Raw genomic sequence first — 71,870 nt, 5'->3', positions numbered from 1 at the left:
TCATGGAAGCCATGGGGGCTGGTTTCCAGGGGCCAGAGTGGAGAGGTGGGGTTTGGAACCTCGGGGAGCTGGGCGCACCCCCCCCCCGCAGTGTTTCTGGAGCAGCACCCCAGTCCCAGGGTGCGGATGTTCTTATTTGATGTCTCTCAGTTCAAATGCCTACCCCCTACACACCACCATCTGTTCCCACTTCAGCAGGGACCCAGAGAAATGGGACAGAGCACTTGGGAGAGGGACATCATTTTCCCAGTCATCCTTTGAGGTAGAACTCCACCAAACCCAATATCTTCCAGGGGCACTGACGTCAGCCAGAAGCAAGGCTGTGGAACTTTTCTGGTAATCTTCTCAAAGCGTCCACCTCCAGGAAGGACACAGCTGGGATGAGGCCAAGTCCCACAGCTGTTCAGCACCTGCCTGGCCTGGGGAGGCTTCCTGTGTGCCCACTCTGAACATCGCATCCTGGGGCCCTGGGGGCAGGGGTGGTGGCTGGCCAATTCCCTCCCTGTCGCCACCCTCTGCAAGAAGCCAAATCAGCCCACAACCAGCCGACTCCTAGAGTATCTTTCTTCAGGCACGAAGTATCTCTCCTTCCCACTCCCCCATCCCTTGCCTGCCTTCCTCTCCACCCCCATCCCCCCGACTGTTCTTTCTCTGGTCACGTCACAGGCTTTGAAAGCCATTTGAGTCTTGTGTAACTTGGTAGAAGACAGAAACTCTGACCCCTGGTCCCCAACCAGAGTTTTTCAGGCCAACGTGTCCCAGAATTTTAGCACAGACACAAGGATCTCCCCAACCGGCCCAGCGCCGGTTTATTGAGTGGTTTCTGTGTGCCGGGCACTGCGCCCAGGGCTTCACAGGCATTATTTACTTCTGACAGCAACTTTGTGAGGGAGACACAAGGAGTCCTAGTTTACAGATGTGAAAATGGACATAAGCACTCGCCTAAGGTCACACGCAGCGTGGCCTGTGTTGGGAGCCAGGTCTTATGACTTCAAAGCTGAGCTCTCTGCCACCATGTTACACTTCCCAAAGCATGTTCCATGAATCATTCATTTCTCTAGGTCTGCCAGAAATGAAAGAGACCTGGGGTCAAGCATACTAGGGAGACGCTAGCATCTCCACTTCTGGGAGTGTCTCAGACCATGTTGACAGATGAAAGGCTCTGAGAAGTCCTGTAGCGAGTAAATCTGTTTAACTCTCTCTAACCCAATGTGTCCCAAACTTATTTGCACTTGGATCCCACCGTTTTAAAAGGGACACTGTTACCATCCCAGAGAATGCTTTGAGATAGGCTGCACAAGATCACATTACCTGTCGTGTTTAGATTTTGCCTGGCACATATCGGAGCTCAAAAAATACTGGTTGGCTAAACTGAACATGTTTCTCCCATTTTCAGTCATCCTAACCCACTCCCCCCTATTCCTTTCCTTGAAAAGTCCCTCAGCCATGGAAGATACCCAGATCTACAGACAACTTACTCCTGATGTCACTCCTGAGTGGCTCTTCCAGGGCTGCGCTGGTCATATAGGAAGAAAATTCCATTCAGGCAGCTCCTGAGGCCTCCCTCACCTCGGAGGTCTCTGTTCTGAGGATGAAGGGAAAGGTCAGAGACAATTCCATTCAGTTTTGGCCACAGGAATATGGGCATGGAAGAGGGTGGGAAACCTCTTCCAGCCCGCCAAGCCCTCCATGCAGGACAGCTCAGACCTCGAGGTGTCCTCCCATCCCCGCTAGCACTCACACTTCCATTTCCGCCTTCCTCCACTCCCTTCCTCTGCGTTGTACACCTCTGGCTCCTTACCCTCCCCTACTCAGCCTGCACTCCATGCTGGATTGGAAGCACAGGCCCTCACTGGGGACCGTGCCTATGCAGCAGAGCCGCACTCCAGTTCCCGAGATTCTGGTGTGACTGCTGTGGAGTGGAGCCCAGCCCTCCTGCGCCTTCAAAGGCAGCCAGCATCAGGAAGCACGGGCTCTCACCCAGAGCCATGGCCCTTTCTCTCACCTTTGGCAAGCCTCCTACCCTGGTTCGAGGGCCAGGGTGCCCTCTCCTCCCCTCTCCGGACTCTTGAGCGCTGCTGGAGAAACACAACCCCCACAGCGTTGGCGTCACTACAAACTCAGACTCCCCACTCGGCCTCACCTGCCAGCACGGGTAGCAGCCCTGCACCTTGTTGTCTTCGACCTCCTACTGTCCTGGGCCCCGTGCTCCTTCCCGACCCCAGGCCTGACACTTAGCTCCTTGTCTACTGGAAAACAAAATTGAGGCCACTGGGAACACATGATCGCCATCAAATTCTTGCTCCCTACTGATTCTGCTACCACCCTCCCTCTTGCTTTCCTGTTAATTTTAGAAGCAGGCCAAAATCCAGGTCAGATCCCCCCAGCCTATGAAGTCAGGTCACCAGGGTTCAGATCCCATTTAGATCACTTCCTGGCTATGTGATCTTGAGTAAGCCTCTTCATCTCCCCAACGCCTCAGCTTCCTCATCAGTGAAATGGGATAATACTTGCCTTTACGTCATAGAGTTGATGGAAGGATTCAATGAGGTAAACCCCACAAATCACTGGGCACAGTCCTGGCCCGGAGCAAATGCTAACAAAGGCGAGCTCTTGTTCCCTCCCCCTCCGCCCCCTCCAGAACTTGTTTCATCATTATGAGCCTCTCCCTGCTTCTAGCTCATTGCTCTTGGCCCGTGAAGACGCACAAGCCCCTCCATCCTAGAAATCTCTTCTTTATCCCATGTTCCAGATTTCACTTGTTTCTTCTCATCCAAACTTCTCAGAAGCTTTCTTTATCGGCTCACTCATTCCTTGATCTCCCGTTTGTTTCTCAGTCTCCCCAGCGTGGCATTTGGCCCTGCCATGGTTCTGACATCTATTGCCATCACCAAGGACTTGGCCGAGACCCGTGGGCACTTCTCGGTCACTGACTCTGCTACTGCACCTGACTGTTGATCTTTTCCTCTTTTGTGAAACAGCTTGGTTTCAGCGCCTCCTTCGCGCTCACTTGCTTCTCCTCGAGCTTCCTCTCCCCTCCCTCCCGTGTCCCCTCAGGGGCTCCTCACCCTCTGCTGGTCCCAGGACTGCTACCGGTCCTCTGGGTTTGTCCTTAGTTTATGAGTCTCCTCTGCCCTCTCATGCTCCCTTCAAATGATCTTAGCAGCTCTTAGGTTTCCTGCTTTCGCTTGGTGATTGATACTTGTTATGGACTGAATTGTGTGTCCCCCAAATTCATATGTCGAAGCCCAACCCCCAAGTGACTGTATGTGGAGGTGGGGCTGCCAGGAGGTAATTAAGGGTGAATACGGTTATGCACACAGGGCCCTAATCTGATAGGACTGATGTCCTTATAAGAAGAGGGAGAGTCACCAGCGATCTGTCTCTGTCTGCTTTCTGGGCTCACACAGAGCAAAGGGCACGTGAGGGTCCAGCAGGAAGGTGCCATCTGCAAGTCAAGAAGACAGGCTTCACCCCAAACCAGCTCTGGGGGCGCCTTGATCTTGGACTTCTAGCATATTGAGCCACAAGAAAACAAGTTTCAGTTGTTTAAGCCACCCAACCTGTGGCATCTTGTCACAGCAGCCAAAGCTAATGTAATATCTAAGTGTATCAGTTAGCTTGTCCCGCATAACGAGCAATCCCAAAAATCAGCGGCTGAAAATAACAAGCATTTATTTAGCTCACCTTTCTGCAGGTCCACAGCTCTGTCTGGGCTCAGTGAGGTGGTTCTTCGGTGCGGGCCAGGTCCACTCACGTGTCTGTGGCCAACTGCTGGCTTGGCCGGACGCTGTTGGATCTGGGTGGCCACTGGGCTGGTTCAGCCCGGCTCCGTGCACTCTCCTGTCCCCTAGCATGCGGGGCCAAGCTTGTTTTACTGCAAGGCAGCAAGGTTCCGAGAAAGCAAGCAGAGTAGAGGTTTGGAAGGAAAAGCCTCAAACTAGAGGCAGAGATCTGGGTCTTTCCTTTCACACCTGGTACCCCTAGTTGACTTCTCAATATCAAGACACATTGGACCATGAACTAGGAATATAGAATAATAATTAAATAAGTAAATTCTGGGAAAGCACATAGCTCTTTAAAGTGTAGTTGACAGGGGACGCCTGGGTGGCTCAGTTGGTTAAGCATCTGCCTTCAGCTCAGGTCATGATCCCAGGGTCCCCAGATTGAGCCCCACATGAGGCTCCTTGCTCAGCGGGGAGTCTGCTTCTCTCTCTGCCTGCTGTTCTCCCTGCTTGTGTGAGCGTGCTCTCTCTCTCTCTCTGACAAATAAATAAATAAAATCTTTAAAAAATAAATAAATAAAATGTGGTTGACAAGACTTGATAGACGTAGCATGAGGAAGGATGAGGAGAAAAGGCCTCCGACTGGGCAGATGGTTTGGTGGACTGGATGGAGGGTGGAAGTACTTTGCTAATCACTTATGTTTTTTTTTTTTTTTAAGATTTTATGTACTTATTTGAGGGAGAGAAAGAGCATGAGAGAGGGCAAGAGCACAAGTGTGTGTGGGGGAGGGGAGAGGGAGAGGGAGAAGCAGACTCCTTGCTGAGCAGCGAATCCTACACGGGCTGGATCCCAGGACCTTGAGATCATGACCTGAGCTGAAGGCAGATGCCTAACAGACTGAGCCACCCTGGTGCCCCCTTGCTGGGCATTTATTATATGCCAGATACTGTGCTAAGCACTTTGCACACAGAGAACAGAGGTGCTTGAGAAAATGTCTCTGAGCCAGACTTGCTGCATTTGAAGCCCAGTTCTGTCACTGACTGGGAGAAAGTTACTTAGTCTTTCTGTGCCTCAGCCTCCTTATCCGTAAAGGAGGCACGATAATGCCACTTACCTGGGTGCCTGGCTGCCTCAGTTGGTAGAGCAAGTGACTCTTGATCTTGGGGTTGTGAGTTCAAGCCCCACATGGGCCTGGAGCTTAAAATAATAAATAATGGCACTCACCTCACGAGGCTGTTATGCAGATTAAATGAAATAATACACGGGAGCTACCCAGAAGTGCCCAGCTCCTGTGGTACCCCATAAATACCTGCCGTTGGCATTACTGTCTCATTGAGTCCCCACAACCAACTTATGAGGTAGATGCCTTTGTCTCCATTTTTAGGTAAGGAAATTGAGGCCTGGAAAGGTTAAATAATGGTCCTTGCATGCATGGCTGGGATGTGGCTTTGGACCCGGCAGTGTAACTCTAGAACCGGTACTCTCAACCACCTCTTCCTCCATACCCTCCCGTTTACCATTCATCAGCAGAAGAGAACGTATTTGAGGTTGAAGATAATGAATTTGGTTTTAGATGTCGATGTGGAGTTGCCTCGAGGACATTCAGGGAGAGACTTCTGGTCTGCAGTTGGGTTTGTACATGGAGTATAGGAATCAAGACACTGTTGACAGATGGGGATTGAGCGTGGCTCATAAGGTCACACAGGGAGATGGTGTAGCATGACAACAGAGGAGGGCCTGGGATACATTTAAAGAGTAGATGGAGGAAAAGGAGTCTGAGGACAGGCAGCCAAGAGAAGGGCAAGGGAGGTTTTGGAGGGAGGGAGACCATACGTCTGAGTTTGCCTGGGAGAGTCTTGGTTTATGACAGTTAGCCTGGCATAATAACTCATTAGTGCCCTTTGTCACCTTAAGCAGTAGCCCAGTTTGGAAGACAAATGATATATTCACCCTCCTCAGAGGGTCAAGGAGGTGAAAGCATCAGGGAGGAGGAAACGCAGGTGTAAAATACCACAGAAAGAACAAGAACGTGTTTGCTAAGTGGTATGTTGGAGTTGGATTCGGCAAACTGATGACCTTGAGAGAGGTTTCTGAGGAAAGAGGTGGTAAATAGATTCATGCTGACATCTGAAGAAGCAATACGTAGAGTAATGCATGCACAAGTTACTGTTTTTGAGGCTAGGGAGGCAGAGGTAACAAATAGACAACTCTGTCCTGATGGAATTTATCGTGTGTGTGTGTGGTTTGGGAAGAATAAAGCAGAGTGACATGATAGGATCCTGGAAGCTATTTAAGGCACATGGCCGGGGGAAGTGGGAAGCCCTCTCAGAAGCTGTAACACTTGACCTAAGAATTCTGTGAAAAGAGCAAGCCTGCCTGAGAAGCTTGAGGGATGGAAACTTCCAGAGAGAGGCAAGTGTTCATGCAAAGGCCCTGAGGTCGGAGTTTAAAAAACAGAAAGAAGGCCAGTGAGGGTGGCAGTGGGCACCAGAGGGGAGAAGATGGATTCCCGAGCTAGGAGGAGTGAATTGACAGCCCGTGGTGACAGACTGGACATGAGGGGAAAAGCAGAGGAGGGTCTAGGATGGCTTCCCATGTCAACTTTGGAAATGTGGGTACCTGCTCCTCCCTCCCTTCAGACAGAGCTGGCAGAAGAAACTGGTTTTGATGGAACACAATGAATTATGTAGTGAGTCGAATAGTGGGTTATCCACTTGAACATATCATTTGTCCAACCATAACCTGTGAACCTGTGAATGTAACCTTATTTGGAAGAAGGGTCTTTGCAGATATAATTAAGGATCTTGAGATAAGATTATCCTAGATTTAGAATGGGCCTTAAATCCAATGACAGGTGTTTTTGTAAGAGAAAGGCAGAGGGAAATCTGAGACATACAGAGGAGGGGAGAAGGCCATGTGAAGATGGAGGCAGAGATTGGATTCCTTATATTCACAAGCCAAGGAATGCCTGGAGCTACCAGAAGCTGGAAGAGGCATGGAGGGATCCTCCCCTAGAATCTTCAGAGTGAGCATGGCCTTGCTGACACCTTGACTTCAGACTTCTGGCCTCCACAGCTGTGAAAGACTAAATTCCTGTTGTTTTAAGCCACCAGATGTGTGCTAATCTGTTCAAGCAGCCATAGGATACAATACGAACTACTCCGTGTCTAGTATGGGGAGCTAGACAGAGGTGCTGGCTGGGCAAGTGGATACGGAGCACCCCTTGGGAGAGTGTCCGGGGCTGGAGAGAAAGCTTTCAAAGCCGGCTGAGCAGCTGGCTGTTTAAATCAGTCTTGTTATTATTATTTTTTTCTTAAGTAGGCTCCATGCCCAGTGTGGAGCCCAGCACAGGGCTTGAACTCATGACACTGAGACCAAGATTTGAGCTGAGATCAAGGGTCAGACGCTTAACCAACTGAGCCACCCAGGTGTCCCTAAACCAGTGTTATTTTTGAGGGCCAGATGGATCATCGCTCCAGAAGCTCTTTCTCAGAAGCACCAAACAAAAAGCTTCCCCAATTTTTAAAAACAGACTTCCCTCACCGATGTAACTGAACACCCACACTATATGTATCAATGAAATGTAATGTTCATATCAAAGAATATGTTTATATGCATTTTAACATCTCCCAGTAAATGAAAGAATATTTTTGTCAGATTATTTTAAGTTGGGAATGCTCGCACTTCCTTGAACTTCTTCTGGGTCTGCTGTGAGGCTGGCCCATTTTATAGCATGCACTACTGAAAACATGTAAGGGGAAAGGTTTTTATGGTAGAAGGAAGCACCAGAAACAGTAGTGATTAGTTGGTGAGATTGCAGAACGTAAATTCCTCCCAATGCCCCCGGGTGGGCAGAGGAAGTGCTTCCGGGGCACACACTGCATTTCTACCTCCTCTTTATCTCTTCTCTCAAAATGCGTACACTCACAGAGACTGCAGAAGGTACATTCCGCTCTTAGCACGTGGTGTGCCTCTAACGTTCGCAAGGCCTGGGCCAGGAGTACAAATGCAGGCCCAGATCATGCATATGCAAGAATCTACCAATTATTAAACCCGTAAATCATTCATTAGAGTAATACAAACTACTACAAAATAAATTTGTCTATCTACCCTGACAAATCACTTTCTAATGGAAAGTCCAGGATCAGAGTCAGATCGGTCAGGTTGTTTGGAGTTTGCACTGGAATGTGGAGCGTGGGCGGGGCTCCCTCCCGGCCCCTTCTCCTCCCCCTATCTGCGCAGCAGCACACCTGGAGGGGCCACGCAGGATAGAGGCTGACACCAGCGCACAGGGCCAAGCTTCGGCCACACGCGCCTACCACCAGTGCCCCAGGCCACCCTCAGGCCTGAGCACCACAATGTCTCCCAATGACTGGCCCAGAAAAGAGGCCCTGCATAGGCCCTAGAGTTGGTTTGGGCCATTTGGAGCAGGAAATTCTGGGATCTAGAGGAAGGGCATGGACTATGGCTGGTTTGGTTCCTTGGCCCTGTGGATTCCTTGGCCAGTGAGAAGAGGCATGGAAGGCAGGAGGCAGGACAGGGGTTCCTCTTGCCTGGGTAGATCTAAGGTGGGTGTTCTGGTTAGTAGTCACCCTAACAAGAGAGTCAGAGAAGTGGACCAAGACCTGACCACGCTCATGTGTGGACTTTCTTGTGGACTTTTCAGTTTCGAGAAAATGCCAGGTTAAGAAATGAAATACCATAAATATTTTGAGCCCTGATTAATAAACACTCTTACCACACCAATATTTCATTGAATTTTAGAAATCAAAGGTCAAATCCCTAAAAAGTTTTGAATATAGTAAAATAAGACATTAATGAAACAGTCTCTTGGGTGGCAGTGCTTTTCAGTTTTTTCCACTTCTTTCTTTCTTCCTGCCTTTCTCTCCTCCCTTCTTTCAGTCACTCTCCTTTCCAAAGCAGGAAGAGCCAAAATGAAAACCGTAGGCTTCAATGGAGTCAGCTAGGGGAAGTCCAGCTGAAGTACAAACGAGAGGGCCATGGCAGAATTCCAGGAAATGTCTGTCCAATAATCAAGCCAAGGAAAAGCTTCTACCAAGGAGAGCTTTGGAATGGGATGGGAGGGAGAGGAGAGACTGGGCCTCCATAGACTGGAGAGGAAAGAGTTCCACAAGGAGGGAGTTGTCCAGGCAAATGCCTCAGGGGACCGCCCTCCTCCCGAGACCAAATGAAGCAAGCCTGGCCCACGCCTCTTCCGGCCCAATCCCTCAGCCTCTCTGGAGAGCACCAGCTCTTCCTCATCCCGCATCTGGGCCTGCTCCAGTCCTGCCCTATCTTTTCTCACCCTACATTTCCCCGCTTTATCAAGGCTGTGCACACCATTCACTTCCCAACCTCCATCTCCAGCCCTGCTCTCTTCCTTGAACCTCTGGCAGAACAATGGACCCCAAGCATGTGCTTTGTTTGCTCGGGGAGATGCTCAGCTGATAATGGTCCAATGAAGTTGTCCAAAATGGAAATGTTCATCAGTGTTCCTGATTCCCAAAGCGAGGACAATCTATTTCATCTCTGGAGAGACAAGTGTGCACACGCAGCCCTTTACCCTGTGGTCTCCCTGTCCCCTCAACACTGGAATGTTCTTGTCCTTTTCCCTGCTCCCCAGAAATGCTCTTTCCTTGGCCTAGAATGTTCTCCCTACACCCTGTTCTTCCAGATCAAATGTCACCTCTTAGTGACTCCTCAGGTAGGAAGACTTTCCCCAATATTGGGTGTGTGTGTGTGTGTGTGTGTGTGTGTGTGTGTGTGTGTGTGTGTGTTAACCTCTTATATTTTTCATTTTATATTTTCACTGTGTCCTCTCCCCTACCAAACTGTAAGGCTGGTAAGGAAAGTTTACCCAGTGCTATAAATCAAATCTAAGTGCCCCAAGTTTGTAAAACATAGTAATACTGTCTCATAGAAGTTTACTTAAAAGGTCAAATTTAATGAAGCAATCAGGGAAGATTTTGTTCTAGAATTCTCCAATCTTTGTTAATCTGCCTTTTTTTTTTTTTTTTCAAATCCCCTGTCTTTCAGGGGTCAGCCTTTCTGGTTGGATCCAGGTTTTAAAAGGGCAACTGACTACCTCCTACTCTGGATGGAATATGAGCCCACATATCTGTTTTACATATTTTCACTTCATTATAGGAGTTAAGCTCTTAGATGTTCTACAAGTATTTGGAATTCAAAATTTTTAAAACTGAGCCCCTTCCCCAATGTCTGTGGGCTTTCTCCCTCATCTCTAAACTGCATTCAAATGTTACCTTCTCAGGAAAGCCTTCCTTAGTCATTCTATTGAAATCTGCAGCCACCTCCCCCCCAGTCATGTCATACGACCATTTTTCTCCATAGCACATACCGCTGCCTGATACATTACATATTTTATTAATATTCTGTTAATTACCTATCTGCCCCCAATAAAAGATAAGTTCCATGAGGATAGGGTTTGTTCATTGTTGCAGATATTGCCTAGAGCAGTATCTGGCACATAGTAGGTCTTTAATTATTTATCAAATGACAAATGAGTGGCTTATCGGATACCAAACCTTGGCTTCTACCTCAAACTCACCTTTGTAGAAACATATTCTGGCACCTTTTTATACCAATACACAGGTTAAAAAAAATTGGCATCATTGTTCTTCCCCATTTCTTCAGTCTCGGCTACCAGGTTCCCAAGTCTTGGCAGTTCTTGTGTTACGTCTCTCACTGATACTCTGCCCTTAATAGATGCTCAATGGAATGCTGTAGCAAGGCTGTTCTGGCAGTTGGGATGGAGGGAAGAGAGGAAGGCTTATTTTTCCTCCTTACCCTCTGAACTATTTGGTATTTTAAAAATCAGTGGAGTTGAAGTAGACAGCGTTGGCTTCCTGTCACCTGTTTCCACCCCCACTTCCTTGCTTCAGGTGTCCATCAGCCTCCACATGGCCCACTACATGTTCCGGAGATGCTGACTCAAGCTGTTCAACTTGGCCATCAGAGAAAGGATGGGTCCTGATTAGTTTAAGCCATTGTCTGCATGTATATCATGAACCCCCCCCCCCCACTGGGAGCACAAGACCGGAGTTGACCCATTTAAACGTTTTCTCTATCCTCATAGATGTGGACAAGATAATGCTGACTGACTCTGGCAGCCGTCTTGTGACCACAAAGGGAACCAGCCAAGGACAAAGCTGTCCTTGAGCATGGCAGGGCTGAGAGATAGTTTGGGTCTTCAGTGCTCTCAGGAGCCCACCCTCTGTCTGCACTCCTGGTCCATTCATCCCCTTATTCTACAAATACTGACTGAAGATCTGCTATGTATCAAGCACTGTTTTACATGCTAGGGATACAGCTGCCAATCAAAACAGACAAAAATCCCCACCTCATGGAGCTTCCATTCCTGGGGGGAGGGGAGAGAGTAGTGACAGATCATAAAAATAACTATAATACACAAGTAAATAATATACTAGGAAGTTATAAATGCTATGTAAAAAATAACAGAGCAATTTGCTAGAATGGATTCTCAAACACTAAACTCCTGTATGTGTTGTGTGTTCTTTTCAGCAATAAATCAAAACATCCCTTTAGGAAGTTGACAGCCTTTTAGTTTGCAATGTGTAAGAATACATCATTGTGCACTGGAGTTGGGATTCTGATCTAATTTTTTTCCTAATCCAGTTGAACCCATTGTGCATCAGTGGTTGAAGACAAGTGGAAATAATGAAGGACACGGGAGCATTCCTGGGTATTGGGATTTAAAAAGGTATTTGTCTTTGGGCAAGGGTAATCACCACGTAAATAAATCTCAAACTGCCTATTAGCATTGCAAGGGTATCAGATGCAAACAAAGCAAATGGCCACAAAACCATAAAACACACACACACACACACACACGTGTGGTGGTAATTGTTTGAAATCTGGATTACTGATGGACTGGCAATGAAAGTGAACCTATGCCAACATGCATCACATATTTTAGAGATGCTCCTACATTCTGGCATAAATTTATCCAACATCAGGCATCATTTTTGAAATGTACGTAGAATACCATATTAACAACTATCAAAGTAACTTAATGTTACGACTAGAACACAGTGTATCAGGAGATAAAAGTGTAAACTCTGCGGAAGCTAAATGTGTAGGATTGTATTTAATTGCAATGCCTAGAACTGCTAAGTTTATTGACAAAGTTTCAGTCCTGATACCAAAAAAAAAAAAAAAAAGGTGGAGAACGATGATCAAAGTAAACATAATGATTGACAAGATCTCTCTGTCCAGCAAAATAAATTACAGAAATGGCAGCCAATAGAGGGCAGCCATTTTTATCAGCACAACCAAGTGAAATGAGTCACTGCAAACTGGCAAACCCACTGATATTCTGAATCCTAGTCTAGGACAACCTATGAACCGAGGAAAGAAGCCCATGAAAATATTTTTAGGCTGCCAGCCTTGGCCAACTTGCACAGGCAACTCATCGATGCCTCGTGATACAGACCTGAAGCGAGAATTTGGGATAGGCACGCACGGGCTGAAGGCCTGGTTGACAAAGCGGAAGACGGTCTCCATATTCACGCTGTTACACCAGAGCTCTAGCTCCTCTGTGCCTTTATGTATAAAGAAACAGTTGCCCTCCAGAATTTGTATGAACACTGAAGACAGGTACTTAATGAAGATGATAAAATTGTCAATCACGTCCCAAGCAGGCTGTTAAATAAATACCTGGCCTTTTTTTCTTGGCTGTATGAAGAGACGGGTCATGACTGCAAAGCACCATTTCAAATGAAAGCTGTCTTTTGATTAGAAAAGTTTCGTTCTTTCAAGTTATACAAGGAACTTTATTTTTTCATTGAAAACTTTCCCTGGGGGAGGTATTGTGCCAAGATGAGCCTGGCTTTACAAGTTAATCTCTGAGCTCAAGTCAACTCTGGTCCCTGCTGTCACCAGGCAAGTGTAGGAGCGAGTGGTCCACTATGGAGACCCAGGAGTCGCCGCGCTGGAAGCCCAGCCCCATCTGGCAGAGACCTTGCTCTGGGGAGTTGAGATTTTTGCCCTTGCCTGAAAGATTTGGTTAGCAGCCCACCTGAAAATAGGAAGAGGCATTTAGATGACTTAATAAAAAGGCTCTAATGAGTCAAACTGGAAGGGATTTGGTGAACAAGGAAACTCTTAGGACGCTACTTTAGGGCATCAGCAAATAACTTCGCATCTTCTCAAGAAGAGCAGATCCTAGAGATAGCTTCAGGTGGTGTCTTGAAACTGCTTTTTTGGTTCATTCAGGGTTTTTGTTTTTGAATACAGTCATTGATATCGTTATGTTCCACTTACATCATTTTTTAAAAAAGATTTTATTTATTTATTTGACAGAGATAGAGACAGCCAGCGAGAGAGGGAACACAAGCAGGGGGAGTGGGAGAGGAAGAAGCAGGCTCATAGCGGAGGAGCCTGATGTGGGGCTCGATCCCATAACACCGGGATCACGCCCTGAGCCGAAGGCAGACACTTAACCACTGCGCCACCCATGTGCCCCAGAGAAGAAGACCGTTAAACAAAGGAGTAGTCAACATTTACTAGCACTTTCCTTGTGTAAGGCATTGTTGAAAGTGCACATACTCATTTAATCCTCTCAATGACACAGGGAGGCAGGTATTATCCCATAAATAAGCGACTATTACTATCTCCGTTTTATAGATGATGAAATAGGCACAAAAGTTTAAGCATCTTGCCCTGGGTTGTACAGGTAGAGAAGCCAGAATTAAAGGCCGAACAATTCTGGCTTCTAAAGCCACACTTTTAACCATTATGCTATATATTTTAAATATATAAATATGTGTGTGTGCATATATTTAAAATAAGTGATACTTTATTGCTGCTGGAACAAATGACCACAAGCCTACTGGCTCAAAACAACGTGATTTTTTTACCTTCGCATCATGGGGGTCAGAAGTCTGAAGTGGGTCTCACTAAGCTAAAATCAAGTGTACTCAGGGCTTCGTTCCTTCTGGAGGCTCTAGGGAAAATCTGTGTCCTTGCTTTTTTCATCTTCTAGAGGTTACCTGCATTTCTTGGCTCTTAGCCCCCTTCTTCCATCTTCAAAGGCAGAGGCCTAAAACCTTCAGTTGTCTCTCTGACAGTGGTTCTCTTGTCTCCCTCTTTTGCTCTAAGGATGCTTGTGATTACATCTGGATAATCCAGGATAATCTCTTTATTTTGAGGTCATTGACTAGCAACCCTAATTCTGTCTGCAACCCAAATTACTCCTCGCCACATAACACAACATATTCACAGGTTCCAGGGATTGGGATGTGGACGTCTTAGCAAGGTCATCGTTCTGCCTATCACAACTTTCTCAGTTCAAACTTCAAAACTTAAAACACAAAAAGGTGTACAGTGGAAAATCTCCCTTCTATATCTGTGCCCTCGTCACGTAGCTCCCTTCCCCAGAAGTAACTGATGTGATCCTGTGTCCTAGATTTATTTTATGCATATAAAGGCAAATATGTATATTTGGGTTTTTAAAAAATTTTTTACCTTCACTATAAACACTGTCCTACATACTGCTTTTTTTTTTCCCATTTAAAACTATGTCCTGGAGTTCATTCAGGTTGATGCATAAAGATCTGTGACACTCTTTTTGTGTCTGCATAGTCTTTGATTACATGGGATGTATCTCATGTTGTATTGACTTTCACTTATCCCCCAGGACATTTAGGGCTCTCCAATCTTTTAGTTGTTTTGGATCTTTTGTGATACAAACAGTGCTGTAACAGCTTCGTACTGTTACCTGGCAAGTGTTGAGTGTGTCTGTAGGATTAACCCCCTAGGAGAATGGCAGGGTCGAGGAGTATGGGCATTTGCCATCTCAACAGCTAGTGCTGAACTGCCTTGTTTTACCCTCTCCGGTTAGGAATTAAAAACAACAACAACAACACATAAAGAACTTATGTTTATCTAACAAATGTAATATATATCTCTTCATGTCTAGGTATGTGTTTTAAAATTTGCAGTAGTTGTGTTATTTGCTCTTTTCTTTCTTTCTCTTTCTTTTCTTTCCTTTCCTTTCCTTTTCTTTTCTTTTCTTTTCTTTTCTTTTCTTTTCTTTTCTTTTCTTTTCTTTTCTTTTCTTTCTCTCCATGCCTGTCATGGAGCCCAATGCAGGGCTTGAACTCAGGACCCTGAGGTCAAGACCTGAGCAGAGATTGAGTCAGACGCTTAACCGACCGAGCCACCCAGGTGCCCTGTGTTTCTTGCTTTTCATTATTTTCTTTTAATCCTTTTAACATTTCAAGTTTAATAAGCTATTTTATTTTTATTGTAATTTAAAAAATTCCTTCTTTATGGGGAGTGACTCTGGCCTTCTGTTTATAAAGTACTATAAACCTCCATTTAAATATATTTCTTTATATTAAAAGGGTGAGATGATTAAAGCATGTCCATACCAATACAGATGTTACCCTGATATCAAGCCAAAAATTATGAGGGAGGTATCCTAATGGCTGCTCCCTTCCACCAAATCATTATCACCTGTTTAGTTGTTGTTTTTTCCATAATAGAGAATCGTAGTCAACAGCAAGATCCTTAACAGAAAGAGTGGGGAAAGAGCAGTCTTTGTGATATTCTCAAATGTTTTTAGCTCATATCTCATGGATGGAAGCCAGAAACTGAGGCACCCCACAGAGAAAAAGTCAAAATCAAATAGATAAATTGAAATAATTAAAACCAGACAGTCCTAGAACATTAGGCTTCCTGCTACTAGTAAGGCAACAGTTTTTAGGGAAGTTGAGCCTTGATTCATATGCTATAAACACACTCACCTTTTTCATCCTTTGCTATGAACACTCAGCCTGCTTCTCTCACCCACTTTGTAGATGGCGGGTGGCAAACTTTAATCAGCGCTCTCTCCAAGGGCCTACCCTTCTTGTGACTGAGCCTATCACATTCCTTAGTTGAGAAATGAGGGGATATAAACTCTCTTTAATATTTGCTATGCCAACATCCCCCCAGGGTGATCTACAGAAAATAGTTTTGGAGGACTTCAATGAGTATTACTTAGAAGAGGAATTCTATGATTAGAAGTTTGGGCAACTTTGAGTTAAAAGCTTCCTTTACTGCAGGCTGGCTCAGGGCATTTATTGTGCTCTCTGGCAAGAATCATGAACTCAGATTATCTCAAAGGACCAGTGTTCCATGGACCACCAGGTGTTCAATGGTACTAGCCTAGACAAAACATAATTAGGAAAGTGAAACTTCACCTGAATCAGATAATATACTCCCAAAGCTGAATTTGGAATAATTGGGGTGATCTGGTTTTTTTTTTTTTGGGGGGGGGGTATCCATATGGTGAGAATTTCCAGTAACCAAGCACTTGCTTCATGCCAGCTACTGTGCTGGCATCTCAGTGAATCTTAGAACAACCTGTAAAGGTCTTCTTTAATCTCTAGTTAAAAAAATAAATTAAGGATCAGAAGGACTAACTTGGTTCATTCATTTAACAAATTTTTATTATGAAGCTCCTGCTAAGTACTGGGCCTGACTCATTGGCTCCACAGCCCTGATGGCCTTCAGATTGGGCCTGATAATCAAGAGTGGGCATTCTTGGCAAACAGGGAAACAAACCTAACAGAGCTCCCTGCATATGTTTGGGAGATACTGTGATGTGGTGGCTTGGAGCAAGGGCTCTAGATTCTAAATCTGTTGGAATCTCAGCTTGTCCATCTGAAAAATGGGTCTCGAAAGAATACCTTACATCAGAAGGAGGTTGTGGAGATCAAGTAAAGTCATACATGGGATATGTTATGGAGCAGTTATGCGGAAATGCCCATCAAATGTCAGCTTGGTCTGTGGTGCAAGATGTGAGGAACTCAAGTGTTCAGACTTTCTGTGAATACACTCCTTGTCTCCTCTATCCAAAATCACCGAGAGAGGGAAGAAGGGAGTGGAAAAGGAAGGAAAAGGAAATAAAAAAATATTGATTTTCTGGTTGAATCGATTTGGAGTTGATAGTGGTGTTCTAGAATTGGCTTCTGTGTAAAGTAAAACGCCCCACACAGAGATCTCAGCTCACCAGGAACAGAGAGCTCAGGAGGTTAGAGTAGCTCTCCTGAGGGGAAGCATTTCTGGATAAGCACACAAAGCCTTTTGAACAGCACACAAAATGATAAAGCAAAAGAAATCTGATGCTAGACTTGAAAAATCCGCACTAACAGGAACTGAGCTGATCCCTTTTAAAGACTCTGGTAAGTCTAGTTGAGTGAGCAGCTCCTAATTAAGGAACAGACCTGGACAGATGGGGACTTCGTGATGGATGGTTCAGGCCACCTTCCCTGAAGTTCCTGACGATTCTCACTCCCACTAAGGTTGATCCTACCAGGCATTATGTGCCTCTAGAGATCACATCATAGGAAGATCCCAGAACTGCCTATGAAGAATTCTTGCGAAAAAATAAAAATAAAAAATTAAACCTGACTCCAATCAAGTCTCTAGACTTGATAGGAAACCCAAGGGAAAGAGAACATGTAAAATGACACCATAAATACGCACTCAGCGAACCCAGAGCCAGGGAAACTATAGGACAAATGAACAAATAAATTTTGTTCAAATAAATGGTTTTTCAACAAATAAGTGGCATAAAAAGGGGGTAGGGTGGAGAAGGAATTGCTAGAGATTTGACGGGATTTAAGAAATGCAAAGTGTGGTGCTTGTTTGGATTCCATTCAAAGAAACCCACTGCAAAATGGCATTTTTGGAGACAATTGGGGAAAATTGAACCAATTGGACAAGAATTGAATCCAAGGATATTGTTATTATATCTTACCAGCAGGGTATTAGATGATGTTAAAAAGTTCCTGGTAATGTTAGGTGTAATAACAGTATCATGTTATGTTTTTATTAAAGTACTTAGTGGTTAGAGGTAATTCCTGACGTATTTACAAGTGAAATGATATGTCGTCTGGAATTCACTTCAAAATATTCCAGCAAAAGCGAACAGACAATTCAATGAAATCGTTTGGCTGGGGAAGACTGGATGAAACAGTGGGGCGATGCTTGAGGCTGGGTGTTGAGTACCGGGGGCCTCATTACCCTTCTTGCTGCATTTGTGTATGTTTTTAAAATTCCATAGAAAGTAAAATGAACACGATTAATTTTTAAAATCTTGAGAACTGAACTGAAACATTTTCCAGGCTCGAATCAAAAGGAAAACGGGTCCGTGGTGAGATTCCAAGAGGTGGCAGCCTTGGGGAGCCCCCCTGGGTTGCAGCCACTCGGCAGCACAAGGCGGCTGCTACCCACGGGCATGGATGATGAAGGCTCCCCGCACGGCCATTGTACAACTGTCTATTTGACATGCTGCACTGGCTTCTGTAATGCCTAACCATCTACGGAGCTAATTAAATTATTAGATTCAGAGCTGTGAGATGGCCCAGTTTACATGCAAAGAATACCTCTTCCAACGCTGTAGGCACCGAGCGAATTCCCCTTGAAGTCATAATTAGTCATCCGGAGTGGTTCCCAATCAAGTTGTGTGTGATAAAGAATTCCCAATTTGCTGCTAACACTTCCCTAGTGGTGAAGCTGTTTATTGGATTTCAGCACGAACAGCTGGAGGCAGGACGGACCCGGACAAAGCCCTCTCAGTCTGGCCTGGAAGGGCCCGTTCTTGAGTTAGGCTGCCCAGTGAGTGGGGCCTCTATTGAACTACCAGGGACTGAGTTTACGCCTCTTCAAAGGCTCAGACAAGGCCTGTCGACTGTGGCTCAGAAACGTGAGTGTCTCTGATGAGGAAACCGGGCCACTGTCTTCTCCGCCAGAGTTTCTCAAGGCCAGGGAAGGGGTCTGACCCCCCTGAAGAGAAGCAGCAGGGAGGAATAGTGTTGCGGGTGAAAAAGCCACGGCTCAGGGCCAGTCCCCACAGGTCTCAGGTCTCAGGGTCCTCATCTGTAAGATGGGGGCTGAACAAAGAGATTTCAAAGATTCCTTTCTAGCCACAAAATGAGTTTAAGTGGCTGGAGTTCTGAGAAATGGCCCAAAACCTCAGTGTGACATGTTTGCTGTTTCCATCGTCGGCAGAGACGCAGTGTAGCTTAATGGTCAAGAAAGGGCTCTGACGCCGGAGCGCCTTGGTTCTGGTGCTGCTCCCACACTCACCAGCGAGGTGGCCTCGGGCATGTCACTTAACCTCTTGAGCCTTGGTTTCCCCTCTGTCAAATGAGGATAACAGCAGGAACTTCCTCATAATTTTTATGAGGACCAAGGAAATGAACACACATGATATGTGCAGAACTTAAGAATAAGCACCATCTAACCATTGCCATTATGTTTATCAAGAAAAGCAACACTTTACACGCCTGTAAGCCCTAGGAATAAAGCCGGGTGCTGTTGATGTTTCTTGATTTGGTTAGACCCCCTGCACTGATACTATAGCCTGGAAGACAGGCATACCTATGAAAGCCTGGGCCTTGACAATGGTAACTATTATGATACGAAGTAGCGTTTCTTACACACTCTATTTCCTGAATTTGCTTTTTAAGTCAGCAGGTTGGAAGAACATGAGGTTGGAAAGGATCTTTAGTGTTTTCCAGCGTAAGCCTTGATCAGAAGTTCAAGTCCCTGGGGGCTCCTGGGTGGCTCAGTCAGTTAAGTAGCTGCCTTTGGCTCAGGTGATGATCTCAGGGTCCTGGGATCGTGCATTGGATCTCCCTGCTCAGTGGGGAGACTGCTTCTCCCTCCGGCCCTCCTCACCGCTCACTCATGCTCTCTCAAATAAATAAATAATCTTCAAAAAAAAAAAAAAAGAAAGAAAAGAAGAAGAAGAAGTTCGAGTCCCTGTACAACATCACTGCTGAGTGTCCCTTCATGTTCTGCTTGAATTCCTCCAGGGAATGGGACTCTCTCCCCTCTGACAGAGCTGTTGTTTGAACCTTGCCCCCCCGAGAAAAATGTTAAAAGAACTGAGGATCTTTAAGCTGGAAAAGAGCTTAGTGGAAACATAACTGACTTTAAGTGTTTGAGGAACTGTTACCAATCTTAAAAAGACGGTCATGAAGCACGGTCATTAATATGTTGTCATAATGGTGATCAGTTATTCACTTCGTACCATGGGTCACACACCGCACAAAATGCTTTGCACGTTTTCTAATTTTATCCTTCAATAACCCCCTAAGACAGTATTATTCTTCTGATTTTACAGTTGAGGAAACTGAGGTGGAGTACTGTTAGGTAAAACTCTGTCTAAGGATATACAGTTGGTGAGGGGTGGAAACAGGACTCCGGTCTCGATTGGTCTGACTTTGGAAGGTAGAATTAGAGAGCAGTTTTGTGGAAGCTACTGTGACCCCAAGACATCGGCTGTTTGACCTTAGACAGTGTCATCTGTATGACCTGTGCTGTTTCTAAGTTGCACTTAATACGTTCATATGATGAAGTTTATTAAAACTCAAAAATGACAACATTATTTTTAAGAAAAAATTAAGGTTTATTCTTCTGTGGCCTGATCCCATTTGTGAATCTGAAACCAACAGGTGCCTTGGGCCGCCCTGGAGGTGCCAGCACAACTCCAGGGATCCCATCTCTTCTGAGGCCAGGTGGGGACCCTCCCCGGCAGTCCGGTGTATACAGTAGGCCCCGCCCCTAACCTGAGCTGGGCCAATCAGGTTCTCTTTCTCAGAAATTAGGAATTTTGAAGCAGGAGAGCCAGCTCTTGTGCTGTTAAGTAAGCGGCAGTTCTCTAAAAATAATACGTTGCTGCTACGTGGATCCCCAATTTCTGTTCCTTCTGAAATGTAGTTGGTCAATTTTGCCCGGCATACTCCCCCACCAAAAATAATAGTGATCATTTGTTCGTTTCAGCTAGCTCTAATTGAATTTTGCTTCTTGCAACTAAAAGAATCTTAATTCCTAGGTGTCATACTTGAGATCCCTTTATTATTCACACAAATATCAGGCCATAAGTATTCTGATCTTCTTCCCAGTGGTGACCTCTTTTATGGTCAGATCTTAAGAGCAGGAATATTGGCTTCAGTCAGACTGATTTCCTTCTCAGCTCTGCCTCTTGAAGCCTGAGTTTCCATATGGGGTAAGTGGACACTTACTGCTTTTGCAGGGGATGGAGGGCTTTAAATGAGGGCCACACGTACACAGGGCTGTTTCTGCACACACCACCCGCTTTCCGCCTTGCATTCTGTCTCAAGCCAGAAAATATTGGTTCTTCTTTATTAACTCATGGTTCAAAAAACCTGAATCCCACTTTGCAAAGACAGTCTATATATTTCTCCATGCGCTTCTCACATTTTGTTTCTCTCCCCAAATCCCAACGTTTGATTTGAAGCATGTGTTCAAGGCCTTCAGTTTCCTATCCAGGATTTCCTGGACCTTAGAGGTGTGTGTTAAGTTTCTTCTGACATAGAATTTGTGTCTTGCATGAGTCCCTAACAATAAGTAGTGGTTAATGGGATTGGAACATCTTTGGAGGTGCTTTACCAACATCCCATACATTTGATCTGGAGATAGTAATAATTACTGAGTGCTTACGATGTGCTTTGCTTGAGTTATCTTGTTTAATCCTCATGCAACTCTATGAGGTAGGTGACACCATTCTGGCCATTTTACAGAAGAAGAAAGCAAGGCTCAGAGTGGTTAAATGATCTGCTCAATTTTACATAACTAGTAACCAGTAGAACTGAGTCCAGGCCTGTGTGCTTAACTGCTAAGGGTGCTACATTTACTGCCTTTATGTTACTTAGGACCAACTTCCTGGCCTGCCCCCCGGGAATGATGAGTCAAGCACCATGACATGCCTGTTCCTCGTGGGCCCAGAGCAAAGTTCTCTGTATCCAGGGGCCTGAGGGTCCTTACTTACAGTGCCTTGGAGCACGCCATGCTGCTCCTCCCCAGAAAGTCCCGGCTTGTGCTGCCCAGCCCGTTCACTTAGAATTACTGCTCCTTCTTCTCCTTATCTCTCTCATCTACGTGCCATCTACATCCTCAGCTTTTTTTACTTCTCCTTATTGAGCACTTGCTGTGGACCTCATGAATGTGCAGAACATAATTCACAACACATAGCAGCTCTTATTTTCATCATTAGGGTTCACACATACACTGGGCTTCCAATGGCCGACATGGCGCTGTGTGATGCCGCCGAGCCTCCGCCCTGAACCCCCTCCTACCCCCGCCTTCCTCACGGGCTCCAGCCGCACTAGTTTCCTTGCTGCTGTGGGAATACTCCCAATCATGCTTCTGCGTCAGAGACTTTGCACTTACCATTCTTTCTGCCTGGCTTGCTTACCCACATCCCTCAGGTCTCTACTCAGTCCTCAAAAACTGTGCCATGCCCTCTTCATAAATGATGTCCTTTCATCCTCAACAACCCTAGGAGGTAGGGACCATATTGGGTTAAGCCCATATGAAATCGCTGATATTTGACCATTTGACTTACAGGAAAGCAATGTCATGTTGTTCAACCTAATATTTTATTTTCCTTATTTTATAGTGGAAGGATTTGGAGCTTAAATAATTTGGCAAAGGTCACATTGTTATCAAATAGCAGAGCCAGGATTCAGTCTTAGCCCTCTCTGTGTCCTAAAGTCCACACTCTTAATGTCTAACCATTTGCCTCCCAGATGTTCCCTGTTTCCTTCTTGGAATTTTGTCCTTCCCTGTTGTCCAGGAGCATGATACACCCTCTATTAAGCTGGGGTACCAAGAAACAGAAACACTAATATTTCTACTTTAAAAGCCCTGAGCCTTTCAGTCAACACAACACAGAGGTTGCCTGCCTGGGTGACTCATATCTCTGCTACCATCCCACTCCAAGCCCCTGGTAAGACAGCCCAGGCAGCCAAGGATGTGCTCTACAGACCAGATCTGTGCTTCCTGAAAAGTGCAGAGACATTACAAGCTATGAGGCATTGGGCACCTTGCCTGAAAACAGAAAAATGGCTCAGAAAATATGGAAGAACAAAGAAACCTGAGCACTCAAGAACACTAAGAAGGCAAAGACCTGTAACTTTCTTCTACTATAACTCTCTCACCCGCTGAGCAGAAACCTCCCTAGGTAGTGAGCCTACAGCCGGGGACGTGGGGAAGTGTGATAGTCAACATCAGAGGAGCGTGCACTGTTAATAAGCACAATGTAGGGCCTTTGGGGAGCACCAACCACCATCACCTCTCGCCCCAGCATACAGGCAGTCTGAAGGCCAGATCTGGCCCAGGCTTGGTTTTGTTGCTGCCATTTTGAACATCATTGCCAGAGGCTAGTGTGTGTTACAGACTTTACCAGTTATAGCAACACTCCTCAGAAGTAAAGTGACTCCCATCCTCTGTTTAGCGCTCTGGTTTTCCAGTTTTACCTGAATTTGGGCCTATCTCACAACTCATTATCCCCCCAGGGTCTTTGATACTTTGAGGATTCTTAGAGAATGTACCATGGAGGGTCATTCCAGAGTCTAGCTCACTGCATTACTGAACATGGAAGTGCATTAAATGTTCTTACGCGGAGGAGTCACATAGTATCAGAACTTTTGCTTTGTGTTTTCAAAGGTGGCTGACAGCTGTGTGAAGGATGGTTGAATCTGGGGCAGAGTCTGAACAAGGAAGATCATTTCAGAGGCCATTGCTTTAGTCCCAGTGAGAGATGGTGTTCGCTTGGCCTGGTCTGGAGAGGCGGCAGTGGAGGGAGATGGAAAAGAACCAATTCAACAGGTATTATTTAGGTGTCTGTACCTGCTCACAAGCTGCCTCTGAGGGTGAGCTGATCAGGGAGAAGGTACTCAATGGTCTGTCCTATAATATCAACCACATAGCCAGTGGACCCAGTGACCCTAAAATCCTTCCCAACTTGATGATTCTCTGGTTTGGTATGGAATAACAATGACATGGCTATGGTGATCGATAGCAGTATACGGTGTTTAGAAGTTGTGATCTATTCCCATGTATGTGGTCTTATTTGACCCTCATAGCAACCCTGAGAGGTACACGTTATTTTTCCTATTTTAAAAATTAGAAAATCCGGGCTCAGAGAGTTTAAATGATGGATTCAAATACTAATCAGATCCAATGGCTTTTGGATCAAAGGCGAGTCTTCCAACTCCAGAACTTACCTGTTTCTTTTATCATGAGAGTAGGTAAATCTGAGCAAAAGTGCCAAGGAGACCATAAAGTTGAGACTAATAAAATCAATAAATCCAATGCTATTATTTTAAAATAAATAAATATGCATGTTATTAAATTGATGCAAGTATAATGATAACAATACCCAATATCTGAATGCTTACTATGTATTAAGAACTAATTGAAACACCAAGTATATAATCATAATTTGGTCCTCACAGGAACCCAGAGAGGCGGATACTACTATGATCTCCATATTATACTCGGAGAAACTGCAACACAGTGGCTAAATATATCGCCCAAGTTCACAGCTTGTCAGCTGTGGAACTGGCATTAAAACCCAGGTCTCTTAGACACCTGAGTCCTTTGGGGTAGATGGTCTCCCAAGAGAGAATATATACACAGGTGCTATTCTATGCATGGGAAGCTTCTGAAACTCCCTGTAGGAAGGAAGACCAGAAACTAGAATGGTGGGGGAGGATACAAGTTCTCATTGTCTGCCTTTTCTTATCATTCAAATTTTTTACACTCTAGCTGGCCACCAATACCCATTCTACCCTTCTTACTTTAATTATAGAAATCCTGAGTGTTAGCTGGGCATGTGGGAGCCCACCTAGAAAGTGTACTTCCCAGCCTCCTCGGTAGAAGGTATGACCATGTGACTAAGTTCTAGCCAGCAGAATGAGGGCAGAAAGGATATGTGCAAATTCTGAGCCATGTCTTTAAAAGGAATGGATAAAGATTACCCTAACATTTTTCCCTCTGGATTGCTGGGATGTAGACATGATGGCAGGAGCACAAGCAGCCACCTTGGACCTAGAGACAAAAGGAATATATTGAGAATAAGAGAGCTACCTTATCAAATCTGGGGAGTTTATTTTTCGACCTTTACCTGAGGGAAAAAAATCAAATTTCTATCATATTTATTTATTTTTTAAAATATTTTATTTATTTATTTGACAGAGAGAGAGCACAAGCAAGGGGAATGGCAGGCAGAGGGAAAGGGAGAAGCAGGCTCCCTGCTGAGCAGAGAGTCCAATGCAGGACTCCATCCCAGGACCTTGGGATCATGACCTGAGCCAAAGGCAGATGCTTAACTGACTGAGCCACCCAGGTGCCTCAAATTTCTATCATATTTAAACCACTATACTGGTAGATCTATTTTTAACAAGCTTCTACTGTATCTAACACACATGCATATATTGCCTTTTCCAATGAGAAAACCAATTTAAAAAATCATGACATAGGGAACATAACCACAGTTATATATTTGAGACAAGTATTCAGGGAAATAGTAGTAAGTGTTTATTTTTTATTATTTATTTATTTATTTATTTAATTTTTTAAAATGATTTTTATTATATTATGTTAGTCACCATACAGTACATCCCCGTTATCTATTTTATTTTAGAGAGAGAGAAAGAGTGTGAGAGCTGGGGGTGGGACAGACAGAGAGGGAGAGAGAGAAACCCAAGCAGACTCCTAACTGAGCACAGAGCCCAAATTGGGGCTCAATCTCACCACCCTGAGATCATGACCTGAGCCAAAACCAAGAGTTGGATGCTTAACCAACTGAGCCACCTAGGCGTCCCAGTAGCAAATGTTTAAAAAATAGCTCTTCTGGGGGCACCTGGGTGGCACAGCAGTTGGGCATCTGCCTTTGGCTCAGGGCGTGATCCTGGCGTTACGGGATCGAGCCCCACGTCGGGCTCCTCTGCTGGGAGCCTGCTTCTTCCTCTCCCACTCCCCCTGCTTGTGTTCCCTCTCTCGCTGGCTGTCTCTCTCTCTCTGTCAAATAAATAAATAAAATCTTAAAAAAAAAAATAGCTCTTCTGGGGCAGGGGGTGGGGGGAGCCCTGACCTGTAGAATTTTCCAATTTCCCTGGTGTAAATACTCCTCCAGGGCTGATTTCAAGCTACCAATGTGAGGTCACTGGGTACAGAGTTGGGAAGTGATGGTACACAGTTGGCTCCCAAGAGTTAATATGAGCTACCTCTAGCATACCATTGCAATGATCCCTGTAATCTTTGGAGAAAATGCTTTAAATACGAATTGCAACAAACTCTGGACATGATCAAATAGGATTCGCAGGAGCCTCTAGTGTAGATAAATTAGAAGGATTTTTTTTTTAAAGGTGTTTCCTTAACTGTAAGACATTGCTTAAGTCAGAAAACTTTACAAAACATGAAAGATAGTTTTACTTATCAAACAATGGGTTTGAACTCTCTATAAGTTTCAGACTTACTATAATGGTAGTATAAAAAGATGAAAGCTAGAAATGATACTGAGAACACATAGTCCTTTAACAAACATTTATTATACCTGCTAGAATGGGAGGGCAAGAGGGAAATTGAACATGGCCCCTGCCCTTGAAACATTGGTGGTTTCTCTCTCTCTCTCTCTCTCTCTCTTTTAAGATTAATTTATTCATTGTAGAGAGGGGGTTCCAGAGGGAGAGAGAGAATTCTGAAACAGACTCCGCTGAGTGCAGAGACTGACGAAGGGCTCAGTCCCAGGACAAAAATATCATGACCAGAGCCGAAATCAAGAGTTTGCTGCTCAAATGACTGAGCCACCCAGGTGCCCTGAAACACTGGGGGCTTTAACAAGCAGTGTCTAGAAATGAAGCTTCATTTATCAGTTGGTAAGATTTCTGATGGTTATACCAAAGAAGAGTATTTCTCTCTGTCCAAAACCACAAATTAAAATGAAGTCTTCCCTGTTAGTATTTTAATTTAATTTTACATGAATTCACTTCCCCTCATCATAAGAAGCAGTGGCAAGTTCTACCAAGAGCATACTCCACGGGAGGAAGTAGAAAGTGGGTACCGTTGGGGTGCCTGGGTGGCTCAGTCAGTTGGGTGTCTGACTTTTGGTTTCAGCTCAGGTCATGATCTCAAGGTCGTGCGATTGAGCCCTGTGTCGGGCTCTGTGCTGGGCATGAAGTCTCCTTAAGATTCTCTCTCTCCCTAGGGCCCTCTCTCCACAGAGAGCTCCCTCTCTCTCTCTCTCTCTCTCAAATAAATAAATAAATCCTAAAAAAAGAAAAGAAAAGAAAGTGGGTACCCTTGGGAAGGGCTGACCACACAGAGCAATGGCCATAGTTACAATGTTTTTAAACCTGAAGGACAGTGAGATTACAATAACAAATGCTGGAAACTTATGGGGCTTCAAAAGTTTCCCTAAGGAAACGGTGGAAGCCCTCTTGCCTCACCAAGTCTCACAGATAAATTTCAAAGAATCTGAGATCATAAACATCAGCTTATCAAATTTCCACAGGTCTTTTTCCCCATGAACCAGTGTCAAAACAAAAATACATCTGGGTGAAAATAGCTGAAGAAATGCTATATCATGGTCTGAATTCTTCTTTTACTTGAAACAATCCTCTACACCTAGAACTTGCTTTATTTAATCTAGAATCAAGTGTTTTAATCCATGGCTCTGACTACAAGGTCTGGTTGGGACGGGATTCATACATCAACTGAGACCCACATGAATAAATGTCCTCAGGGTTACTGCTGCATTTGAAAGGGTAGGAGCCATCTCTACTCTCTAGGAGCTGCATAGAAAGGAAAGGAGAAGCATGTTGGATCCCAGGCTGTCTCGCTACTGGTGTCTGGTGTCATTGCAGAGGTCACCTGTGGCCCAGAGTAAGTCCAGCTGGCAGATGGTTGGATAGCCTACAGGGCTACCCTGGGCTTATCTTCTTGGCTGCAGCGTCTGAGCTGTGGGGCCGTGTCTGAGCTGCCGGATTCCATACCAGCAGGGACTTATGCCACTAGTGACATCCAGCCAGTCAGCAATGAGCTTCTGGGCAATTCTTTCAAAGGACTGGATGGACACCTGGAGCCAGACTTTATCAGACTTACTGAAGTTTGACCCTTATAAACAGTTCAGTTTTCCAGAGTTTTCTGGCTTGCATGTGGTTGGAAGTGGGACTGTGCCAAGTTCTGAGTCCAGCTTTGAAATGTTTATCCTCTACCACCTGCTCCAGAGCACGAGGTGAGTAAGTGGCCAAGGCTCATGGGCTGGGTATGTGTGGGGCTGCCTGACACGCCAGGGTCACATGTCCATACAGATGGCCACCAGCCATGCTTCTGGGCTTTTAGCTCCTGACAGTTTCCATTTTGGCTCCTCTGACAGGCTGTGGTTCGGGATGATATTGGGGGACTATGTTTTCTTGTGCCTACTGCCATCAGGAAAACTGCATACTTTGTGCCTATAAACATCGTTCTTCAGAGTTCCCTGGGACTCAAGGGCAATGACAATGATAAAACCAACTTGAACAGTTTACCTGAGTTCAGTTTACCTGAACCCCAGTCAGCAAAAAATTACTATTGCCTTCTAAATACAAGGTACTGTCAGGGCACCTGCGTGGCGTCTGCCTTCGGCTCAGGTCATGATCCCAGGGTCCTGGGATGGAGCCGCACATCGGGCTCCCTGCTCAGGGGGGAGCCTGCTTCTCCCTCTCCCTCTGCCTGCTGCTCTGCCTACTTGTGCTCTCTCTCTCTGTCAAATAAATTTTTAAAAAATTAAATACATACATACATACATACAAGGTACTGTCCTGGGAAGTATGATGTGGGGGAGACACTAAAAGAAGTAAAACTGGGTACAAATACAAAGTAAAAAATGTGGTCCTTGCTTTTATGCAGCAGAGGAGGCAAGATCTGAACAGTACTTCCTGTGTCTGTCCTCCTCGGTGAAGTCTGATCACTGCCCCCAGCTCAGTCCGAAGTATTTAGGTTAAACCACATTTGTGGATGCACCATACAAAATTGCTGTTTTTTCAGTCAAAAAGGTAGAATGTCAGCAACTTCATTTGGTTCAACCTAATAATCAGTTCTCCCAAAACACTTTGCCTATTCCTGTGTGTGTGTGTGTGTGTGTGTGTGCGTGTGCGTGTGTGTGTGCGTGTGCGGTGTTCCAAGCAGTGTGCTGGCGCTGTGGATGAAAGGCTAAATCAACAAGGTCGATGTCCATGATGAGCTTGGGTCTCAGTGAGAGACACAGAGAAAATTTCATACCATCAAGCAGGGTTCGAGAGTGGTACTGTTGGCGTTTCCGATCAGGTAGTTCCTTGTCGTGGGGCTGGCTGAGTCATGCCTTGCAGGATGGGCAAGCAGCGTCCCTGGCCTCTACCCGCTAGATGCCACTGGTATGCTGTCCACCCCCTGACCCAGTTGTGACGATCAAAAATGTCTCTAGACGTTGTCAAGTGTCCCCTCAGGAACAAAATCACCCCGATTGAGAACCACTGCAATAGATGTGCCGGATGCCAATTGGTGATTCAGAGAAACTTCCTGGAAAGGATGACACCTGGGGTAGGTCTTGAATGACGTGTAGGAACTAGCAAGGTGAAGCAAGACAGAGGCCACGGCACAAGCAAAGACATGACATCTCACCTGCACTTTACCTTCACTAGGCACAGGTGTGGCCCACACATGCGTGAAAGCCAGCTTTCCAAGGTGAACTCAAACAAGAATATTAGCCCACATACGCACTCTTTAAAAAGTAGATCTTGCCAAGTCTTGGTTTCCGATATAAACTTCTTTCCATGAATTCCTCTACTTTCAACAATGCTTGACCCAAACATAGGACCTTGATGAATTAAGTGAGGTCCCTCAGAATGGTTTTAATACTTGTGCAGAAACAACTTCAAGAGTTATAATAATACTATCTTTTGTCAAGGTACTTTACAGGGCTTTTTTTCTCTCCACTATTTTCTTTTTGCATTAATGTTTTAAGTGCTTAAGATGTTGAATACATACAAAAGAATATTTTTTTGTTTTTTATTTTAATTCCAGTATAGTTAACATAAATACAGGGTTACATTAGTTTCAGGTATACAATATTCCTGTGTGTGTGTGTGTGTGCATGCGCGTCTGTGTCACTTCTTTATCTATTCGGTGCTCATCACAAGTGCAACCCTGAGTCCCCATCACCTATTTAACTCATCCCCCACCCACCTCTCCTCTGCTAACCATCAGTTTGTTCTCTATAGTTAAGAGTCTGTTTCTTGGGGCGCCTGGGTGGCACAGCGGTTAAGCGCCTGCGTTCGGCTCAGGGCGTGATCCCGGCGTTATGGGATCGAGCCCCACATCAGGCTCCTCCGCTGGGAGCCTGCTTCTTCCTCTCCCACTCCCCCTGCTTGTGTTCCCTCTCTCGCTGGCTGTCTCTATCTCTGTCAAATAAATAAATAAAATCTTAAAAAAAAAATAGTCTGTTTCTTGGTTTGTTTCTCTCTTTTATTTTTTCCTTTGTTCATTAGTTTTGTTAAATTCAACATATGAGTGAAATCATATGGTATTTGTCTTTCTCTGACTAACTTTTTTCACTTCGCATAATACCCTCTAGCTCCATTCATGTTCTTGCAAATGGCGAGATTTCATTCTTTTTTATGGCTGAATAAGATTCCATGGTATGTGTGTGTGTGTGTGTGTGTGTGTGTGTGTGCGCGTGCGCGTCTGTGTCACTTCTTTATCTATTCATCTATTGATGGACACTTGGGCTGCTTCCATAATTTGGTTATTATAAATAATGCTGCAATAAACATAGAGGTGCATATATCCTTTCGAATTAGTGTTTTTGTATTCTTTGGGTAAATACCCAGTAGTGCGATTACTGGATCATAGGATAGACCTATTTTTAATTTTTTGATGAAACCCCATATTGTCTTCCAGAGTGGCTGCACCAGTTTGCATTCCCACCAACAGTACACAAGGGTTCCTTTTTCTCTACATCCTCGCCAAAACTTGGTTCTTGTGTTTTTGATTTTAGCCATTCTGACAGGTGTAAGGTGATATCTCATTGTAGTTTTGATTTGTATTTCCCTATGATGAGTGATGTTGAGCATCTTTTCATGTGTCTGTTGGCCATCTGGATACCTTCTTTGGAGAAATGTCCATGTCTTCTGCCCACTTTTTAATTAGATGATTTGTTTTTTGGGTGTTGAGTTGTGCAAGTTCTTTATATATTTTGGATACTAACCCTTTATCAGATATGTCATTTGCAAATATCTTTTCCCATTTAGTAGGTTGTTTTTTAGTTTTGTTGATTGTTTCCCTTGCTGTGCAGAAGCTTTTTATTTTGATGTCTCAGAAGTTTATTTTTACTTTTGTTTCCCTCACCTCTGCAGACATATCTAGAAAAATATTGCTACAGCCGATGTCAGAGAAATTACTGCCTGTGCTCTCTTCAAGGATTTTATGGTTTCAGGTCTCATATGTAGGTCTTTAGTTCATCTTGAGTTTTAATTTTGCATACAAGAGACTATTTAACATGCAAACACACAGAGTACTGATGAAGCATGTGACTTCCAGGCAGCCATAGACCTAGAATACCACCTCCACCTTTGACGTCTCCGCGTGCTCCTTCCTGATCCCATTCCTCCCTCTACCTCCGAGGGAGAAAGATTTTTTTTGTTCACATTTATTCATTCAACAGACATTTTCCTGAACACCCCACTAGCTATGGGTCAGGCTCCGTGCTCTATAGTAGTGGACAAAACAAAGCCTTCCCCTCCATAACTTAGAACACCTTCATGTCAGCCATTTCTATTTGATTTCATGGTCTTAATATTCCAATGAGATACATATAAGCAACTAGTAATTACTCTTTCCCTGGCCTGCTTCACGGATGAGGAAAGGGAGACTCAAACTATTGACTTGTCCCAGGTTATGCCATTTGTAAGTGGCAGAACTGGAGCAAGAAGACAAGTGGTTGCATCCCTCCTTTCCGCCTCCTTCCATTGCGCCACATCTTTCCTCCTCCTCTCCTGGCTTCACCTGATAGCACACTGGGGGTTCGGCTGCTGCCAAATGCCAAGCTTAGCAGCTAATGTGAGGCAATTGCAGAGCAGGGAGGTGGGTGGGGTCCAGAGACCCCTAACAGCTGTGATAGATTCAAGACAAACCAGCCTGCATGTTGGGAGGGGAGAGTCCTCTGCAGTGAAACAGCCCCCAGTCGGGCCAGACATGTCCCCAGGCATTTGAGTCCATATCCAACCCGCATCTTAAAGTTGCACTGTATCATACTCACAAAGCCATCTTTTTGCCTTTTCCATTTGGGGAAAAAATGGTCTATGTGTGTTCCTTTATTGATTACTTAAGTTGGATAAAGTTGGGGCCGTTTATGTATGATTCAATTTCTGCTTCCCTTGTTGGTATTCTTTGGTGAAGGCCTCCAGGTAAACAAAATGACTAATGCCTTGGATGGCCCAGACGACAGGAAGACAGCTCTTGGAGGCTGCCCAAGGGTGAAGAATGGCCTCTATCTAGTGTAGCTGCTCTGCACCATAGGCAGTAACTATCTGGGGTGTTTGTTGTCTTGAGAAGGTTTGAGGACCATAATAGATTAGCAGTCATGGGCTCTGGAGAATGGAGCGGGGGCTCTTACATCACATATTTTATCAACCCTGAGTGGCCTGTGATTAGTCAAGATTAACCAAGAACCAACAAAGGCCTCAGACCAGAGAGGACTACGGCACCCAGTAACTGGCCTATCCCTCTGTGTGTGAATCACATACTCAAAGGGAGGCAAAGATCTGGTTCCCGGTTCCAACCCCTTCAAGCGAGGATATAGCATGATAAGAAAGTCCCAGCTCTAGAACCAGATGTGACCTCTTGCGACATAATAAAACATATATATTTGGCTTCTGTCTGCAATTCCTGACACAGAGCTCCTAAAACCTTTATAATCTCCTGAATGGTAAAGATGCTAGGACATCTTTTGCTCTAATATTTGGTCTTTGACACTAGTTCCTGACAGAGCTCCTAAATCTCTAGGAGTTTCCTGGGTGACGGGAGCATCTTTTGTTCCAATGAGGTGACTCTTGGTGAGTTCCTAGATAGCTTCAGGATGGGGGCTGGTGACCAGAAAGACCACACCATGATTAGAAGCTTGGAAATTTCAGCCCCACCCCAACCCTCCAGGGAGGGGAGAGGGACTAGAGATGAGTTAATAATCCATCATGCCTATGAAATCCCCCATCATGCCATAAAAATCCCTCAACTATGGGGTTTGGAGAGATTCTGCACTGGTGAACACTTCCATGTGCTGGCCACCCTAGGGAGGTGCCCCAACTCCATACGGGCAGAGCGTCCTGCACTAGGAACCCTTCCAGACTTTACCCTATATACTGCTTCATCTGGCTGTTCATCTATATTCTTTACATCCTTCATAATAAACCAGTTAATGTAAGTGTTTCCCTGAATTCTATGAGAAGGTCTCAAACCTGAGGAGAAGGTCATGGGAACCCCTGATTTATGGCCAGTAGGTCAGATATAAAAATGACTTTTGATTGGTGTCCAAAGGGAATAGAGGAAGACAAGAGTTTTCCTTTAGCTCTGTTTGACTCATTAACTCAGTCCACAAATATTCATTGCATGCTCTTCTGTGCCAGGTGCTCTGCTGGACACTGGGGATCCAAAGGTGACCAAATCAGAGACCCTATCCTCGGGGTGCTTGCTTACTGTCAAGTGGGTAAAACAGACATTAAATAAATAGTAACATTGAAGTATGGTGAGGGCTATGATAGGGGAAATGAAGGATCCTACCAGAACTTGGTCACATGGGTGGTCAGGAAAGGATGGCTGCCCTCAACACTGGTGGCAGAAAAAATTGTACAATTGTGCAAAGAATCCCTATCCTCCCCTGAAGCATGTTGGTGAGGTGGTTTTGTGACCTGCCTGTGCTTGATGATACCAGGAAAGCAGTTAGAGGCTGGACTCTTTGAACTAAAGGGCAGAATAGGTACCGCGGGCCACTATGAACAGTTATGCAGGTTACAGCTTGCATAGGGGAACCAGCTAAAGGGAAAAACAGGAGGAAGGAAAGGGTGATTTTACTAATTCTGCCCAAAGAGGTCACCTTTTCCCAATTTGCCTGAAGTCCTATATTTGCCAGCAGAGAATGTAGGGGAACTGTATTTGTCAATTGCCCTGTAATCCTGGAAGGTAGGACTGATTGGATTACCTTTTAGCTGCTTTCATGGTGTCTACACCATAATATCCTTTGGATCTAAGTGGACATTTACACACTTCTTTGGATCTACATGGAAGGCTAATTCCCAAGTGTTTCTTGCCTGGTCAGTCAGGGTTTATTCAGAGAAGCAGAAGCTGTGGGTTCTGGTATAAGGGATTTATGATAGGCGTTAGCCTAACTCGACTGAAGGAGAAGCTGGAGAGATGAAGGCTCAGGAGGGCCTGAGGGTCAGAGAAGGAGCCACCAAGCACTCAGACAAATGAAGTCGACCTGCCACTGTGGAGGGAACAGAAGGAGAAGCCTGTGGGAGGTCTTTTGGGGACTGTGCCCTGTGTGGGTCCCTCTCTGTAGATACGTCACCGAGCATCTGAGAAAGTGTCTGGGGCTGTTGTCAGGTCTAGAATCAGCAGTCAGTAAAAGAAGCTGGATGTGGAGTGGGGGAGAATGAGGACAAGCGGGAACCTGGCACTAACCCTAAGGACCTTCCAAGAGTAATGGCCACTGCTTCCCTTTCACCTTCCAGACCCTGTGCAAATTCCTCCGTCAGCCAACTCGAACTCAGAACCACATGGGAAAGGGGGTCCGGGAAAGGTAGTTCCATTTTAGCCAAGTTGCCAGAGTACAAAGCACCACACTTGAAGAAAAGGCCGTGGGTGAGGGCAGCTCCCACCCTGCTTTAATAAAGGAACAATATAATAAATTTAATAAAGATCCTGGCTTTAATAAAGAAACTAACACTGCAGAAGTTCCTACTTCAAAGCACCAGAGGTTCTGAGACTCACGTGTGTGGCTGAATTGCTTGCGGAGCTGTTAGAAAGACCAATTCCCAAGACTTATCACTCCAGATTCCAACGTGCAGCTGGGCGCCTGTTTCAACAAGCTCGGTAGATGATCCCGATGGGCATGAAAGCTTGAAAACCACGGTCCTCAACCTTACAAGCAAATAAGTAGGTTTTTAATCAATTCAACTCAAATGGCCTTCTGTTTGAAGCCCTCAATCAATAACCTGACGTTTAGGGACACTGGGATGGTGACCCAGATGTCATCACTACCCCAAATTCCCTCCTGAGCCGGACTTGATGGGTCCTCCATCTCCCTGCCTGAGCCCTTTCAAAATCAGAGTCAAGATTCACCCCTGAACTCTTCTCGAAGGAAGCCGGGTGTGGCCGGACAGCAAGAGGAATCTCACGCTGATACTGCCAAGGGGCTGATGGATTGGGAAAGCCGAAGGTATGCTCCACCCTGCAAACAGGGTTTACTGGTAATCACACAATTGATTTATTTCATTCAGGTGATCACATTAAACAGCATGCATCTGGGGGCGCTTGGGTGGCTCAGTCTGTTAAGCATCTGCCTTCGGCTCAGGTCATGATCCTGGGGTCCTGTGATCAAGCCCTGCATTGGACTCCCTCTCCCTCTGTTTCTGCCCCCACTTGTGCACATTCTCTCTCTCTCTCTCAAATAAATAAATAAAATCTTAAAAAAACAAACAGTATGCATCTGACACCTTGAAGTACATGGGCATCCACGCAGGGTACTATGTGAGGCAAGTAAAAATGATAGGTGCCTGCCCTGGAGGTCAGGGATGACCAGACTTGCAGACCCTCCCACGTTCCTTGTTGGCCCTGGGGCTCTCAGATCCTCGCCCAGGCACATATCTACCCAACTTGCTCCTCCCCAGCACCACAGAAACTTTTGACCTTCCAAAGCTCCTGGCAGTGGCAGCCTCTCACTCCTTAGGGAGGTAAGGGAGGCGACTCCAGAATCTCAGAGGAGGATGGCGCAGGGCCTGAAGTGCTGCAGCTAAGGCGCAAGCAGAGCTGAGAGAAGATCTTCCGGCAGAGTTCCACAGGGTCGGAGTCAAGGCCAGCATGCACCCCTCAGATTGCCCCCTTCCCATGCCTGCCTTTCCTGCCTTTGCAAACAGAATCACAGAGGAACTGAAGCACAGTAAAATGCCCTTCTCCCCCTTGGTCAGTTTTCGCATTGCGGACTGAGCACATTGGTGAGGGGGCTCAGATCCTCACCCTGCAAAGTGCCCTGACCCGCCAGGGAGCTTGTCAGTGATGCACATTCCTGAGTTCCACCCTCAAGAAACCTGACTCAATGGGTGAGACTGGGATGCTGCATTTTCAATAGGTGTCACCAGGGATTCCCACTGAGGTGGTCAGAAGATTCTGGACAACACTGTCCTGGGCAGACTGCCTGTGGAGGTGGGGTGAGCAGACGAGGATGTGCAGAATATGACTTCAGCCGAGGTGGGAAGGCAGGTGTTACACAAATGAAAAAGACTTAAGGATGGACAACATGCACAGCCTCACCTGGGTTCACCTGGATCTGTTCATCTGGGTCTGCTTTGTTCACGGCTATATAGCCAGCAGCTAGTAGAGTATAGACAAGGGGGAGGCAAGCGAGGCACCCAGGGCACAACATTTAAGGAAGCTCTCACGCCCAGTTTCCGGCCCTGCATTTGCACAGCCCTAGAGAGGGCACCTGCTAAATGTTGCCCCCCAGCATAGCCCAGGCACCTGCAGCCATGCCTGGCGCATAGTAGGCACTCTGTAAATATTTGTTGAGTGAGTGAATCAATCTATTTCACAGGCATTTCCTGAGTGCAAGCCTTTACACTAGGTGTAGGAGGTTGGGTGTGGGGGTGGGTCCAGGAGAAAATCACAGCCTCAAAATGAATAGGACACAGATCTAGCTCTGAAAGAGGTTTATGATCTGGTAAGTTTGGCAGGCCCGGAAATAAAAAATGTGAGGAAACAAAGGCTGGTGGAAATGGAAGTCTGGGGGCAGCAGGGAGGGGTCTGATAGATGCCTGCCAGCCAACACCCTCCGTGAGAACAGGGACCCTGGCTCCTCTGACAGTCTCTGTTCCTGCACAGCGCAGCTACGTGGCGGACACAATATACATTTGTCAAGCAACTGAATGCTAAGTGCCAGCCCCAAAGTTCTGGAGATATACCTTGGTGTGCTGTGCGGTTTTATAACTGAAACTAAGTCCAGAAAAGCCAATGCTTGGAATTAGGTGAGGCTTATAACAAAGGCCCCACTAACAATCCAGCCTAGTGGTTGCCACACTTGGCTGATTATCCAAAACACCTGAGGAGTGTTTGGAAAATAATGATTCCCAGGCTGTGCCCCAGAGCTACCAAATCAGGATCTTTAGGGCCAGAACTCAGGGATCTGTATTTGAACTCCCTAGGCAGTTCGTGAGCACCCAGGCTTGGGAACTAAGGCCCTAATGGCTCTAATCAGGACTAAAAACTCCAGCTTTTATTATTTTTTCAAAAAGATTTTATTTATTTGACAGAGAGAGCACAAGTAGGCAGAGCGGCAGGCAGAGGGAGAGGGAGAAGCAGGCTCCCTGCTAAGCAGAGAGCCTGACAGAGGGGCTCGATCATGACCTGAGCCAAAGGCAGACACCTAACTGACTAAGCCACCCAAGGACCCCAAAACTCCAGCTTTTAGAGAGCACTGGACCCCAGCCTCCAGGAGTGGCCACAGCCCTCACACAACCCCAGGCCAGGTGAGGAAGCAGAGGCAGGCAGGGCAAGGAAGGCAGCCTGCCTGGGCTCAAACCCAGCTGGATGACTCATTTTGGCCTTTAAAATTATTTATTTAATAGAAATTAGATCAGAGTATTCGTGATTAGATTACTAATAATTATTTAGCGTTAATATAGTAACTATTAATATATAATAGTAGATAATATTATTAAATTAGATTAGCATGGATCATAGTACTGGTGATTATATTAGCTATACTTATTGGTTATTAATGTATTAATTGTTATTGATGCATATATTAGATAATTACTGTAATTAGATTATTAATAGTTATTAGATTATTAATGTATGCTGGAATGCATTTAATGGTATGCTTTTTTCCTTTCCCCCCTCAATCTTTTACTGTGATAAAATACTCATAAAATTTACCATCTTAACCATTTTTAGGTGTACAGTCGGCAGCATTAAGGACATTCACGTTTTTGTGCAGTCATCACCACCATCCAGTTCCAGAACTCTTTTTATCTTGCAAAACTGCAACTCTTCACTCATTAAACAATGATTCCTTGTGCCTCCCCTTCCCCAGCCTCTGCAACAACCATTCTATTCTCTGTGAGTTTGGCTACTCTAGGTACCTCATTGTTTCAGTCTGTTCAGACTGCTCTAACAAGACACCATAGGCTGGGTGGCTGGAATAACAAACATGTATTTTGCACAATTCTGGAGACTGGAAAGTCCAAAACCATGAAGCTGGCAGATTAGGTGGCTGTGCGCACCCACTTTCGTTCCATAGACAGCCATCTTCTCACTCTGTCCTCACGGGGCAGAAGGGGTAAGGTAGCCCTCCAGGGTCTCTCCTGTAAGGGCACTAATCCCATTCACGAAGGCTCCATCCCCATGACCTAATCACCTCCCAAAGAGTCTACCTCCATCACCTTGGGGGTTAGGTTCCCAAACATATAGATTTTGGAGGGATATATTCAGTCCATACCATTCATACAATTGGAATCATACAGTATTTGTCTTCAAGTTTCATCCATGGTGTAGCAGAATTTTCTTCCTTTTTAAGACTGAATAATATTCCATTGCATGTATAAACCACATTTTACTTATCCATTCATCTGTTGATGGACACTTGGGTTGCTTCCACATTTTAGCTACTATGAATAATGCTGCTATGAACACAGGTGTACAAATATCTCTGAGAGGCCCCACTTTCAATTCTTTTGGGTACATCCCCAGACATGGAATTGCTGGATCATGTGGTGAATCCTTTTAGTTTTTTGAGGACCCACCATACTGTTTTCCACAGGAGCTGCGCCATTTTACTTTCCCACCAATGGTGTGCAAGCATTCCCATTCCTCTGTATCTTTACCACACTTACTTTCTGGTTTTGCATTTTGTTTTGTTTTATTTTAATTGCAGCCATCTTAATGGATGTGAGGTGGTATCTCCTTGTGGTTTTGATTTGCGTTTCCCTAATGATTAGTGCTGTTGAGCATCTTTTCATGTGCTTATTGGCCTTTCACAGATCCTTGTTAGAGAAATGTCTGTTTGAGTACCTTGTCTATTTTTTAACCAGGGTTTTTTTTTGTTGTTGTTGTTGCTGCTGAGATTTAAGAGCTCTCTATATATTCTGGACATTAATCCCTTATCAGATATATGACTTGCAGATATTTTCTCCCATTCTGTGGGCTGCCTTGTCACTCTGTTGACAGTGTCCTTTGATGCACAAAAGTTTTCAATTTTCATGAAGCCCAATTTGTCTATTTTTGTTGTTGTTGCCTGTGCCTTTGGCTTCATATCTAAGAAATCATTGCCAAATCCAATGTGCATGAATTGCTTTTAAATTTCTTTCCATGTGTCTCAGTTCCTTCTGCTGTACAAAGAGAGGATACAGGTAGCTTGAATGAAGCTAAGGGAGGTAATCTTCATAAAGATTTAGCCCAGGGTCCGGTGGTAACATGTGGTCATTGTCGTATGTGCCTTTCTAGCAACATACCCAGCTTCTCAGTTTCCTTTTCTCTTTTCTACCAAAGCCAGAAGTAGCATCAAAGGATTGGATGCCTATGGTGGAACTTCACTGATGCTTGGAAGCCTTTGCGGGGAGTTCCATCTGGGACCCAACTGAGGCTCAGAAACCTGATTTTAGAGCAGTGCTAGTCTTACTGACATTTTCTTTCAAACACAGCTGCACCCCTGTGCACTGTTCTCCCCTCCGGCTCCTTTCTGAGTCCTCTTCCAGCATCCCTGCTCTTCTTGCCCTGCACCCTCATCTGGGGTACCTGGACATAGAGGGGATGGGACTTGTGACTTGGGGAATAGCCAAAGCTGTGGGCCCACAGGGCAACCTCAGCGGGCCTTGGTTCCCCTTACAAGGAGGGGAGCATCCTTCATGATGCTTTCTTGGGCTGGTTTCTTCCCCCAGGTAAATGATGAGGAAACGGGGGCAAAGGAAAGCCCCTGCGTTCCCAAACCTGGAAGCATCCTTCAACTTCAAAAATAAGAAAACCCAAGGATGACCTTCTCCCTTCTACATGCTGTCCACCCGCCTCTCCCGTCTTCATCCAGGGAAATGAAATTGCCAAGAGGCTCCTTCTTCCACTGTAACAAGCTCCTTCGATTTCTAAAAGGGAAGAATCAGCCAGATGGTAGCTACCGAAACTCAAGTGCCATCTCTTAGAGAACCTCTGCTTTGAAAAGAGGTCAGTTGTCAAAACAAGCTAATTCAGAAGCGCAGCCCCTGGAGGCTCTCAAGCTGTAGGCAGAGTAGGAAGGACGCCTGGGTGAGGCCCTAGAAGTGGATTAACAACCTGGGACCTTGCTTTACTTCACTCCTATTAGGAGTTCTAGACCCTTTTACATAGTTGTCTGGGGTGGGGGAGACACCCTTTGTTTTGGAGGATTATGCAAACACTTCTTCAAGTGATTTATTGGCCTGTGTTTAACCTTTACTTAATTGGTCCTAATTCACCTTTACTAATTGATGCCCAATGCCAAGAAAAGCTCTGGTTCTAAGTTTACAGCCTACTGAAAAAGTGATTAAGATGTGTAAACACAGCAGGAAGATTCTCACCACAGTTCAGGTGACAAGGGACTTCAAATACAGGAAGGGCATCCCCACAGAAAAGGAGCTTTATTTGTTTGGGGGAGGAAGCCCACAATGGCAGAACTGGGAGTAGTGGGGATGGGAGCTACAGGAAGGAAGATACCCACTTGATACAAGGAAAAACTTTTGAACAAGTATAATCATTTTAAAATAAAAATAAAAACAAAGTGCTGTGGGAGGTGGTGAGCATCTGAGCACTGCAGTGTTAAATCAAGGGGTGGAAAGATCACCTGTCAGGATGCTGGGAGGGGGTTGAGCTGAGGTCAGAGGAGGTCCAACCCAGGTCTGGGATTCTGTGATAAAGGTGTGGGCTGGAAAGCTATATATCTTATCTGGGCAGAGTTATCTTCTGTCTAGGGCCAGGGAAATGGTTTTCAGACTGGACAAAGGAGAAGGGATTTCTACCTCTGAAGACCTGTTGTAGAACATTCCCAGTTATTTCAACAGGTAGTTACCAAAATAGAGCATGCATGTGAACTTGTTTACAAAAAGGAGATGGTACTATGCACCTCAGCCACAGGGCTGCTGTAGATCCCAAGTGAGAAGATACGGGATTGGGCTTGGAAGGGAGCCTTGGCTCAATACGAGTTAGTGATTACTATTAGCATTATAATAATGCATAAAAACTAGCGGTCAGTTTCTTTCTTAGGACACAGTTATTAGACAACTAGAGAAACTACTGGAAAGAGGGGTGCCTGCCTGGCTCAGTTGGTAGAGCATGGAACTCTTGATCTTGGGATGGTGTGTTCAAGCCCCACGTTGCATGTAGAGCCTACTTAGGAAAAAAACAAAAGAAATTATAGTAATCTATGAAAATTGCCAGTGGCAGAGTATGGGGAGGGAGGTTTTTGAGTTTAGAAACTAAAATTTACAATAACTTATGTTACATGGCATATACTTTACAATGTACATTTACCTCTTTTGTGTATATATGGGGACATATGGGATAAGTATTTATATGTATATTTATATATATACTCAAGTGTTCATTATCCAATTCCTTAAAGTTAGGAAGTTGAGTAGTGAAGATATATTTTAATAAACAAATCACTTATAAAATTGGTCCCTACTAAAACATTTCTCAGCTAACACTCTTATCCTGTCAATAAGGTGTATGTGAATCAGTCTCTTGCTATTTAAAAAATTTAGCCAATATAGTACAGTAAAACTGCCAAACTTGCAAAAGATGCAGGATTTCATGAAGTTGGACAAAAATACTATTGGTGAATTGCTTGCATCTCAAGCAAAGACATTGGCAAATAAAGAATTGACATTTTAAAACCAGTTTACAATTGAAAAACAGAGCTTTGAGAAAGGCGTGCCATATAAGCCCTTCAGAAGAAAATGATTTAAACATCAAAGGATAAAGAGAAGCTTTAGGAAAAATTGATAAACTTCAATATTTTGCAAAAGCAACAAACAAAACCCCAACACCCTACCTCTTCTATGACAGGGCTTTAAGTCAAAGTGAAAGTTGCTATGGTATATAATTTTGTCAGCTGAGAAAAATAACTAATACCTAATTCATTCTTTAAGAATCAGTGCAATAAACTGAGGGTTGCTAGAGAGGAGGGGAGTGGGGGGATGGGGCAACTGGGTGATGATGTTAAGGAGGGCATGTGATGTAATGAGCACTGGGTATTATATAAGACTGATGAATCACTGGACTCTTTCTGAAACTAATACACTATATGTTTATTAATTGAATTTAAATTTAAAAAATAAAATAAAATTTAAAAAATGCCAAAAAAGAATCAGTGCACATTTGCAATTATAACCTAGATTTGTTGAACTCAAGAAAACATGTTTTAATATCATTTAGTATCATTTTTCAATATGAATTTTCAATCAAGCCCCCCCTGACCTATTACCAAACCGTGATTCTCTTTTTAAGTGGATTCATATTAAATGTCTTTGATAGCAATTATCCCCAGATGTGGGAAGAGAAAGGGAGGGATTGTGAGCAAGCACTAGAGACCTTTCTCAACAGTTGCCCAATTTTTCAGCTAAGTAGCAATGTGAGACAAACAGACCCACTGTCCTTCCTTTAAAGTCTTGTGAAATGGAGGCAGAAAAACATTTACTAGAGAAAGCCCTAGAAAGTTACCTGGGTTCTTTGACCAGACTTGTGCTGGTCAAACTCTCCCAGAGTTTGTAGGGTGAGTCTGAAGTAGATAGCAACATTCAAGTCAGATACTTAAAGACATTTCAGGTTGACTTTCAACTGCTATTTGACTGTATTCTTAGAACTTCAGATCTAGAAAACCATTTTACAAAATGACCCCTAAGGGTCAAAACTGTTGCTTTTGGTCAAATACATTTGGAAGCAATCCTTTCATTTCATAGGTAGAAAACTAAAGAGAAAGTGAATATGTGACTTCCCCCAGACCACACTGGCTATTAATGGCTTGATTAGAATCAATCTTCTGAATCTAGAGCTGTGGTTCTCAACCTTGGTTGCACACTGGTGTCACCTGACAGCTTTTAAAACTACTGATGTCTAGGTCTCATCCCCAGAGGTGCTGACTTAATTCATCTTGAGTGCAGCTAAACTGGGTATTTTTAAGTGTTCCCAGGTGATTCTGACATCACCTGATGTTGAGATCCTGATCTTTCCTAATTTTTGCTCTAGCAAAATGACCCATATCACTTTCCACTATAGTCCTTCGTATGCTTCCACTCTTCCCTCCCAATTAATCCTTTTTCTTCTCTAGTGTTGTCATATCGTAGTAATGATTAAAGCCCAATGCTCGAAAAGGAGAGCTGTGGGACCACAGATCAGCGGGCACCTAGTCGCCTCACCTGCTTACCCTGGACAGATGGCGAATTGCAAAGCCGAATGTAGCACAGAACCAATGCCACTCTAGCAGCAGCCGTATACCCAAATTTAAGTTTAAATATTCTGCATATGCTCGGTTTTGGATTCTCTCCTGGAGCTGCAGGCAGCAGAAGGTAACCACCCAAGTCCTAGCAGATAGCAATGACTTTTGGAGCTAAAAACTGCACACTGCTGTGGCAACGGGAGCATGAAGCCAGGCCTTGGAACAACCCATTTCACCACCTAATTGCCCTTCCCTCAGCTGTGAGGCGGTCTTTTCGTTCCACTTAGCTGGGTATATAAAAATGAGTGTTGGATCCCTGCACAAGAATAGCAGTGGTGAGGGGCGCCTGGGTGGCGCAGTTGTTAAGCGTCTGCCTTCAGCTCAGGGCGTGATCCCAGCGTTTTGAGATCGAGGCCCACATCAGGCTCCTCCGCTGGGAGCCTGCTTCTTCCTCTCCCACTCCCCCTGCTTGTGTTCCCTCTCTCGCTGGCTGTCTCTCTCTGTCAAATAAATAAATAAAATCTTTAAAAAAAAAAATAGCGGTGGTGAAAAAGCAAACCTAAAAATTAATCTCTTTTTGAGAAAAGTGATCAGTACAAGGAGACAAACCCATCCCAGAAGCCCAAGCCCTTGCAGGGTTGGGTTTTGGGCCCACGTTGATCATAACCGTAAGCAATCTCTCCACCCCACTTTGAAGAGCACCAGGGCCAGGCTCTCCAGTCTTGTGAGAAGATCTGACCCCGCCTCTTGGAGAACGAGCCAATCAGAACAGGCCCGCTGTGGTTGGCCCTAGTGTGGTGGATTCCCATGATGCTCTAGCACAGAGACCTGTCCTCAGGAGGTCGGTGCTGATGGCTGCTTTCTGTTCCCGCCACTTGGAAAGTGGAAGTGCAGGCTTTCCAGTGAACAACCAACCAAATACCCGAACTGCTGGCCCTGTGCGCTCCAGACCTCACTGTACAGAAGGTAGCTTCCATTTTCCCCAAGACACAAGGGCCCACTGATGAATACCCACTCCTTTCCTGTGTGGGCTTTCACCTTTTCGGCGATTCGGATTTCCATCCCAAACCATGGGATTCCAAGAGTTCACCTTAATGGTATTCAAACTCTCTTTTTCGTTTTATCCAGTCATTTCTGGAGCATTCATTCCACAGTTTCTTGAAGGATAGGAAAGTAGAGACGGTACTTTAATGCCTCAGGACACAAAAACTTGAGCAACAGTCATATATTAATTTTGTGACATATCCTAGGACCGTAATACAACGCGTAATATAAACTCCCACCAATTATAGTTTTGAATTAGCTCCATAAGCTAATCAGAGGCCAGATTGCTCCACGTTTTGGTTTGGGGGTCCAGAGAAGCCATTTCTCAAAGCTTATTAGAGAGGTGCCCCTTATGTGATTAATTCTGGACAGTGGACACAGACGAAGTTCTGACCCTCCCTGAGTTTACAGCCTAATGGAAAACAGAGATCCTTGAATTATAGATAACCACGCTGTGTGGTAGGTCCTGCAGGAGAAAGATGCACGATTAAATGACTTTCTAAAGTTCTCTGTCAAATCAGCGGTGTCACCCAAAGCTCAGGAAAGCAAACCCCCTGACTTAACATAGCCTAACATATCTTTGGCTAAAGTTGGCCACATGGCATTGGGACACAGCCCCTGTCTGCTAGGGACCAATTGAAGGTGAATGTTGCAAGAGGCCCCGGTGAAAGGAAGCGACTGCAGCCCAAAAGATGTCAAAGAGAGGATGTTGTGATGATGTTGTGACCTGTTGTGGGGTAACTGTGAAGAAGATGGCACCTGAAATGGGGAGTTGATTTGGGGTTAGGTCATGTGGGGCTGGATTGTAAAGCCTTTATACATGTGGTAGAGGAGAGTTTTAGGGGGTTTTGTTTGCTTTAATCTTTTTGGGTTTTTTTTTATCCCAGGTGAAGAAATTTTAGTTAGAAACTCAGTTTTTAAGCAATTCCTCATTAATCTATGCAAGATTCTTCTCTTATTTTACTTTTTCTTTTTACTTCCAAACCCTGCTTTTATTTTCCTTTGCCCCCGTAACACCCACTCATGTTTAATATATCTTTATATGTACATGTATACCTTCTTGCAAAAGGTATATCATTTTTATGCCAGTGTGTCTTTACAGAGATGATAATGTGCTCTAAATCCCACTCTGTTTCCTATATTTTCCCCTTGATGCTAGGTGTTTAAGACCCATCAAAGTTGCCGTGTACCTCTGGTTGACGCTTCTGTTACTTAGTTTTCAACAGCGTGCATCTGCCATGTTTCACTCATTCCTTTCTCCAGTGATAAGCATCTTCATTGCTTCCAATATTCAGCTACCCCAAGAAATTCCATGATAAACATCTTTACAGGCCTGTGGGAGAACTTCCTAGGAATATAGATTGCAGAGTTTTCCCACAGATCATAAGGCATGTGCATGCTTCATCTCAACAGCTGCCAGATTCTTTTCCTGAGTGGTGGCACCAGTTGGCACTCCCTCCAGCAATGCTCCAGAGTTCCATCTTCTACATTCTCAGCTGCACCATTATCTCCCTTCTGACCTTGCCCATTCTTAGACATTCAAATACAGAGCTCAGAGTAGATGGAAACTATCTAAAGCTCTTCACCTGTGAGTGCCATGAGAAAGAGGATGCTTTGGAAAAATTGTGCAGGAATGATCTGACTTGCAAAACCAAAAAATGCAACATAAACATATTCTCTGGGAAGTATAGGAGATATTTAGCATTACAAAGAAAAATATTTTCTACATATACTTTTTTTTTTGTACAAATATCCTATTCAATATTTGCTCCCACTTCCCATGTTTGGTTAGTTTGTATGACTTGGTTTGAAACCTGATTTGACGTGGCCATGGCCAGTCTTCACCATGGCTGGTAGTGGGAGGCAGGCAAGGGGAGGCAGAGCTAGGAGATCAGAGTGTCCCGCTGGACAGAAGCCTGACCTCACTTGATGAGCTGTGCCTCCCTCCCTATCTTTAGCTATCATTCTCCTCGTGTCAGAAGGTTGGGTGGAATATTACAGTGATAAAGAGTAACAATGAACATTTGTAGAGTACTTGCTACTCAAAATGTGGCCCTCAGACTGGCAGCTTAGGCATCACCTGGGACATCATCTTGGATCCCACTCCAGGCCCACTGAATCAGAATCTGCCTTTAGCAAGATCCCCAAGGGATTTTATGCACATTAGCACTGCTTCAGTCTTTGCCAAATATTTTCACCTAGACTGTCTTGTTTACACTCTTCCCAACATCCCTGATTTCTTTGGGTATAGCTATTATGTACTTCTCATGTTACAGTTGAAGAAACTGAGGCTTGGCAGGTTAAAGTGACTAGCCCAAGAGTACCAGAAGAGCCCAGAGCAAACAGATTTTCAAACTCTGCAACTGCTCTCAAGGTCATACTTCGTTTATACTCCCATCTCCCCATGCCCATTTTCCCTCTTTCCAAAAGGAAAACACCCAGCAAGAGCTCATTTCAGAGCCAAACAAAAGTGGAGTGGAGGTGAAGCCTCCCAGTCTCCCCAGGGATGTAAACTGCTACTGAGACAAGAAGCAATCACTGCTGTTCAGCCTCGTTCCTCCTCCTGCTGCGTGGCAACTTTGGGTTAAGGGAGGCAGCCAGATCTTCACTGAGTATGAAGTACATGGAGATATTGGTGGGTTCCTCCCTTGAGTGAAGTGTACCAAATTCCATTTTTCCTTCTTAAAAGCAGGCCAAGCAGGGGTGCTTACTCTGGGGTTCCCCAGATCCCCAAGGCATTCGTGGGTAGAATTGAGGAGTCTGGGAACTTAGCCTTTTCTGCACCATAACTAAAGGAAACAAACCCACAGCAGCAGCAGCAGCAGGACCTGTGACTTTGTAACTAACAGAAATCACAGATATTTCCATACTGAGTTGCAACTGTTGCACATCTCCAAAGCTCGTTTATGCTCATCGTGACTTCAGTATTAGGTATTAGACCCACACTAGATCTTGTTATTGAATGTGTTCAAGAAAGGGCCCTATATTGCTTAATGACAACTGTATTTTTTTATATTTTTGTAATAGTATATCAATATAATGGTTTTCTTTGTGATCTTACAAATTTCATCTATGAGCATAAAAACACTATTCTGAGAAGGAGCTCATAGCCTTCATTAAACTGTAAAAGGACGCTGTCAGATTTTGGAAACTATCACATCCCTCAGTCTGGCTTTGGTTGGTTTGGTCACCCCCCTGTATGTGTTTACTGGTAGCAACATAGCACCTAAAGCCAAAAGGGACTATGTGCTTGTCTTCAGGGTTGGAAGAAAGGATTTCCTGAGAAGGCTGTACTCCATTGCACAGCCAGGCTTGGTGGGAGTGAGGGCTGAAGAACTCCAAGGGAGAACATTTATGACTATTCTGTTATTCTAGAAGATCTTCTCAACATTCAGAAGATTTCAATTAAAAATGCCATTCCACTTGCTGGGCAGAGGGACCATTAACCTTAGCTTTCTTTGGTCACTTGCTCTTCTGCAGGTTTGTGTTATGGTCTCGATTATAATCGACAAAGAAGCTGGAAGATGTTTGGCCTTTGAAAAGGAGGACCCTTGTTTCATACCCATGACATTAACCAAGATTACCAGGATTCTGAAGTCTGAAAAGGTAAGTTAGTAACTGGCACTATCCAGAGAAAATGCAAGCTCAGACTTTTAAGTAAGCTGTAAGAATTCTACCTTGATAATTATCAATGTGCGAAGAGATGTCCATGATAGATTAAGCCTTTTTTTTTTTAAGGCAGGTTACAAAATAGCACGTTTTATTATATAGAGAGAGGGGAAAGTGAGAGGGCAGGGCAGAGGAAAAGAGTCTGAAAAAATAAATATCAAAATATCAGTTGTTAATTCTGGGTAGTGGAATGATAGGAGATGTTCATCTTTTATTCCTTTTTGTATTTCTTCCTTTTTTATGATCAGCATGTATTACTTTTGTTTAAAGAAAAAGACAAGGCAATGAGGCTATTTTCACTTTGTAAAAGTCAAAATGTTTAATGACTCTTTTACTGCTAGTCGGAACCTTGCAGAGCCACTTAACCACTTACCTAGCTTCACACCTCTTAGGGAGATAAAAAAGAGCAGAATGGAAAGTGGAAAAAAAAAATTCTGTACAAAAAAAAATTCTAACATAAAGTGCTGTAATATACCATGGACTTTGTATAGTGGGTCAAATTAGGTCCCCCATATTGTTAATACACCAGGCAGCCACTGGTACATAGCAAGCCCTCCATCAAAGTGAGCGCCCTTCCTTCTTCCTATTACACGTTTATTTCCATCACAGAGCACTCAGTAGAGTGCTTGGATGGGGGGGGGGGTATATTTTCCCTTCCAGATCTACATACTTTCCATTTTTCCAAGTTATTTCTTACTCCAGTTGTTCTTCCTTTCCTATTTCATCAGTTTTTCTAGTCCTCCTTCCTGGGCCTTTCCCCCAGCTGTTTTTACTTTTTTTTTTTTTTTTTAAGTATTCTTATAAGATGAATATTTTGAACACTGTGGCTGCCACTGCAGAGCTGATACAGTCACACACCCACTGTTTCAGTTATTTCTTGTGGCACAGCAAACCACCCCAAAACCCAGGGACACTCCTACAGGCAGAAGGGGGGGTAGTGCCTCTCTGGTGGAGGGGAGGCAGGAAATGCTGCGTGGGTTGCCCCTCCATATATCGTTCATGATTCTTTGGGTCAGGAATTCAAGTAGAGCTCATCTCTGCTCCAGGCTGTGTCAGCTGGGCCTGCTTGGCTGGTGCTGGAGGGTCCCAGGTGGGCCTGCTCATGCATCTGGAGTCCTAGGCCTGGCTGTCAGTTGGGGGCCTTGGTCTCGGTAAGGCCATTCTCCGTTCAGATGTTCTTATTCAGTAGTTCAGTCTCTGCCTAGTGGCTGGTTTCCAAGAGGGTGAAAATGGAAACTCCAAAGGCTTCTTAAGACCTATGCGTGAAGTCCCACAGCACCACCCCCCTGATTCTGTTGGCCAAAGCAAGTCACAGGGCAGCCCCCATTCATGGGGTTGGGGAAACAGATTTCACCTCTTAATGCAGGAATAGCAAAGTCACCTTGGAAAAGGTTATGCAGAGTGGAAGGAGTTGGTGTGACCATCTTTAGAAACAATCTACTCCACATAAAAAGTTCAAGATTTTATTATTCTCATTTTTATTTATTTATTATTTTTAAAAATTAAGCTGTATACCCAGTGTGGGGCTTGAACTCACAATCCCACGATCAAGAATTGCATGCTCTACCTACTGAGCCAGGCACCCCTGAGAGTTCAAGATTTTTTTTTTTAATTTTAATGAGCTTAAAAACCATGGTAATTAGTGTAATGAAAATAATACATAATATTCATTAGTCAGAGAGGATGTTTTTCCTAATCTGTGTGACACTTTCACTTTCTGAATCAGCCCTTGCTTGCCTCTCACCTCTACTTCATGTCATAGTAGGCCAAGAAATCCTAAGTTCTGGGTATGGAAGAGAAGTCCTTGTGTGTCACCCTTCGCCAGCATTTCACCACATGGCTGTTGCCTCTCAGCCTCGCTCCTGAGCCTGTAGTTCTCCAGAGACCCACCCTCAGTTCTCTTATCTCTTGTTTACTCTTCCGAGGGAATTGCAGCCACTCCTCTGGCTTCAGCTGCCACCTATACCCTGATTACTCCCAGATTTTAATCTCTGGCCCAGATCTTTCCTGGGCTCCAGACCTGAAATTCCAACTGCCTCCTGGGCATCTCTATTTGGATGTCCCACAGGTAATCTTATCTTTATATGTCCTAAGTCAGATTTGGCATTTTATTCCTTTCCACCAAAACCTACCTCCCTATGGCCTGTTGGTTGGGCAACAGGGTTCTGTTTCATCCAGTGAATCAAGCCAGGACCTGGCAATCCTCCACATCTCCCTCTTTCTCATGCCTCCTTCCAGTGAATTGCCAAATTCTGTTGTTTCCTGCTATTTCTATTCTGTTTTTTCCATGCCTGCCACTGTTTCCTTCATTTAGGCCAGCATCATCTTTGCTGCCTACATGACTGCAAAAGCCTTCTCACTGGTGTTAGACCTCCACCCCTCTGGTCCATGCTCCACACCGCTCCAAAATGGGCTTTCTATACCATCATTCCTTGCTAAAATCTGCCAGTAGGTCCCCATTATCCTCAGGATAAAAGTTCTACTTCCACATTCCTTAGCATGTCAGGCAAAGGCCCTTTGTGTTTGGGGCTGCTTCCCTTAACGCCCTAAGCTCCTCATCCTACCTCACAAATCTGTGATCCAGACAGTTCCAAGCATCCTGAATCCCCAACGGTCTCTCTAGTCTCCACCTCCACCCCTCTTCTCCTCTCCTTTAAGGATCAGCTGAGGGAAGCCTTCCCTCATCCCTTTCTTGGCCCTCCTAGGACACTTGGTGCACACCCCCTTCCTAGCATTTACCACACTCTGTAGTCATGTTGGCCTCATATATTTACTTCTCCTGCCATACTGGAAGCTCCTTCCACGTACTTTTATTATTTTTCCTCAGTGTTCAGTTAGTGCCTGGCATATGGTGGGGCGATGGATGAATGGCGATGATACCCACTGACTTTAAGGAGCAATGAGAAGATGCTGTCAGTTACACCATGTTTTAATTCCATAACTACACTGAGGGCTCTTTACATGTCAGCCCCACCGCCACTTCCTTCATTATTCTGATGGAAGGAGAAATCAGCACCATCAGCAGGAAGGGTCAGCATCTGTCTGAGTACTGCTTACTATTGCCCAGAACTCTTTTTTAGTCATGCCCAAGATGACAGCTTTGCATGTGTGTTCCTAAAATGATGCAAGCTAAGGGTAAGGTATAGAGAGATCTATACTTCTGCCCTAGGTATTTGTCCACATTCTCTCTGTAACTCCTTTGGGTCTTCAAAGACAACCTACAATTTTATTTCCTCCATTAAAAAAATCTTGAGTGCCTTGTATAGAACAGACACTGGACCAGAGAGATTGTGACGTGGCCACCACCTTGAAGGAGCTCAGATCTGGGTGTAGTATGAGCAGGTTTCAATACTGTAAAATACTTCTTGCAATAAGATGTGATACATGCTCCACACCAAGCATGGAGTGTGGACAAAGTGCTGTGGGAACAGAGAACAGTGGATTCATCTTGAAGTTATCAAGGAAGGCTTCAACAAGGTGGCAGTAGAACAAAGGAAGCCAAAAGAGCCTTTCAAAGATAAAAATATACATTTCTTCCAAGATACCATGGCTCCTGTTACACTTTAAAGAAAAGCTGTATTTCACGCTGTGACCTATAAATTCCTCAGTAATCTGGCTCCTCCTGCCTCACTCTCCAGCCCTGCCCTCCGCCATCCCCCACTTCCCCCAGCACCCTCTAACCTCCAGCCACAGTGCATCACAGAGCAAACTTCTTCCTGGTAGGACGCTGTCATAGCTGTTCCCTCTACTCAGGCACATTCTCACTGAATCTGCCTGTCCTCTCACTAGGTTTTCAGCTTAAGTCTCTTCCTCAAAGCAAGATTCTCTTATCTCCTAAACCAAACCACAATCATAGGTACAATCATATTATCCTCTCACCCCATTGCAATTCTATGTGTTGTAGTTAACTTCACCTTCATAAGTGATTTTATTTTAGGGGCGCCTGGGTAGCGCAGTCGTTAAGCATCTGCCTTCGGCTCAGGGCGTGATACTGGTGTTCTGGGATCGAGCCCCACATCAGGCTCCTCCGCTGGGAGCCTGCTTCTTCCTCTCCCACTCCCCCTGCTTGTGTTCCCTCTCTCGCTGGCTGTCTCTCTGTCAAATAAATAAATCAATAAATAAAAATCTTTTTTAAAAAAAGTGATTTTATTTTATATATATATAGAGAGAGAGACAGAGACAGAGACAGAGAGACTTGTCTTTGTCTTCCCATCTAGGCTTTTTGAGAGCAGGGACCTGGACTGTTTTGTTCCTTGCAGTTGTCGGGGTACCTAGAACACATAGTAGGTGTTCAATAAATACTTGTTGAACAGACTGGATTAATGAGAAACACAATCTTTACTGAATGAGGACGTGGCTTAGAGATGTGGAATTGTAGCATGTTTGAGGAACAGCAAGTCATTTACTATGGCTTTGGGCAAGGGTATGTCTGCGTGGGAGAGGAGCTTGGAAGGGTCGGGAGAGTAGTTGGGGGCAGACTATACAGCTTTGAATGGAATAGCCTCTTATCTCCTAGGCAACAGGAGCCAAGGATCCTCTTTAAGTAGGGAGTGTCATGATTGGATCGTGACTTTCAAAACCCCACTCTAGTGGCAGTATGGAGAGCTTGGGCCCTAAAAATCAGCTGGGGTGGGGAAATTGCAGACTATTTAATGCAAGGGAGAGTTGATACCAACTGACCTAGAGTGACAACTGAAGGACAGAAATGAAAAGTGAGGAAAAGATAGTATAGAGGCAAAACTGTCGGGATCTGGGGACAAACTGGACCCAGGGCTTTGAGGGAGAAGGTGAAGGCTGGATGGGAGATGACGAATCCATACAGGAAGGAGCAGAAATGATTTTAGTTTTGGTAATGTTGAGTCTGAGGTGCCTAAGGAACATCTTTCTCTGAATCTCTAGGAATTGTGCCACCACCACACTGTTCCTCCTACCCCTTTTCTCTTTTCTTTCCTGTCTTGAATCACTCCCACAAGCCATGAATGCTCCCTGCTTCTCAGCGTGCTGGGGCATCATGCCAGCAGGCCCCACATTCCTGAAGAAGGGACTAGGTCCAGACCTGGAGGGGTGGCTGGCTGTGGCCACCCGAGGGGGCGGCTCCCTGACAGGAAGGAAGGCTGGCCTGCTGGTTGGGCACAGAGGGGAGCTTCCACTGCTGTAGCAGGTGCCCAAGGCCAGCTGCTCCAACCCCTCAGGCTGGGATCAACAGGATGGGACAGCCCAGGGGGAAGGAAGCCTACAGGAAGGGACACCCCTGCAGACAGAGTGGGGGCATGGGGTGGAGGGGAGATAGGAAGAGCTGCCTGGGGTGCTGAGCTGGCACCCCTCCAGCTGATTCAGGAAAGGCAGTGACAGGCGGCCATTCAATCCCCAGCCCTGGTCAGCTGTATTATTACTAGTGTTGTTGGCTACCCTGGGCCTTAGCTACACCAGAAGGAATCACTGGAAGATGTTCATGGATTTGCCAGTTTCTAAATTCCCTTTCTATGCTCATTCTGTGGTTATTGGGAAAGAAAGGTCACTTGAGTTAGCCTTTCAGTTACGAGAGGTGAGACAGCTTGAAGGAGGGGCAGTGATTTTTGCCACGTGTTCAGCCTGTCCAAAGGAGATAAAATCTCTAGTTTGCTTTAAGCCGGGTTATCACTGCCCGACTCTCCCAACAACAGCTGCTGTGAACTGGCACCCAACGGCCAAAAGGGGGCAAATTGGGAACGAAAACAGAGTCACCGGCTCCAAATCTGAGGCCCTGGCTCCCCTCAGACCAGCTCAGGGGGTCGGAGGTGGGGTTGAGGGGAGAGGAGGGCGGGTGGCACCTTAGAGGGGGTGGTGTGTCTTTGACTAGGCGGGCGTCCCCGCAGCAACCCCACCCCCAGGCGCGCCCGGGCGGGCGCTGGGCGACCCTAAAAGACCCCTCCCCACAAACAGTTTCCAGGCAGGGCGTTTCCGGAGGCCTTGGCCCGGGGTGGGGGTGGGGTCTACCTTTGAAACAGCTTGTAGACTGCAATTTAAACTTCCATCGAGCTCAAAACTCGATTCTGCAACCGAGAGTCGGCGCCACAGAAGGATAAAAACTCGGGTCAACAGCCCCTCATCACCCCATTGGTCCAGTTCTCAAGGATTCCGGCAGTCCCCACACCGTTCTCTCGGCTGCCTGGAGGAAGGATGGGCGGGGAGGGCAGGGGCGGGCACTGCTGCCTGCAACCTAGAAGGCGAGGGCGAGCCCGCGCCGGTGGCCGGGGCGTGGGCGGGGGGCGCAGGAGCAGGTGTCGGCTCAGTGACAGGGTTCCCACCCCTGCCCTCCCCGCCTCAGTGCTCCCCACAGCTCAGGGAAGCAAAACCCAGCAAACGCTCGAGAAATGCAGCTCAGTCGGTCAGCGGGCTCTGCTTTCTTGCCAGACGCCTAAGAGGACGGCGCTTCCAAATGCAAATCTCTTGGCTCGGGTGCCTTGGCTAGCAGCCGCCGCCTCCCCCGCCCGGCTGCCCGGCGTCCCGCCCACCCCGCGGCGGGCCGAGATGGGGCCCCGAGCGGAGGGGACGGGGCGGAGCGGGCATCCCTCCCCACCTCCCACGTGGGGCCGGCCCTCCGCAGTGCCTGGGCGCGCCACCGCCGCGCCTCCGGGCTAGGCCGCCGCCCGCGGCACCGCCCCCTAGGCCGGGGCGGAGGAAGGCAGGGGAGGGTGGGCGAGGGGTGGGGGGCGTCACTGAGTCAGGTGGCGGCGGGAGTTCCCTCGGGCAGGACTGAGGGAACACGCTGCCGGGGATTGTGTACACGCTCCACTGACACAAGCTTCACGCTGCCGGGCAGCCGCTGATCACGCGTGGCCCCGGGAGCCCATTGGCCGGCGCCTCACACACCTTTGTCGCTGATTGGCTGGCCTCAGGCCCCGCCCCCACCCCCTCCCGCGGCGAGGGGCAGGCGGAGAGGCTACCTGAATGGGGAGGGGGCAGACGGCGCGGAGCGCGGCGGCGGCGGGAGCGGCGTCGAGTGTCTCCGGGCGTCCGTCTGTGGCCAAGCAGCCAAGCAGCATAGCAGCCAGTGAGCTCGCCGCCGGCGGCCAGGCAGCCAACCATGCTCAACTTCGGCGCTTCTCTCCAGCAGGCTGCGGTAAGTCACCTGGGGATGCCCCTGTCCTTCCCTTCCTCACTGCGTCTGAGGGGCCAGCCCGGGCACCAACCCCGAGCCCTTGACATCAGCGGCGCCAGAGGACCGGGGCTGCATTGGAGTCGTGGGGGAGGAAGGGGCTTTCTGCCTGCACACTGGGCATTGGTGAGGGCGTGTGTGTCACGGAGTGGGTTAGGACAGGAGGGTTGGGATCTACAGACGAAGGGACAGGGGTTTTTGCTCAAGGTGCAATGAGGAGGGGAAGGGGCAGCTCCGCTGGGAGACTTGAGGCAGGTGAGGGGGAGGATGACTGGAGGGGCGCGAAGAGTGAGGAGGAGGCTGCTGCCCTGGCAGCGAGGACAGGGGAAGGTGTGGAAGGGAAGTGGCGGGGGGGTGTGTGTGAGAAGGGGGCTACCCTGCACCTGGCACCCGGGAGAGATGCCGCCGTCTGGATCAGGAATGCGACCCAGGGCGGGAGGGGGCTGCTTACTGGCATTTGAGGGGCGGGGTGTCCACAGGAGAAGCGAGGGGGCTGCTCCTCTTGGGGGTCTGAGCGGAGGCTTGTGGTACTGGGGTTGCTCAGCAGACAGCCGGGGGGCTGGGGGAGGGGGGCGCCCGGCGTGGGCGCGGAGCAGTGGCACGTGGGGTCCGGACCGCCCAGGGGGGACGAGGAGGTGCGCCCCCAGACGTCGGCAGGGGACTCCCCATCCCCCGCGGAGCAAGTGGCCGCCTTTTGAGGACCCCCTGGGAGGGGGTGTAGGGAGCTGCCTTGAGGATGAGAGGGTGGAAAGCGAGAGCCAGCAGCGGGGCGGGGGATGTGGGCGGGGGGAGCCGGGGCCGCGAGACGCGGGGGCCGCGTGTCGAGGCGGGAGCCGCGGGCCGTGGGGCCGCGCGTCTGGAGCCGGAGCCTGTGGGGGCTGCACGTCTGGGAACCTGTGGAGACTCGGCGGGCGGAGATGGAGCTGCCGGAAACCGCGGGGAGGGGGCGCAGCGTCTGCGGGAAAGACGGGGTGGTCTGAGGTCCCGCGGGCGGCGTGGGCGGGAAGCGCCGAGGGCTCGGCCGGATCCCCGGGGGCTGCGGCCGGGAGGAGGGCGGGGGCCGGGTTTCCGCGGGGACCCGGCTCCGCCTCCAGCAGCTGAGGCGGAGGCTGGGGGGTGGGCCGGGAGCGGGTGCGCCCAGGGAGCTTCTCGTCCCCGAGTGACCCAGCCCCGGCCTCCGCCAGGGGCGGCAGCGAGGCCCAGCCCCGCTGTCGGTTCCTAAGGGAACGGCGGCTCTCCGGGAGCGGGGAGGGGCGGGCGCTCCCGGAGCCGGCGCCCGCAGCCCCGCCCCTCCCCGCGGGCTCGGGCGCGCACTGCCGGGCGGTTGGCGGCGGTGCCCGCGGCCCCTCCCCCCCGGCCGGCGCGAGGGCGGGGGCCCGCGGGCTCAGGAAGTAGGTGAAAGGTGATGGCGCGGCAATTCCCAGTTCACGTTTCCTGCGCGGCCCGGAGCAGCCGCTGATCACGCTTTGTTCACATGCCTCGCCCCCACCTCCCCCGCGCCCCCGCCCTTCGCGGTCCAGCCAATCCGGGCCCGAGCCGCCGGGCAGGCTGGCCAATGGCGGGGGCAGGGGCGCGGGGACGTGCGAGCGGCGAGGAATGTTCCCAGTGACTCACCCGCAAGCTTCATTGAGGTTAGGGCGGCCCCATCCGTCTGTCCCCGCCAGCGAGGATCTCCCCCGCCGTCCGCCCCCGCCCCTCGTCTGCCTCCCCCGCCCGCGCCTCCACCCGCTCTTCCCTTTCCTGCCTCGAGCCCCACTCCCTTTCCTCCCCTCCCCGCTTCTCTTCCTGCCCTTCCCAGCTCACGCTCCCCTTCCCTGCTTGCCTGCCTTTTCTGCTTTTGCTTTTCTTTGCATTGGCGTCTTGAGGCTTTTACACATACAAGCGCTGTCCATTGCAGCTTACATAAAGGGGCGCGCGATTATGCAATAGCGTTATTAGTGAAATTTCAAAAGCGGTGGCTCCTTTTCTAAGGATTTCAACACGAAGGGTGTATGCATTTTTTCAAACAAGCATTGAGAATAATACCTTGCAGCGTAAAGAATGCTTTTCGGTATTTTTACAAGATCTCTACTCAGACCAAAAGAATAGGATCACGTTAATGGAAAATGGGAGGTGGTGGGTAGTACCATTTTTTTTTTTAAAGTGCAGTTTAAGGAACTTTAATATGAATCGTTGAACACTTGATAGAGGGAGTTGTATAAATAAAACTGCCAAGCATGTGCTGTCATTCTTGTCATCAAACAGTTATTTTAAAAAGAAAATATGTTCGATTGGACTATTGCAGACTCATTACAGTCAGTTTTTTGCGAATTCTGGGTAGAAGATTAAATTTTATGATTGGCCATTTTTTAGTAGTAGTGCAGTAGCTGGTCATCGTTGTGCATAGCAAACCATTGTGTTAAATAGATCTAGTGAAAAGGAACATAAACATGAAAAACCTGAAGTTTCAAAAAGCTTTGGGATTTTTCCACATATTTCACTCTTTGTCTTTACCAGAGATAATCAAGCTATGAAAGATTTCAAATAACCTAATGCAGTAATTTTAAAGAGACTGAGGATTCAATGCTGTTGATTTTATTCTAAAGTGGAAGGAGACTTTCCAAAGGTCATGCCTATATCATCAGGCCAGAGCTCTGTCCACTGCACTTTGCCTTTTTAAGAAAGTTGTGGGGTTTTTTTCCCCTATTAGGAACTGGTATCTCAAAAGTCCTCATGCCACACCTGTAGTATTGAAAAAAGAACTTTTGTGGAGCCTTCCCTTAGTTATTTTGTCTGACCCCAGTTGCAGATAGCTACTCTGGGAAGAATATAAAATTTCTAAATCAGGTTCTTCTCTTTTTTGGATGATGTATGCATTGTTATCTTTAGCCTTGGTCTCCTTAATTGTAAATAGGAGACCTTGCAAGCATATCAGTGTTCAACTCTAAGTGTGAAAGAATGAGGAAGATTTGATTTTTACCATTATTATTAGTTGGGGTGAGAAAATTTATTTCAGAAACTTGGAAAGTTGTGCAAATTGTAAAGAAAAAAGTTGTGTGTTGCTCTGTGTGTTATTTGGATGACAAAAATATGCTTATAATCATTTGATATTTTTTTCTAGGAGGAAAGGATGGAAATGATTTCTGAAAGATCAAAAGAGTGTGTGTATTCATGGAACAAAACTGCAGAAAAGAGTGATTTTGAAGCTGTAGAAGCACTTATGTCAATGAGCTGCAGTTGGAAGTCTGATTTTAAGAAATACATTGAAAACAGACCTGTTACTCCAGTATCTGATATGTCTGAGGAAGAGAATCTACTTCCGGGTACACCTGATTTTCATACGATTCCAGCATTTGTAAGTATCATATATCATGTTTTTAAGATGAGAATGCAGATGATGGCATTTTTTGTAATTTATATAATGAACTTAATTTCTCATGCCCGTTGCCTGTATGTTTTTCTTTTCTAGTGTTTGACTCCACCTTACAGTCCTTCTGACTTTGAACCCTCTCAAGTGTCAAATTTGATGGCATCAGCGCCATCTACTGGACACTTCAAATCATTCTCAGATACCGCCAAGCCTCACATCGCTGCCCCTTTCAAAGAGGAAGATAAGAGCCCAGTACCTGCCCCCAAACTCCCCAAGGCTCAGGCCACAAGTGTGATTCGTCATACAGCTGATGCCCAGCTGTGTAACCACCGATCTTGTCCAGTGAAAGCAGCCAGCATTCTCAACTATCAGGACAATTCTTTTCGAAGAAGAACCCACATAAATGTTGAGGCTGCCAGAAAAAACATACCCTGTGCAGCTGTGTCACCAAACAGATCCAAGTGTGAGAGAAACACAGCGGCAGATGTTGATGAGAAAGCAAGTCCTGCACTTTATGACTTTTCTGTGCCTTCCTCAGAAACCGTCATCTGTAGACCTCAGCCAGCCCCTGTGTCCCCACAACAGAAGTCAGTGTTGGTCTCTCCACCTGCAGTATCAACAGGGGGAGTGCCACCTATGCCAGTCATCTGTCAGATGGTTCCCCTCCCTGCAAACAACCCTGTTGTGACAACAGTCGTTCCTAGCACTCCACCCAGTCAGCCACCAGCTGTCTGCCCACCTGTTGTGTTCATGGGCACTCAGGTGCCCAAAGGCGCTGTCATGTTTGTCGTACCCCAGCCCGTTGTTCAGAACCCAAAGCCTCCAGTGGTGAGCCCAAATGGCACCAGACTCTCTCCTATTGCCCCTGCTCCAGGGTTTTCCCCTTCTGCAGCAAAAGTCACTCCTCAGATTGACTCCTCCAGGATAAGAAGTCACATCTGTAGTCACCCAGGATGTGGCAAGACATACTTCAAAAGCTCTCATCTGAAGGCCCACATGAGAACACACACAGGTACCAATCATTTCTTATTTGTATCTTAGAAATTTAGATGAATATTTTTAGTCCGTGATCACAAATACAAACCAAGCCTGTTAAAGAAGAACTTGCTTTATTAGCCAGTTCAGGGGCTGGTATTACCAGGACAAGTTCCTACAAAAGATTTCATCAAGGTGTTTTTGTCTTAATTTTGCAAATGATTCTTTAAGTGAATATTTACTTTAGTAAAGCATTTCTAAAGTCTTTGTACCACAGTTGAAGTCAGAAAACCTTTTTGTTTTTGGCTTTTTATACAGGGAAGTTTCCTATAAATGTGACAGTGAAAGTTGAAAATAGAGCAGTACACATATTCACTTAACAGTTGATTCATTTAGTAGCTTTTGTTTTGAGAAGATTCTCTTAAGATATTTTAACATGTATGTATTTAGATACAATTTGATTTCCAGTGATTTGGTAAATGCATAGTAATGATCTGAATTTGTTTGTCTCAGGAGAAAAGCCTTTTAGCTGTAGCTGGAAAGGCTGTGAAAGGAGGTTTGCCCGTTCTGATGAACTGTCCAGACACCGGCGAACCCACACAGGCGAAAAGAAATTTGCTTGTCCCATGTGTGACCGACGGTTTATGAGGAGTGACCATTTGACCAAGCATGCCCGGCGCCATCTGTCAGCCAAGAAGCTACCAAACTGGCAGATGGAAGTGAGCAAGTTAAACGACATTGCCTTACCTCCAACCCCTGCCCCCACGCAGTGACCACTCAGAAGGCAAGAATCAGAAGTAACTTTGGTCACAGCCAGGAGCCAGTGGTGATGTAAAAATGCTTCCACTGCAAGTCTGTGGCCCTCCAGTGTGGGCCGAGAGCAGAACCCTGCAGCCTGAGGGGAAGGCTCAGCCTGGGTTAGAGGACAAGAAGTGCTGCAGCCACAAGCAGGTCACAGAGTGGCAGGATTCATTTCTTATCACATAAGAGAGATGAGAAAGCTTTTATTCCTTTAAATATTTTTTGAAGGTTTCAGATGAGGTCAACACAGGTAGCACAGATTTTGAATTTGTGTGCACAATTTATTACTTCATTTTCACCATTTATACTTGAGACCAACATTTCAATGTGATTCTTCTAAAGCACTGGTTTCAAGAGTAGAGAGACTGGAAATAAACATTACGGTACAGAGATGGAGATGGAAAATTGATTTGTATTATTACGAATATTGGCATCTTTTCCTAGTTACCTTGTTTACTATTCCTAGTCTTTCCAGTCAACTTTGTGGATGTAGTTGTTAAATATATCTAGAACTAGCATTTTTGTACTTGCTAACATTTGGAATTAAGCAGCTGTATATTGCTAAAGAGGGCCCAAAGAATTGGAATCCTCAATAATTTAATTGCTTTGAAATATAGCTACAATTTTTTTTGCGTTTTTGTTTTGAAAGTTTAACAGATGACTATATTTAGGCATTTTATTATGCTTTGAACTTTAGTTTGCCTGCAGTTTCTTGTGTAGATTTGAAAATTGTATACCAATGTGTTTTCTGTAGACTCTAAGATACATTGCACTTTGTTTAGAAAAAAAAAATTTGAAGATAAAAATATATATTGTAAAGAAGGGATACCAAGAATTTTAGATAACTCCTTGGAAAAGATGGCTTATGTCATCAGTAAAGTACCCTTATATTATGAGGATGTAATGTGTGCTTTATTGAATTAGAAAGTTAGTGACCATTATTCACATGGACAGATGTTGTCCTGTTAATTTATAGGAGTTTGGGGTGGGGTGGTAGGGGGGGAGGTGGAATTGGGTGAGTAGAAGTTGGTTAAAACATTCACTTTTGTTAACAGTATTTCTGTTACATTCTGTTATATAGTGGATGATACAGTGGTAAGACAAAAGTAAATTGTTTAAAATATATAGTGAAAAATGGCACTATCTTCCCATTTAACATTTTTCTCTTGGGTATTGATTTCTGACATCAAAACTTGCTGGACCCTTCGAAAACAAGAATTTTCTTTTAATAAAAAAAACTTTGTGATTTACAATTTGCACAATATTTCTTTTGTTGTACTTTATATCTTGTTTACAATAAAGAATTTCCTTTGGTATATTTACTTGGTTGATTGCTTTTGTTGAAAACCATTCTCAGTCTAACTGTGACAGCGATCACTTACGGTACTATCCGAAGACTTAGTGTCTGAATTTCTCCAGGAGCTTCATTGAAATTTAGAACTGTAGGAGTGTCTCCTTACCATGAATCAATTTACAGAGAGTATACAGAGTGAGGCCAGTCAGTATCCACATATTCATTGAGATAATTTGCAAGCCTGCCCAGTCTAAGAAACCACCACATTTTAATCTTTAAACATTCTTCTACATTTTGATGATTTGGGATTGAAATATAGCTTTGGCTCTCAGCAAAACCTTAAGTAGCATTAAGTTAAAGGGCATACCACGGTGAATAATTACAAGCAATGAGGCTGCTGCAGCAAATGAAAAGGAGCCTGACCTATTAAATAGAGCGTAAATTACTCACCTCTGGAAGTTAGATTAACTCAGGCCATTAAGTGAAACCTTAAATGCAATAAACATACTGGTACTTAAGCTGCATGAAAGGTAATACACCTGGGAAGAGAAACACTTGCTAGTCACTTGTCAGTGGAACTAGGAGCTGTAAATGCTACTTGGTGTATTGAGTAGAATTCTGGAGATTGCTATTTTAGTTGGCTCTGAAACCCACTTGTCATGAGAGAACATCTTTCACAGTGTCCAACTTAACCATTGACCTGAAGTTTGACTCACTGTTGAACACCCATGGTAAGGGGCAATGTAATGTACTCACTTGGCACCAGTTACAAGACAAGCATCTCGGGTTATCTGTGCACCTGTTGCTATTTATTTCTTGGAAACTTAACACCACCCAAGTACAACACAGCTGCTGGGGAGGGGCCTTGCTGTTCTGCGGCTTCTGTGCTGGGAGCCTGGACCATCCTGACTCAGTACCTCATGACGGTAGGTCTTCAGAAGTGGGAGTACAGGAAGGTAGCTGACCTAGTACCCACCCCCTTATAATGACATGACCAGCAGAAATGTGCCACCCATTGCTGTGTTCCCAGTCCTAGTTGGCATCCGAGACTTCTCCTTAAGAATTTTGTAAATCAAATCTTTTTAACAGTAATAAACTTGAGTTGAATGTTCATGCAGGCTCTGATCTTGATGCAAAAGTTGCCCCCAAACAGGAACATCTGGAGCATGTAATAATGTACTAGTGTAGCTTTAACACTCGTTTTGGTGGTTTCCTGTCTGATATATAAGTTGGACTGTATGAAATCGCTGATATTCAAGCTGTTTTAACAGTTAATTCTTTTTGGATAATTTTAGACTTGGAGTTGCAAAAATAGTTTCCATTTACCATTTATCCAGCTTTCCCTTGTAACATCTTACATAGTCCTAGAACATTTATCAAAACTAAGACATTAACCTTGGTACAATACTATTAACTAAAGTATAGAACTTGTTTGGGTTTCACTAGTTTTTCTACCAATGTCTTTTTTTCTATTAGAGGACCTAATCCAGGATCTCTAACATTGACTTGTCCTATCCAGTTTTCTCAAATCTATGGTCATTCTGTCTTCTCTTGTCTCTCTTGAATAGTGCTTGTCAGTTATTTTGTAGAATGACCCTCAATTTCGGTTCTCATCATGTTTTTTCATGACTAGATTGAGATGATGTGTTAATTAGGAAAATAACCACAGAGTGATGACTTCGGTGCTTCATATCAAGAAATACACGATAATCTGTATCACTGTATCAAGGTGATGCTAACCTGGATCACTTAGGTAAGTGATGGCTTCCAAAATTTTCCACTGTAACCTATTTTTGTCTTTATAAACTACTTGGAGAGAGGTACTTTAAGACGAATAACCTGTTTCCATTTATACCTTTGCCCACTCAGTATGAGTAAATAGATCTTGCTTATGGCAGTTATTACTGTGATAGGCTAATAGCAATTTCCTATCTCCCCCGTTTATTTATGTGTTCAGTTATTTATGTCACTATAGGATTAGGGATATTTATGTCATTCTTTGAATTATAATATAATACTTATTTTGTGACTCAATTGTTCTAACTTTTGCCCTTGTTAGTTCTTTCACTATTCAACCATTTTTGATTGACAAAGATGGAAATTTCATAGAGGTTCAACCTATCATTTCTCACTGGAATGAGAGCTGTTTGATGTTAGTAATTTGACTTTTTGAAAGTTTTCTCTATCCATGTTGCTACCACTCATCTAATCCACCCTCTTTCACTTAAACAACCGCAACTATCCCAAACTGGTCTCATCTTGTCTCCCACCATCCAGCCTCCTCGCCAGTCTTCCGAAAATGCAAACCTGACCATGTCACTTCTCCATTTAAGACATTTCAAAACCTTCCCAATGCTCTTAGGATCAAGTGTAGGTCTTAACACGGTCTAGAACAGTCCCGTCTAATAGCAATATAATGTGAGCCACATATGTAATTTGAAATTTTCAAGTAGCCACATCAGAAAAAAATTTAAATTAATTTTAATATTTTTATTTGACCCAATAATCCAAAGTATTATTGTTTCAACATATAATCAATATAAAATTATTATTGAGGTAGTATATCTTTTTTTACACTAATCTTCAAAATCCAGTATCTATTACATGTGCACAGTACATTCAGTCAGAACTAACCCCATTTCAAGTGCTCAGTAGCTGCAGGTGCTAGTGGGGGCCGAAGGCACTGAGCAGAGCTAGAAGACCCGCGCTGCTGCATTTCCACCAACCCCGCACCACTTCCCACCTTGTTCAACACACCATGTCCAAGCTCTGAGCCTCCACCTATGTATTTCTTCTGCTGGAAATGTTTCCCTGCCCTTTCATGTTGACATTTCTGCTCTAATAATTACACTTTGCCAAAACTGCTTAATGTCTTTTTCCCTTGACTGTAGAACAAGGACCCTGTGAGTCTTGCTCACTGCTCTATCACCAGCATCTCACACAGTGCCTGACACACAGCAGGGGCTCACTAAATTTTGTCAAACTGAAAACTGAACTGAGAGGAGCTCTGTGCAACTTTAGGGAGTAAGAACAATTAAGGAGTTGTGAAATGACATGCAGGGTACAGACAAAGGCGATGACAAGCTGAAAACTGCCTTTTTCTTATTCCCATCGATCTCTACTAGTGCTGGAAGGACCTTCCAAGCTCTCAAAGAGGCGCATGGAATTTAAGTTCTTGTCATTGTATTTTTAACTGGGCAGGGAAGAAATCTGATCAAGATGGACATACACAAGGTTCACCAAAGCCCTCTCTGTGAGTCTAATTCCTCAGCCTGGAATGGCTCAGCTCTCACCCCACCCGTTCTCTTTGGAGGAAACTCAGAATGAGGCAAGGTCATCAGTGGGGATGTTCGTTGAGAGCACTGGACAGTCAGCAAAACCTTGGAGTTAAGAGAAATCTTTTGGGAAATGAAATCAAGGGACACCTTAAGGGAAGCCTTTTTTCTAGAGATGTCCCACTGATTTTGTGTGTATGTGCATATGTGTGTGTGTGTGTGTGTGTGTGTGTGTGTGTGAATCCAATTCTGGCATTTTTCTGACCAGCTTAAGAAGAATTTGGGAGGGGCGCCTGGGTGGCACAGCGGTTAAGTGTCTGCCTTCGGCTCAGGGCGTGATCCCGGCGTTGTGGGATCGAGCCCCACATCAGGCTCTTCCACTGGGAGCCTGCTTCTTCCTCTCCCACTCCCCCTGCTTGTGTTCCCTCTCTCACTGGCTGTCTCTATCACTGTTGAATAAATAAATAAAGTCTTTAAAAAAAAAAAAAAGAAGAATTTGGGAAAAGGCTTAGAGTTGGTTCTCCAATAGAAATGCCTCTCCTTTTCTACACAGGTAGCTGTGCCCAAGAGAAGGCGTAGGAGAAGAGCGCTGGTGGAATTACAAGACCTGAGGTATTAGGGGTCTCCAGAGAAAGAGAACCAATAAGATTTATATAAACAGATTAATGATAAGGAATTGCGTCATGTGGTTACCGAGGCTGGCAAGTGCCGAGATCTGCAGTGGGCAAGCTGGGGACCCAGGAGAGCCGATGGTACAGTTCCAGTCCAAATGGAGACAGTCTCAAGACTCAAGAAGATCGTTTCAGTCTCAGTCTGAAGGCAGGAAAAAACGAATGCCCCAGCTCGAAGGCAGTCAGAGAGCAAGTATTCCTCCTTGCTCAGTCTTTTTTTTTGTAGTCAGGCCTTCAACGGATTGGAGGAGGCCAACACACATAGGGAGGGCAATCTGCTTTACTCAGGCCATGGATTCAAATACTAATCTCATACAGAAACACCCTCACAGACACAACCAGAATAATGTTTGATCAAATATCTGGACACTCTGTGGCCCCATTAAGATGACACACAAAATTAACCATCACACCTGAATTCTAGTTCTGATTATACTGATAACTAGTTTAGTCCTTGGGAAAGTTGCTTTATTTTTCTTGGTCTCTGCACCCACTTTTAAGAACAGGGCTGAACACACCTGTCTTATTCAGCTCACAGAGCTATTGGCAAGCTCAAACAAGGTTATGTATACAAAAGCTGTTGCGGGGGGCGCCTGGGTGGCTCAGTCTGTTAGGTGTCTGCCTTCAGCTTAGGTCATGATCCCAGGGTTCTGGAACTGAGTCCCACATTGGGCTCCTTGCTCAGTGGGGAGTCTGCTTCTCCCTCTGCCTGCCACTCCCCCTGCTTGTGCCCTCTCTCTCTCTCTGACAAATAAATAAAAATTTAAAAAAAGAAAAGAAAGAAGTTAAGAATAACCCAAAGTGGTGAAGGAATGATCACTGGTAGGCTTTTGTAGATCAGATGAGATTCTCTGATTAGACTATCTGAGCCTTGACTATCACTTTTAAAAGGTACCCTTTTATTTTGCACAGTCTCACTGAAAAGATAAATACAAGCATTGAGTGTTTATCACCACTGGACAAAGTAAAACAGTGTGGCCCTGTAACGGGAAACTTCTCCTGGGGCCATGGAGCCCGTGTGCTGCTATCAGCTCTGAAATGTCCGTAATTATGAGCTCAGCAATTTAATTTCATGGCTCTGTTTCATTAGCTATAAAATGGGGATTTTAATGCTTATCTGACCTGCTTCTCAAGAGAATTAGATCTGAAAACTGAAAAAGTAAGCAAACCAATGCTAAGAGATCTATCCCAGTACAAGGGGTGGGTACCGCACTGTCACAACTCAGATCAAATCATGAAGACAGAAAAGGCTCCAAAGTTTTTAACATGAGTTAGAAATTGTGATGGTGTGGTCCCTCTTAGGAGGGATGGTCAAATTCCAAATGTTCACAAAAATGTTCACAGTTGGAGGCTAGAAGTCTGAGATCAAGGTCTCAGCAGGGCTGGTTTCTTCTGAGGCCTCTCTCCTTGGCTTATAGGTGGCCATCTTCTTGCATCTTCGTGTGGTCTTCCTTCTATATCTGCCTGTGTCCTAATCTCCTCTTCTTTTACCGACACCAGTCATATTGGATTAGGGCCACTCCAATGACCTCATTTTACCTTATTAATTCTTTAGAGACCCCATTTCCAAGTACAATCACATTCTGAGTGAATTTTGAGGGGACGCAAAGCAGCCCATTATATTGGTCAATCTGTGTCAGTCTGTACTGTTCTGTCTTAATACACAGAAAGCAGTATTTTCTAAACTGGTTTTAAGTTCCTACTTCTAGTGTCTGGTAAATTTCCGATGAGAGCTAAGCATCTTCAACCCCCTACCCCATGTCACACAGCGACATCATGCCCAAAGCAGTGTGTCATTCCTCGCCATCAGGGAGACATATTTTTCTGTGGTGCACTCAGGTATTTCTTAGTCATGGAATAATCTTTATCCTCAACAAAGTTTTCCTTCATTACATACTTATAAACATTATTTGTAAAGTAATTTGACAATCCCTTCTTTTCTCTCAATTATCTCAAAAGATAAACTTGTTCTGCCACGGATGTAAATCAGATTCAGAATTCTCTGCCCAATCCCAGCAATATCGTGAATGGAATAGGCATCATGATGGTCTTTTGATATTCTTGTTTGGATTTGCTCATTTTTATTTTTTTTCTGAGAGATTAAATATTCTCTTCCCAAATTTTAATTTGATTCAACTAGGAAAATTCAGTCAAGGCTGGAGTCAGCCTTGTAGGTTGGAGATATAACCCAGTCCTGTTGCCTTCCAATACCATTAATCACATCCATTCTGTTCTTTGTCAGTGTGGTTCTAATAACAGCGATCTTCAAACAGAAAGGGCGCCTGGCGGGGTGCTTGGATGGCTCAGTCGGTTGAGCGTCTGTCTCTTGGGTTCAGCTCAGGCCCTGATCTCAGGGTCCTGAGATGGAGCCCCACGTGGGGCTCAGCGCACAGATGAGATCTGCTTGCCCCTCCCCCCCGCCCCAACCCCACTCTCTCTCTCTCTGGAATGGATAAATCAAATATTTTTTAAAATAAATAAATTAAAAAGAAGGGGAGCCTGGGTCCCCATCCCTGACCCCTAGAGGGGTCAGAATAGTGAGTTCATCAAATGTCTCAGGCTCTCTGCTCTTTGGACACGCGCTAGCATTGCTCTTCCCCCTTGTGGCTGGGCGGGGTCGCCTTTCAGGTCTGGCTAATTCAGTTCTGCGAACGGAAATGCTGTGTCACTTTCTTGACCAGAGTATGTAACTGCCCATGTTAGGCCCTCCAGATCTTTCCCTCCATTATGGCGACCAGCAAAATTCCAGCTAGTCAACCTTAGCTCTGGAACGTGTATGACAAGGAGTGAGAACTATATCTTGTAGTTTTTAAAACATTATGATTGGGGGAATTATTGGTTGCCAAGGCATAAGCTTGATTTAGAAATGTATACTGACTGATACAAGCCCTTTTGTCCCATGAGGCTGCTTTGCTCCCAGGGAATTTATTTACCCCCCTCCAGGGACCATTTCACCATAACATGAGGTATTGAGGGGTATGACTTTAAAGGGAAAAAAGATCTGTTACACTTCCCCCCATGACATTGGGTGCCTTATATTTGCATAACTAAATGGGGCCACATCCCCGTTCATGGATCCTGAACAAGGAAGCTCTTCTGCAAGGTGTTTGCTCATGTCTAGCTAGTCTACCTAGAGAGAGCAAGCTGCTTTAGCACCCCCCCCCCCATCACACCACCAGCACGCTACCTGAGCTGCTGGAGAGAAAGCAAAGGTTATAAACCACTGTTTGAATAGCACGATGATACCATCCTAGATAATGCACGAGACATCTTGGAATTAATGCCTTAGTTTTGAGATTCACAGGTATTTAATGGGGACAGTCTACTCCTTTCACCTGAAGCATCTTGTGTGGAAGGAGGAAGGCTGGAGGGTGGAATCCTCTGGGGAGTGCGGAAGCTAACAATGAAGGGTGAGCAGGTCTCTCCGGCAGCTCTAAGGACTAGGAGAGAAAGAGCACAGTGTAGACAACTGCTGCCTTGTGCCTGGCTTTGATGGTGAGGGTATCACAAATGCTAAGTGAGTAAAATGCTGATCCCCTTCCCTAAATTTTTTTTTTTTTAAAGATTTTATTTATTTATTTGACAGAGATAGAGACAGCCAGCGAGAGAGGGAACACAAGCAGGGGGAGTGGGAGAGGAAGAAGCAGGCTCATAGCGGAGGAGCCTGATGTGGGGCTCGATCCCAGAACACCGGGATCACGCCCTGAGCCGGAGGCAGACGCCTAATGACTGTGCCACCCAGGCGCCCCATCCTTCCCTAAATATTTTAAGAAGGCAGAGTATCATGACGGCCCAAAGCGTGAGTTCTGGACGGTCGTTGACTTGCAAATCCTAGCTCTACCATTTTATGGCTTCGCGACCTAGGGCAAGCTCGGATTAAGTATGAAGACGAAGTGAAGTAGCATCTATAAAGCACTAAGCATGCCTGGCACAGACTGAGCACAGCCTGGAAGTGTGGATGAGAATGGTGGTATTCCACATTTCAGATGCCCCAGCCGCAAGGATCCTGTCCGGACTAGATCACCTATTTGCTATCTGTACCTTCAGGGGAAGAAAGAGGGGGTTCTAACAGAGGGCTTTAGAGGCATTTGGACTAAGGGAGGACTTCATAGGCATACAGTTTTTGCAGGACACGTGTGCTCTTTAGTCATAAATTCCAGGTTGGGCCAGACAGCGGAGTCCCTGACCGTCCCCTGCTTTGAGCTGGAGCTACAAGCCAGCTTCTCCCCAGGCCTGTCGCTTGGGTGAAGAGGTGTTTAACCTTTTTTTCTGAATCTGAATGTTTTAGGGATTGTTTGGTTTTGTGTTCAGGCTTTCCTTGGCAGCTGTGAAGTAAATCCTTTTCAGCAGGAGTAAGTGTGGCTGCTTTCAAACCACCCTGCGTCTCTTGGCCAGTGTGCGGGCAGCCTGGGTGGCCTCGGCGTAGCCACTCGTCACTGTGGGAGAGACTTGGAGCAAGGACTTGGCCCCGGTGCTGGCTCCTCTGTTCTGGTTTGGCTGGCTCCACGCGGCATCTGCCCAGTGGCCATGTCTGGGATAGGGATCACAGGGAGGATTGACTTCCGACTTCTGGCTGGGCTGGTTCTAGAAGATTCAGCCCAGCCCCAGGCTACAGGCCCAGGGAGCCCAGGCCAGCGGGAAGATCCGAGTGAGCGTTAGGGCCCTGTCCCACCCTCCTGTGTTTGGAAAGTTGAAAACATTGTGATCTTGGGTTCAAACCATGGTTTTCTCACTGACCTAATCTTGGACATATTGTTCAGCTTCTCCGAGCCACATTTTTCTCATGCATCAAATGGACTGATAGTAATACTTATCTCGAACACATTTGTTTTAGGGACAGGCGGATGTACTGTGTTTGACGCGGGAGGCACGGGAAAAACTGGCACTGTCACCTGCACTCCCGCCTCCCTCCCCGTTGCAAAAGCATCGTGTCTGGGCTCATTTCTGCTCACCTTACTTCTCTCGTCTCTTGTCTAGAAATCTCTCTCTCTTTTTTTTTAAGATTTTATTTATTTATTTGACAGAGATAGAGACAGCCAGCGAGAGAGGGAACACAAGCAGGGGGAGTGGGAGAGGAAGAAGCAGGCTCATAGTGGAGGAGCCTGATGTGGGGCTCGATCCCATAACGCAGGGATCACGCCCTGAGCCGAAGGCAGACGCTTAACCGCTGTGCCACCCAGGCGCCCCTAGAAATATCTCTTTCCTCTACACACGCAACTCTCATCCACTATGGAAGTCCGTTTCCGAGCAGGAACGGGGAAGGGCCCATCCTGGAACCCCTTGGCTCAAATCTGCATGAGTTCACCAGGGCTGCCGTAACAAAGCACCACAGATTGGGGAGCTTAAGCGGCAGAAACCGAGGTCCCACAGTACTGGAAGCTATAAATCAGAGATCGAGGCCTCGGCTGGGTGGTTCCTCCTGGGGGCTTCTGTGCCACTCAGCGGCTGCTGGCGGTTCGCAGGCAGTCTTCGCCTTCCTCGGCGGCACCCGGCTCTGCTTTCATCTTCACAGGGCGTTCTCCCTGTGTGCGTGTTTCTGGGTCCAAATTCCCCCCTTCTATAAGGACATCAGTCGTGTTGGATTAGGGCTGACCCTCACGACCTTATCTTAACTACATCTGCAACAACCCTATTTCCAAATAAGGTCCATGCACAGGTCCTGGGGATTCAGACCTATGAATTCGGCAGTGATTGGGGGACACAAATGAACCCATACAGGACCCAGCTCTAAACCCGGGGATTCCTCCTCGGGATTCCTCCTCAGGATTCCTAAGGCAGGCCTCTGGGAACCAGGGACCCCACCTGCTTTCCTCTCCTGGGCCCACGCCCCCCCGCCCTTGGTCCCTGCTCATTCTGGTTTGGCTGCAGACGGGGACTCTGGGGCTCCCCTTCCCTTTCTCTTTGCTGTCCCCTATGAAACTCACAGGAAAGGCTTTCCATGCAATTGAGTACTGAGAAACAGGTGGCCGCTGACAAATCAGGAAAGGTCTGAGCCCCGGGAGCAGCTGGGGATCCCCACAGAAGCACACTGGACCCCTGGATTCCCAATGTTCAAGCTCTCTTCCCTGGGGAGGAAGTAATATATAGAGTGGGTGGTATAGGTTGGCCACCCTGAAAACCACTTTCCTCCAACCCTGAGATTCTTTTGGAGAGGAGAGTCCAGGGTCTCAAACCCAAACATCTGTCGGAAGGGTGGGGTGGATCCTATAAAGGACCCAAGCCTCACGTGTAGGAAACAAGCAGAGATGGCCAAGGTACCAGTGTTGCTATGAGGAAAAGCAATTTTCAGAACAGTCCTATTTTTTTAAAAAGCCGGAAATCTGGATTCTTTTTTATTGTGGTAAAATATATGTGACACAAAATGTTACCGTTTTAACCATTTTCAGTATACAATTCAATGGCATTGAGTACATTCAGGAT

The 71,870-nt window shown here is 45.7% G+C and overlaps 1 protein-coding gene across 1 annotated transcript; it reads left to right on the top strand.

Annotated features, from left to right (window-relative positions):
• The first annotated feature begins 54,851 nt into the window (after positions 1-54,851).
• KLF10 (Kruppel like factor 10) lies at positions 54,852-61,528 on the top strand. The gene is made up of 4 exons (XM_008689225.2): positions 54,852-55,049; positions 58,186-58,419; positions 58,534-59,446; positions 59,923-61,528. Exons 1-4 carry the CDS (start codon positions 55,014-55,016, stop codon positions 60,180-60,182), a joined length of 1,443 nt encoding a protein of 480 aa, XP_008687447.1. The 5' UTR covers positions 54,852-55,013; the 3' UTR covers positions 60,183-61,528.
• Positions 61,529-71,870: the final 10,342 nt, after the last annotated feature.

This window comes from Ursus maritimus, unplaced genomic scaffold (genome assembly GCF_017311325.1).
Source record: "Ursus maritimus isolate PB19 unplaced genomic scaffold, ASM1731132v1 scaffold_9, whole genome shotgun sequence".
NCBI classification, from domain to species: Eukaryota; Metazoa; Chordata; class Mammalia; order Carnivora; family Ursidae; genus Ursus; species Ursus maritimus.
Note: the sequence above shows the minus strand (reverse complement) of the source record. Positions and strands in the feature narration are given on the sequence as shown.

Bases quoted from the DNA above. Each gene is read 5' to 3' on its own strand.
- KLF10 (XM_008689225.2), top strand. From the start codon at position 55,014: ATGCTCAACTTCGGCGCTTCTCTCCAGCAGGCTGCG. The intron at 55,050-58,185 runs GTAAGTCACCTG...ATTTTTTTCTAG, and splicing joins CTTCTCTCCAGCAGGCTGCG to GAGGAAAGGATGGAAATGAT. The intron at 58,420-58,533 runs GTAAGTATCATA...TTTCTTTTCTAG, and splicing joins TTCATACGATTCCAGCATTT to TGTTTGACTCCACCTTACAG.